Source organism: Rhinolophus ferrumequinum, chromosome X (genome assembly GCF_004115265.2).
Source record: "Rhinolophus ferrumequinum isolate MPI-CBG mRhiFer1 chromosome X, mRhiFer1_v1.p, whole genome shotgun sequence".
Lineage (NCBI taxonomy): Eukaryota > Metazoa > Chordata > Mammalia > Chiroptera > Rhinolophidae > Rhinolophus > Rhinolophus ferrumequinum.
The window spans coordinates 51,501,577-51,570,709 of record NC_046284.1 but is presented as its reverse complement, the minus strand read 5'-3'; the positions used below and the strand labels follow the sequence as shown (position 1 = coordinate 51,570,709).

Below are 69,133 nucleotides of genomic sequence, written 5' to 3'. Positions count from 1 at the left end.
TTTATGTTAATAAATATGGCCACGGCACTAACCAGATTGGCCTTTGCTTCTTTCTGGTTGAAGATGAGTTTTAATGCTGCTAATGCCTCTGTATTGATCATGTCTCTGGCTGCAGCTGGGTTCTCAGACAAATTCAACAGTACTTTCAGAACAAGATTTCTGGTTTTACGATTTCCCAGGGACAGCACACGAAAGAGCTCTGAAAAGTAACTGGCAACAATACGGTGATGGTTAGAGTCAGCAGTCAGTTGCCCTAGTATCTTTAATCCAGACTGCTGTCCGGGTGAGTTCAAGGGAAAACACGCCGTTTCCTCACACATATGCTTGACGTGTAATTCAACCTTGCGCTGTCTTTCATCCCCAGAAGGGGGATTCAGAGTAATTACGGCCTTTTTCCTCATTTCAGAGGAAGGAAAACTGAGCAAGCTTTCAATAAGCGTCACCACACCCACCTCATTGATGAACTCTTGGGCAAATGGATGAACATGAATGACCCCCATTGCAATTTGAGCTATTTTATGAATGAGAGGATCAGTAGTTGACTTAAGTAAGGTAACAAGTTTTTCAAATTCCTCAGAATTCATGTAGCATTCCATTTTGCAAGGGCAAGCAAATGGCTTAATCCCATTCGCCTCCCTGAACCTGATTTGGCGTCTAATCTCCTCTATGGTCTGAATGCAAGGGTCAGAACCAAATGGGCACTCAGGGATAGGCTGTGAGCATGGAGGAGTGCTCATGGAAGAGCACACTGCTGCCACAGGCAAAGAATGAGCATTCTCCTCAGCTGAGGCCAGGACAATATATGAAGGAGGCCTTGTCTCAGACGGGACTTGGGATCTAAATCCTAACACTGCTGGGGTTACAGCAGGGGCTTTGGGCCAGATAGTGACCTCAGACCAGTCCTTGGGCCTATTCTTTTCATTAATTTCATCCACAGGCTGGGGCCTAACTATCTTACTCACGGGTCTCGGATTAGGGTCAAAACTAGTTTCGTCTCCATCCCAAAACCAGTTCCCGATAACGTTCTCTTCCTCCTCCTCCTCAGCCCCTGGCCTAGCCTTGCAGCTAGCCCCGGCCACCACAGGCTCCAGCTTCCCAGCACAGGACGGGGGACCAGGATCAGCTCTCTCTTCATCCTTAGCCCTGGAACGATTACCAGTCTCTTCTCCAGTCCAGAACCCGGAACCAACACTGGTCTCCTCCCCAGCCCAGGAGCAGGCACCAATACCAGCCTTATCTTTACGCATGGACCTGGACTCTACACTAGTCTCAGTCACACAACAAAACCGAGATACTCCAGTGGCCGCATCTTCAGCTTTGGGACTGAAATTTGCCAGGGATCCTTCTTTCATCTCAATTACAACCTTGTTCTTAGACACTGCCTTCGTCTCTGCCACTGAATCTGCCTGAGACCCTGCCTTGGCTCCTGCTTTGCCCGGGGTCTTGGCTCCAGGCCTGACTACACCAGCAGCCTCTCTCTTTGCTTCGGCTTCTACACCAGCCTTTTTTGCAGTTTTGGCCTTATTTCTACTCCGAGTCATGGCTGAAGCCCAGTTATATAGGTAGCCCTATACAGTCTTGGCCTTGGCTCTCAACCTGTCCCAGGCAGATGTCTTGACACTCTTCCACTGGGTCAGAGAGAAACTTTGTAGCAAGAGTTAGAGTCAACTGTTCAGCAGGCACGCAGTCCCCTTGCCAAACACACAGCCTCTGTCACTGATACACGGACAGAGGGCAGAGGCACTCAGGCCGAGGGAAGGTGATGGGTCCTGAGAGCAGATCTGTTGAGAGTGGTAATCTTCCGCCACTCCAAGGCCTCCACAGCCACCGCTGGAGATGGACCTGAGGGGGAAGAAAGAAATGGGCTTTGAATCTCTTCCGTCTATGCAGGCAGCCACACAGGACATGACAGAGTAGACATGGACTGTGTGGTCGGAGAAGTGGAATCGCAGAAAACTGTTACCTCGTTTTATCCCTTCCACACTCCCACTAACGCCCAACAGTGTCCTGCCCGGGCATTACTACACTCTTTTCTCTGCATTGAATAGTAGCAGGGATGGTGGGAAAGCTTGCTGAAAGGGAGAGAGGCTAAGGCATGCCCAGCCCCCTTGGTGTATACACCACTACACTCTACAGGTCTATCCAGGGAGGCCGCACACCAACCTGACTGATCTGGTGCAATTTCCTCCTCCTTCCTTGCTTCCAGTGTTGATAAGCCCTACAGCTGAAATCACAGGCAGACCTAAGGACAAAAACACAGGAGGGATTGGAATTCTGAGTTTTGCTAGGCAGACACACACTCTGCTTTCTAAACCCAATGCCTGCCCTTTTTCAAATCTAGAGCTCTGGTTATACAGTTGACCCTTGAGGTCGACACGCGAGTTAGAGATGCTAACCTCGCATGCAGCAGAAAACCCATAGACAACTAAAGTCGGCCCTCAGCACATGTGGATTCCCAACCACAGAGCTGAACCTTGAACAATGAGGGTTTGAACTGCAGTCAGTACAACTGCGTGGGTCCACTGAACTGTGGTCACATGAAAAAAAAAAATCCACGTGTAAGTGGACCCGTGCAGTTCAAACCCGTGTCGTTGAAGGGTCAACTGTGGAACGACTCTGGCCTCCTTGGTCCTCCTCAGGGCTTCCCTCCCCATTTCCTGGGTATCTATCAATTACCCCATAGGCACAATCCTGGCTCACCCCACACCCATTTCCTATACGCAAATGGGAGGGCAGAGGTGTCTAGAATATTGGAAAACAATGGCTCCTAGATATGATCTGGCCTAAACCGACGTGCCAACAGCCAATTCCCGTCCCCACTCAAGAGGGGTGCTCATGCTCACACTCACCTTGGATCCAAATGGATAGTTTTCGTCCTCTTTCTTAATTACATTCAAAGCGAACAGCTACCTACAGATTTCAACAGGAACCTACAAAGGAACAAACCTATAGATAGACAAAAAGGCCAAGGAAGGAAAACAGAGGAGACTGAGCGGGCCCAACACTCATGACAAGTGTCATAACATGCTTTCGTAAGTTCAAGGTCATGTTAAACGTCTCCCACCTGTCTGCTCCTCCCAAATGACTCCCCCTCCATTCCCCTAAGACCTGCAGCTTGTCTACTTACACCTCCCAACTCTGAAGTCAGTCATTTTCCCAGCAGAGGCCACATCTCTCTCCCTGAACAAAAATGAGGCGCCAGAGTGGGTAGTGGAAAATACGCAACTGTATTTAGAAAGCAGGCAGTAATGATAATGGGGACGGTTATTTCCACAGCACCCCTGCATGACCCTACCTTTTCCTCTTCTCCATGCATGCATAGATCCTACCTCATTCACCACCTATGCCAGCCAGTCCTCGCAGCAGGGGACCTCTGGAGATGCAGTCCTAACCACCAAAGAACAGTCCTCTAGCTGCAGAAGAGTCACGCCCTACAGAAAGAGGGAGGGGCATTCAGCCAAACACCAGGAAATTATGTTGATAACGGTAGAAAAAAGATCAGGTTAATTAATGGGCAAATACCCAGAATTCAGTTCCTAACATTTGCTTTTCAAGGATCAGGAAATAAGCAAAAAAGTCTCCCAGCTCCCACGGTTCCTCAGGTATCCACCCTCAGGAACTCCACAACATCTGTGGGACTACCTCTGCACCGAAATGACAGGGACTGTGCCGGGAGGCTGGAGATGAGAGTTCAGGTTTCCAGAACCAGCAAGCAAAGAAGCAGAATGACTTCATGCGTTCTAAATTGCTTTTTCCAAAACCTTCCCCTCTATTCTGAACCACCGCCCCGCAGTACCTCAACATATTCAAGTGGGCTGGGACGTCGAGAAAACAGATTCCCCAAGGACAAAGGTGGACTAACAGCGCACTCTTTATTTCCATGGACTCCTCCCCCCGCCATTTGCTTGCACTTAATTGTGTGCAACATCTAAATACCTAAGGCAATAAAACTGCTGTCTTAAGAGAAGGGTACACATTTCATTTTTCTTAATCTACCCAGTCAGTACCCCTTTTGCTACCGCGCAGACGGGAGACTGGCACCAATGAGGCCCCTGTGGGAAGGGACAGCACCAAGGACGCGGGGCCCAACAGGCCCCTTTCCAGAATCGGGGCCCGGAGTAGCCAACGCCCCCGCCCCGGCGCCCTCCATCCCAGCTCCGGCTCAGGGCTCCGCCATTTCTCCCGGAGCAGCCTCCCCCACCGCCCTCTCCCGGAAAGCAGGCTGGGGAGAGGCCGGCATGGATCGCTTCCCCAGGAGTCCAGGGAGCCTCTCAGGCCACCCCTGGACCCTGGGCCGGGCCCCAGCCCGTCGCTGCCGCAGCCTCCGCGCAGGCGTCCCCCGGAGGTGCCCCGGACCCGTTCGCCGCCTCCGCCTCCTCGCCAGGATGCCAGGGGCTGGGCGCGGGTCGTACGCTGGTCGAGAGTGGGGGCCACCGCCCGCGTCCAGAGCACCCCCACTTGCCTTTCCAGGCTCGGGCCCGGGTGGTCGGCCTCCCCTCCTCTCGCACGTCCTCACTCGGATCCTCCCTGCCTTGCGTGCGCACCGAATTGCAAAGAGGCGTCCGGCCCCCGCGCCGCTGCGCCAAACCCGGCAGGGGCTGCGCAGGATGCGGCACGAACCGCTGGCCACGGGGTTGTCGGGAAAGCGGGGCGGAGGGAGGTCGCACCAATGGGCTCGAGGCACGGGCCTCTGCCCGGCGCCCCCGCAGTTCCGACCCGGAGGGGGCGGGTAACGCCCGCCCGCCTCAGTGGACCTCCGCGGCCCCCTGCCGGTACCCCCCACGACGTTTCCGGCCCTATAATCTCTGGGACCCGCGGGCGGGGGTGGGGGTGCAGGATCCGCAGGTCGGGAGCAGCCGCGCCTGAAGCAGCAGCGGGTGGATACAAAGCGCCCCTAGGTGTGTCTGCCCCCCTCCACCTCCACCTCCCCCTTCCCGGCCGCCATCCTTCCTGGACGCTGATGAGAGAGGGGCTGGGAGAATGCTGGCTGGGAGGGGACAGGCCATCGAAGGCCAGACCGACCCTGAGGTCCTGAGGTGCCCCCCCCAAGTTCTTTCATTGTTCAGGGGCCCAGGGAGGAGAGAAAGTGGGGGGGGGCTGCCATGGAGGCCTCACAACTGCCCCTCTCCTAAAGGCAGACCTAGACCTCTAACCCTGGGAAGAGAATCCACTGCTCTGCGCCCAGATTCATTCTTGCTGCCACACTGCTTTTTTCTCACTCGAAATGCTTTTTGCGGTCCCCACAGTTGCCCAAGAAAGAGGGCCTTTCCCTGTCTGGACCCACCGGGGGTCATACAATCCTCGCTGTCTGTGACCCCCACAGCCAAGTGTCAGGCACCAGGTAGGGACCGTCCCGGTTCCTCTTCCTGTCCTCCGTCTTGTCTTGCAGTCCCATCCAAGCTCTCATGATCTTTGGCAGTGTGCAAATGTGGCAGGGATTAATTAGAAGCAGTTTAGGTCTCGGCCACTTGCCATACACACCTGTGTAGCTTATCCATTAGAGCTGTTAACACAGTAATCATACGTGTTGTAAATTCCCTGATAATCACAAAATCTGCATTACATCTCAGTCTGGTTCTGGTTCTTACTCTCTATCCTCGAGCTGTGCCTGTTCTTGTCTTTGGCACGGCTTATAAGTTTTTGTCGAAAGCTGGATATGATGTGTTGGGTAACGGGAACTGAGGTAAACAGACCCTTAGAGAGAAGTTTTGCGTTAGCTGGTTAGCAGTTGAGCTGTGTGTAATGTTTGCTGTAGCTGTAGGTGCCGGGGTCTTCAAATTCCTCTGGTGTCCTTATTTTTGTCTCCCCTCTTAGCTTTGGGCTTCCCTAATTACCCCTTGCACAGACAGTCTCCGTCTTTTAGCGGTACTGCACTGCTATTACACTGGAGGCTTGTGACAAGGTAAAAACGTGTGGAGAAGAAGTGTTCTATAATCTTACAATTAAATCCCAGGCTTCTGTGGGCCTGTGTCCCTAGGCTGTGACCTTCACAAGTGTCTCTTAGCTTCTTTCTCCTCCTTATGTGAAAATGGAAGGCTGGAGTGGGCTGGGTAGAAACAATGCCCTTCCCTCAGCTGGGATAAGGCTCTGGCAAAGTCTTTTCCCCTGCGGAGTAGGCCTCTGTCACGGAGAAGGCTCTGGGTGTATTGCACAAGAGCACAATTCCCCTCCCACTGCCGGACCAACTACGGGATCTGCCTGGGATCTTCACTGGGAGAACCTGCTGGAGTTCCCATATTTAAAGCCCACTAAACCTCTAAGACTGCAGGTCGGGTTTCTCACTCTCCTACTATTCCACACTTAGCCTCCAGCAGTTTGTCAAAATTACCTGTTTGTCTTCTCACCTGTGTATGTCTCTAGCCGTTTCTGCGCTGTGTAAGGAGAGATAGGCTGTGACTCTCCAGATTTGTCTTTCCTCCAGAATTTGGGGTGTTCATTTGCCCTGTGACCTCAGCTCTCTGATGGGTCTAAGGTCTAAGGTCTCTTCACCAATTCTGTTTGTTCAGCTTTCTTTCAGGTTATAAGTACAGGAGAAATGTCTTCCAAGCTCTTTACATGTCAGAACTGAATCTGGACGTCTGGCCTGGCCTATGGATTTTAACTGGGTAGCTAAACATCAGTGAGTGATAAGCTTTTGTCCTCTTATTTTCAGCTGAACTTTAGATCTGGGAATAAAGTTGCTCTGCAAATCCCAGCTGCTCCACAATTATTAGCCCTTTCCCTTCCCAGGTGTAGAAAATGTGTGTGGCTCGCACGGCTTGGCATGTCAGCCTCCAAATTCTTAACCTGGAGCGCGGACTCGAATTCCGACTTCCTGAATCAAAGTTCCTCATGGTGAGGTCGGAGCAACTGTGACTTAACCGTAGGAGAAGAAAGTCACCTCTGTCACCACCAGCACCCAGAGCCAGTTCACTATACTACTAGGTGCTTGCTTAGACTAGAGTAACCACTTTCTGAGCCCCGGATGCGCTTTCTAAAAGGAGGCTGCATGGTACAGTTGGGGCTCTCTCCTCTGGGCTCTGCTCTGGGACTTGGCCAGACTTCAGAGCCAGGCAGTCCAAACTTGTAATAGAGACTTTGCCACTAAGTATTTATGTCACCTTGGAAAAGGTACTCCATGTTTCTGTGACTCAGTTAACGCGTCCCCCACAGGATTCTCGGGCACACTGAATGAGAAACTATCCGATATTCTGAAATACCTGTATGTATCAGGTCTCTCTAGTTCCCTTTAAAATTGTGATCTAGTCATATTATGGGGTAGGCTGGGGTAAGTAGGAAAGAGTAGATGAGAACTCCCTCTTCCTTAGAGCTGCCCAGATTGGGGTTCATTCCTCTCTTGCATTTCCAGGCAGCTGGAACCTGGGAGCATAATGCAGATGTAAACCTCCCTTCTTCTCCCCCACCCTCCCCCAATTCTGAGCCAGTCTGGGCCACCCCAGTCATCTGGACAATACAGACCACCTAAAGAGCGGTGAATAGGTGGGGGGATAGGGGTGTTGCGCAAGGTCCCATCCTCACACCTGCTTTTCCAGAACCAGTGGCATCACTGGTTTACACGAATTGGGCGTCCACGAAGGTCACTTCACCGCTTCCTCTCTCTGGGCTTCCCTGAAGCCAACTCCCTCCATGTGTCGTCCACCTCCCCCACCCACACCTAGAAACGCAGACTGAAAGACCGCTGTGCCTGGAGCGGGGAGCGGGAGCTGGTGGGGGGCGTTCAGAAGGCAGGAGGGGGCGGGAGGGGCCGAGGCACTTACTGCACCCGGATCTAGTCTCAGCCACCACGTCCCGCGGATGCCATTTCGGGGCCTTGCACCCACCTGGTCCGCCAGCGAGCGATCGCCGCTTCTCTCCGCGTGTGCCTCCCGCAGGATGACTTCCTGCCTCTTGAGCTCCGGGCAACAGCAGACCCTGCTAAGACGCTGGCGACCGGCCGCGGGATTGTTTCCTCTACCAACAAATGCTGCAGCTCGGGCCGCACGAGAGAGTAGTTTCCAGGCTAGTGCGGCGTGGCGAAACACACCCCCCCACACACACACACACACACACACACGCACCCTACCTAGCTACCTCACACCTGCACACCCTACCGAGCACCCTACCACTCCTCCCGCCGCAGTGGGCCAGTCGTCACGCGTACGTCCTTCCCGTCTTTTTTGCGTGGGACGCACCTCGAGGCCCGCCCAACGGAGGGCGTGGTCACGTGACCCACCGTCGGCCCACGTGACCTCGCGGGCAGCCTGGCTGCCACAGCCCTGCAGCACCCGGGACAGAAACTTCTGCTTGTGAGGTTGAGCTGCCTGCTAGCAGAACCTGCAGCTCCTGACCGTGGCGAAGACCGGGAGCTGAAGGAAGGCGGGGTAGGGAGCCCGCGCTTCCAGCCCGAGGCCTGGCCTTTGCCCTGTAGGAGCCCAGCGATGGCGGGGGAACATTCCATGAGGGGTTTGGAGACGAACTGACTTTGAATGTTCTGTCTAAAACTCGGGGCGACATGTTAAAACACACCCAGGATCGATCTGTCCTCAAAAACCCTGATGGGCAAAATAAACGCTGAAACGCCAATTTCCAGCACCGGGATGATCCCTGTTAACACTTGTGGTTTGTGAAGGGAGGCAAAACTGCTCCTTTGACCTATTTCCATAAATCTCGCATACTAGAAAGGGAGGAAAAAAGCATGCTGCACTGCCAGAAAAGTTACACAAAACTTGGGTAAACACAGCATAGGTTGCTGGATATTATTTCAGTGCAGTGCTCTGCTTCACTTTCTTTTTAGTCTTCTTTTGTTTTTAGTGTATTGGGGTGACAATTGTTAGTAAAGTTACATAGATTTCAGGTGTAAAATTCTGTATTACATCATCTATAAATCCCATTGTGTGTTCACCACCCAGAGTCAGTTCTCCTTCCATCACTATATATTGGATCCCCCTTACCCTCATCTCCCACCCCCCACCCCCCTTACCCTCTGGTAACCACTAAACTATTGTCTGCGTCTATGAGTTTTTGTTTCTCATTTGTTTGTCTTGTTCTTTTGTTGTTTTTGGTTTATATACCACATATCAGTGAAATCATATGGTTCTCTGCTTTTTCTGTCTGACTTACTTCGCTTAGCATTATAATCTCAAGATCCATCCATGTTGTCACAAATGGTCCTATTTCATCTTTTCTTATGCCGAATAGTATTCCATTGTGTATATACACCACAACTTCTTTATCCATTCATCTATGGAAGGACATTTTGGTTGTATCCATGTCTTGGCCACCATAAATAAAGCTGCAATGCACATTGGAGCACACTTGTCTTTATGTACAAATGTTTTCAGATTTTTTTGGTAGATACCCAGGAGAAGGATTGCTGTGACATATGGTAATTCTATTCGTAATTTTTTTGAGGAATTGACCCAGCATGTTTTATACACTGAGAGGCTGGTGTTAACTGGCAGATATTTTGTCTGATACTGGAAATGGCTTATGTCCAGTGGAACACATAACATCCATGGTTATAACTGATTGCACTTAAGATATTAACTAGTTTTGTATTTAAGCCAGCAATGTTATCCTAACATTTATGAATCTTCTATGTGTATATAAAATTTAACATTATTTTGTTTTTATTGTGATTATACTGTGTATGCTGTATGCACACATATCTCCTTCAACCACTTTTGTAATCTTAGCAGTTCTTCATTGTGTTGAAAAATCTTTCAAGTGTTCATTTCTAATTTATGAGTCATAATTTTACCTTCTCAACAATTAACAGCATCCTCACACAAAACAGAAATAACATTTTCACTGTGCCTAAAAAATAATAAAACCTATTTTGCACAAGTCTGGATTCCCTCTCCAAACCAACTCTATCCCTGAGTTCTGTGATTTCTATCTGAAAGTATGGCATGACCGTTTTACTTATTAATATGGAAGACATAACATAAAAGTTATCATTTTAAAGTGTACAATTCAGTGGCATTAAGTACATTCACAATGTTGTGCAACCATCGCCACTGTCTATCTGCTTCCATAACTCTGTTGTCACTGCAAGCGGAAATGTTAGGATTTTTTTTAATGAAATAGTCATGTAAAAAAAAATTGGCATCTTTGTACAGTCGAGAGATGAATATAAACATAACTTTGATAATTTATTTTTCTTTAAACATTTCATTTAAAAAGCTAGTTTTCCTTAAGTCTTATTCCTTTCTGTCTTTTCTAAGTGGTTTATTCTCTAAAAATTGTTTCTAACACATATAGTTTATTCACTTATATAACTGTATCCTTTCTAACATGTCTGCCTATAACTTCAGGCACTAGCTGTAAGCATATTGAAAGAAAAAGCCCTGTCTTATTAATTTTTCAATCTCCCTAATGGTTGTCTCTGACAACTGTTTTTAGCATGGTAGATTTTTTATGTTTTTTTATTAAATTTGTTGGAGGTGACAATGGTTAGTAAAATTACATAGGTTTCAAGTGTACAATTCTGTAATACATCATCTATATATCACATTGTGTGCTCACCTCCCAGAGTCAGTTCTCCTTCCATCACCATATATTTGATCCCCTTTACCCTCTTCTACCACCCCCCCCAACCCTCTGGTAACCACTAAACTGTTGTCTGTGTCTATGAGTTTTTGTTTCATTTGTGTGTTTTGTTCCTCCATTGCCTTCAGTTTTATATCCCACACATGAGTGATTTTATTCTAGGCTATGGAATATATGTAGTTTCTTAGAAAATCATACTGAAATTGCATAGAAATTGTGTTTATTCACAAACAGTTTTAAAATGGGATCTAATTTTCCATAGATGTCACTCACACTCTTCTCTATTTCACTGGACATAAAAGCATCATTGTCATTTCATGCCAATGAACAGACCATTTTTAATAGCTGAATGGGATTTCCTTAATACTTTCTTTGGACTGGGAGCACAAAGAGAATCTTACTCCTGACTCCATTTAGTTGGTGTGCTATTCTACTCTTTCATTCTTTAGGTGGTACTGAAGCAAAACTGGTACTTTTGAGCTGTAAAATGTACAGATTTGGCCGATTTAGCTCTCCAAACCGGCCTCATTCCAACTGCATCCCTAACTAAAAATATACCGCAATATGGATGGCAAGACAAATATCAACACATGTGTTTTCAGCTCTGATGTTCATTTCGCATCCACAAAATGAGCCAGCTCAAACCAAGATTTGGACCAAGTTAACATCAGCATTAAAAACGTAAGTTACAGGTGTCCACCCGCCGGCTACATGGAAGATGGATCTCTCACAGGGAAAATGCCACTGACGGTCCTCCAGTCCTTCCCCCTGAGGCCACACACCTCAATCTGCCCCTGGTGTGTCCCTGAAGCCTCTCGAGTCACCAACCCTTCGCTGGAGCCCAAGATTCCCAAGATGCAACAGGTTTTCAGATTTATTATTCTCCTGTAATGAAGAAACTCAAGGATACTTAAACCTGGAGGAGCTTTTTATTTGACATCTTTCTTTCAAGGTCAGGTTGGGGCCCTGGCTTTTACCCTGAGTGAAATGGACAAGCATTACAGGATTTGACATGGTCTGACTTACATCTAAAAGAACTTCCAGCACCTCAGAAAGTAACTATTTGGAGAGAGAACCTTTAAAGAGGTAATTAAGACTAGGTTCTATGGTAGGCCTTCATCAAATATGACTGAGGTCCTTGTAAGAAGAGATCAGGACACAGACACAGACACAAGGAAGAGCATATGAAGACACAGGGAAAGACGGCCACCTATAAGCCAAGGAGAGAGGTCTCAGAAGAAACCAACCCTGCTGACTCCTTGATCTTGGACTTCAAGCCCCCAGATGTACAAGCATTATAGGATGACGTCATAGGAATGGCGGCAGCGGGGCGCACTTTCTGAGTTCTCCTCCGATCTTAATACAAACGGGACCTATAACCCATCAAAGAACTCTCTGCTCATCACACAGAACAGCTAAGAGACTCGTGGAAGGATTACTTGAAGGTGTGCTAATTGGGCGAGCAGGGGAAGGAAGAAAGGGAGCGGAGTGAAAACGCACGGGCCCGCGGCGGGGTCTGGTCGGCGGCAGTGGCGGCGGCGACAGCAGCGGCGAAAACCGCGGTGGCACCCGCAGTTCCAGGCACGCATGGGATCCCAGGGCGGAACGGAGAGCACAGAAACCAGGAGGTGGGCTCTTTCCCTGCATCCCACGGCTGATTTCTCCCGCCGGGAGGGCGGCCAGTGGGCCCTGGGGCGGACAAAGAACACAGACTCCATACCTGGGCCCCTCCCCTCTGCTCTTCCAATCCTATCCCCGCCCTTCCAAAGACTTAAACTGGCCCCTGAACTGAGGAGTAGTGTCAGATTACAGAGGAGCTGTTGTAGTGCTCAGGCTCTGGGAAGACTGACAAGCAGCCCTGACCCAGGGAAGAGGCTGGGAAGAGTGTGATTTTGCCTGGGCTAGGAGAGAAGAGACTCGTCCACCTCTAGCCAACACCTTTTCTGGCCTGCGGGAAGAGTGTGACGTGCGGCTGGGCTGGGAGAGAGAAGACCCCTCCATTCCCAGCCCCCACCCTTTCTGGCCTGCCTAGGGCGGGGCAAGTGCAACTGTAGAGACACTCCCAGGGATCAGCAGTAAGGCAGACGCAGCTCTGGGCTTTCAGCAGCTCAGAAATCTCCCGCCCACACCCCCACCCCATACACACACACACAGAAGAAGTGCCCTAAGACTCAGGAGTACTGGAAATGGGGCTGGTGGTGCTACTCTCAGTGTGCATATGTGCAGGCAAGGGCAGAAACTGCACTGACTTTGTAAAACTATCATCCAGACCCCTCAGCCCACACATTTAAATCTACAGTCCCAAAGTCACTCTGGGCACCAGGTGAACGGCTCTGCCTGCGCAATAAGCAGGGGGCTCTTTGGTACAGCAGAGGACAACCTGAACATTACTTGGTAGGCTTAAGCCAAGACTGTCGCTGCTTTTTGTTTTGCTTTGTTTTCTTTCGTTTTGCTTTGTCTTTATATCTTTGATATCTTTGCCTGTGTCGAGTGGGGATTATGCGGTGTTTTTACATGTGAATGTATTTGATTTTTTTTCTTTGTTGTTGTTATTGTGCTTGGTGATTTGCTTTGTTCTGAAACTGCCCTACCAGGGCCCAGCTTAAGAGGCACAAGATTCAACATATCCAGAGGCCAACTCCAGACCAAACCAGAGTACTACTGGGTTTGACCTACAAGTCACACCCCAGAGGGAATTCTCTGCAGGCACTAGAGCCCATAGAGGCCAAACGACACTTAAGTGGTCAACCCTCACGCAGCAGAATGCCCTTCGGTGGGCAGAGCCAAGTATCACAAAGAGTCAGCCTAGGAGTTAACCCCACCTACTCACAAGCAAAAAGCAATTAAAGATCTTCTTGAACAGGACAATATACATAACACAAGAGTCACCTTTGGAGCACACGCAGAGGAGAAGAACGAAGTAGTGCAAGTCACATATAAAGGACACATACTACATAAGAAAACCTAGCAAGAACTAAGAACTCTAGGGGATCTACCTAACACATCAAAGCAAACACAGAGAGACAGCCAGAATGGGGAAACAAAGATGCACGTCCCAAATAAAAGAACAGAAGAAACCTCCACAACTGGAACCAAATGAAGCAGAGGTAACCAACCTTTCAGAGACAGACTTCAGAACACTGGTGATAAGAATGTTTAAGGAGCGTAGAGAAGACATAAAGAAGGATGTAGAAATCATAACGAACAACCAGTTAGAACTAAAGAACACAATTACCGAAATTAAGAACTCACTTGAAGGAATTACCAGCAGGTTAGATGAAGCAGAGGATCGAATCAGCAACTTAGAAGACAAGTTAGCAAAGATCACCCAAACGGAACACAGAAAGAAAAAAGAATAAAAAACAATGAGGATGGCTTAAGAGACCTCTGGGATAACACGAAGCGCAACAACATGCGCATCATAGGAATACCAGAAGGTGAAGAGAGTAAGCAAGGGATTGAGAACATATTTGAAGTAATAAAATCCGAAAACTTCTCCAACCTGATGAAGGAAACCAACATACAAGCCCAGGAAGTGCAGAGAGTTCCAACCAGGATAAACCCAAACAGGTGCACACCAAGACACATTATAGTTAAAATGGCAAAGCTTAAAGACAAAGAGAGAATCCTAAAAGCAGCAAGAGAAAGACAGAGGGTTACATACAAGGGAACTCCCATAAGACTATCAAATGACTTTTCTACGGAAACATTGAAGGCCAGGAGGGAGTGGCAGGAGATACTCAAAGTGATGGAAAACAAAGGCCTACAACCTAGATTGCTTTATCCAGCAAGGCTATCATTTAATGTTGATGGAGCGATAAAGAGCTTTCCAGGAAAAAATAAGCTAAAGGAATTTATTACCACCAAGCCAGCATTGCAAGAAATACTAAAAGGACTTCTGTAAATAGAAGAAAGACCAAAACAACCTAACTACAAATTTAAAAATGGCAATAACTATGTACCTATCAATAATCACTTTAAATGTAAACGGATTAAATGCTCCAATCAAGAGACATAGGGTGGCTGACTGGATAAGAAAGCAAGACCCTTGTATATGCTGTATACAAGAGACTCACCTCAGAACAAAAGACACATACAGGCTGAAAGTGAAGGGTTGGAGTAAGATATTTCATGCAAATGGAAATGAGAAAAAAGCTGGAGTTGCAATCCTTATATCTGACAAAATAGACTTTAAAATGAAGAACATATTAAAAGATAAAGATGGACACTATATAATAATAAAGGGATCAATCCGACAAGAGGACATAACCCTAGTAAACACCTATGCACCCAACATAGGAGCACCTAAATATATAAAACAGGTACTGACTGACATAAAGACAGAGATCAAAAGTAACACTATCATAGTAGGGGACTTCAACACACCTCTGACAACAAGAGACAGGTCTTCCAGACAGAAAATCAATATGGAAACAACAGCCTTAAATGATACATTGGACCACTTGGATCTAATCGATATTTTCAGAACATTTCACCCCAATGCTACAAAAAATACATGTTTTTCTCAAGCGCACATGCAACATTTTCCAAGATAGACCATATGTTAGGCCACAAAACAACTCTTGATAAATTCAAGAAAATTGAAATCATACCAATTGTCTTCTCTGATCACAATGCTATGAAATTAGAAATGCACTAGAGGAAAAAAACTGGAAGACACACCAATTCATGGAGGCTGAATAACTTATTACTAAATAATGAATGGGTCAAGCAGAAGATAAAGGAATAAATCAAAAGATATCTCGAGACAAACGAAAATGAAAACACGACGACCCAAAATCTATGGGATGCCGCGAAAGCAGTCCTAAGAGGGAAATTCATAGCTTTGCAGGCCTACCTAAAGAAACAAGAAACATCACTAATCAACAGTTTATCTTCACACTTAAAGGATCTGGAAAAAGAACAGCAAAATAAGCCCAAAGGGAGCACAAGGAAGGAGATAATAAAGATCAGAGCAGAAATAAATGAAATAGAAACCAGAAAAACAATACAAAAGATCAATGAATCCAAGAGTTGGTTCTTAGAGAAGATAAACAAAATCAACAAACCTTTAGCCAGACTCATTAAAAAAAAGAGAGAGGACCCAAATTAATAAAATCAGAAATGAAAGAGGAGAAGTGACAATGGACACCGCAGAAATACAAAAAGTTTTAAGAAATTACTATGAGCAACTATATGCCAACAAATTTTACAACCTGGAAGAAATGGACAATTTTCTAGAGGCGTACAACCTTCCAAGGCTAACTCAAGAAGAAACAGAAACCTGAATAGTCTGATTACCATCAGGGAAATTGATTCAGTAATCAACAATCTCCCAACAAACAAAAGCCATGAAACAGATGGCTTTACAGGTGAATTTTACAAAACGTTCAAAAAAGAATTATCACCTATTCTCCTCAAGCTCTTCCAAAAAATCCAGAGGGAGGGAAGGCTCTCAAACACTTTTTACGAAGCCACTATCACCCTGATCCCAAAATCAGACAAAGACACCACAAAAAAAGAAAACTACAAGCCGATATCTCTAATGAACATAGATGCAAAAATCCTCAACAAAATATTAGCGAACAGAATTCAGCAATACATTAAAAAGATCATACACCATGATCAAGTGGGATTCATCCCTGGTATGCAAGAGTGGTTCAACATCCGCAAATCAATTAATGTGATACACCACATTAACAAAATGAAAAATAAAAATCACATGATCGTATTAATAGATGCAGAAAAAGCATTTGATAAAATCCAACAGCCATTTATGATAAAAGCCCTTAAGAAAGTGGGAATAGAGGGATCCTATCTCTACATAATAAAGGCCATATATGACAAACCCACAGCTAACATCATACTCAATGGGGAAAAGCTAAAACCATTCCCCCTAAGATCAGGAACAAGGCAAGGTTGCCCACTATCTCCGCTTCTATTCAACATAGTGCTGGAAGTTCTAGCCACAGCAATCAGACAAGAAAAAGAAATAAAAGGCATCCAAATTGGTAAGGAGGAAGTGAAATTATCATTATATGCAGATGATATGATACTATACATAGAGAACCCTAAAGACTCCACCAAGAAGCTATTAGAGCTGATAGATGAATTTAGTAAAGTAGCAGGATGCAAAATTAATATTCAGAAATCAGTTGCATTTGTATATACCAATAATAAAACATCAGAAGGAGAAATTAAAAAAAAAACAATCCCAGGGCCGGCCTTGTGGCTCAGGCAGTTAGAGCTCCATGCTCCTAACTCCGAAGGCTGCCGGTTCGATTCCCACATGGGCCAGTGGGCTCTCAACCACAAGGTGGCCAGTTCAATTCCTCGAGTCCCGCAAGGGATGGTGAGCAGCGCCCCCTGCAACTAAGATTGAACATGGCACCTTGAGCTGAGCTGCCTCCCGGATGGCTCAGTTGGTTGGAGCGCGGGCTCTCAACCACAAGGTGGCCAGTTCAATTCCTCGAGTCCCGCAAGGGATGGTGAGCAGCGCCCCCTGCAACTAAGATTGAACATGGCACCTTGAGCTGAGCTGCCTCCCGGATGGCTCAGTTGGTTGGAGTGCATGCTCTCAACCACAAGGTTGCCGGTTCGACTCCCACAGTGGATGGTGGGCTGTGCCCCCTGCAACTAGAGAGCGGCAACTGGACCTGGAGCTGAGCTGCGCCCTCCACAACTAAAAAACTGAAAGGACAACAACTTGAAGCTGAACGGCACCTTTCACAACTAAGATTGAAAGGACAACAATTTGACTTGTGAAAAAAAAAAAAAGTCCTGGAAGTACACACTGTTCCCCTATAAAGTCCTGTTCCGCTTCCCCAATTAAAAAAAAAAAAATCCCATTTACAATTGCTCCAAAGACTATAAAATACCTGGGAATAAATTTAACCAAAGAAGTAAAAGATCTGTACTCAGAAAATTATAAGACACTGAAGAAAGAAATGAAAGAAGATACAAATAGATGGAAACACATATCATGTTCATGGATAGGAACAATTAATATAGTTAAAATGTCCATACTGCCTAGGGCAATATACATATTCAAAGCAATTCCTATCAAACTACCAACGACGTTTTTCACAGAAATAGAACATATAATCCTAAAATTTATATGGGACCATAAAAGACCCCGAATAGCAAAGGCAATCTTGAGAAATAAGAACAAAGTGGGAGGTATAACAATACCTGACTTCAAATTATACTACAAGGCTACAGTAATCAAAACAGCATGGTACTGGCATGAAAACAGACACATACATCAATGGAACACAATAGAGAGTCCAGAAATAAATCCATGCCTATATAGCCATTTAATCTACGACAGTGGAAGCAAGAATTTACAGTGGGGTAAAGACAGTCTATTCAATAAATGGTGCTGGGAAACCTGGACAGACACATGCAAAAACATGAAGCTGGACCACCTCCTTACACCATATACAAAAATAAATTCAAAATGGATTAAAGACTTAAATGTAAGATCTGAAACCATAAAATACCTAGAAGAAAATATAGGAAGAAACTTCACAGACAGTACCCGGAGTAAGATTTTTACTGATATATCCCCTCGCTCGAGGGAACTAAGAGAAAAAATAAACATGTGGGATTATATCAAACTAAAAAGTTTTTTCACAGCAAAGCAAACCATCAATAAACCAAAAAGGGATCCTACTGAATGGGAAAAGATATTTGCCAATGATATATCTGATAAGGGATTAATATCACAAATCTATGAAAAACTCACTCAACTCAACTCCAAAAAAAACAAACGACCCAATTAAAAAATGGGCAGAGGACTTGAAGAGACATTTTTCTAAAAAGGACATACAGATGGCTAAGAGACATATGAAGAAATGCTCAACCTCACTAACCATCAGAGAAATGCAAATAAAAACCACAATGAGATACCACCTCACCCCAGTCAAAATGGCTATCATCAATAAATCAACAAACAACAAGTGCTGGCGCGGATGTGGAGAAAAGGGAACGCTTGTGCACTGTTGGTGGGATTGCAGATTGGTGCAGCCACTATGGAAAACAGTATGGAGGTATCTCAAAAATCTGAAAATGGAACTACCCTATGATCCAGTAATTCCACTCCTAGGTATCTTTCCGGAGAAATCCAAAACTCCAATTCAAAAATCTTTATGCACTCCTATGTTTATTGCAGCACTATACACAATAGCTAAGACATGGAAACAACCAAAATGCCCATCGGTAGATGACTGGATTAAGAAACTGTGGTACATTTATACAATGGAGTATTACGCAGCCATAAAGAAGAAGGAAATCTTACCATTTGCAACAACATGGATGGACCTAGAGAACATTATGTTGAGTGAAATAAGTCAGACAGAGAAAGTAAGTACCATATGATCTCACTTATATGTGGAATCTATAGAAAAGAATAAGTGAATGAACTAATCAGAAACAGTTTTGGAGACAAAGAGGAAAAACTGAGGTTGCTAGATGGGCGGGGGGGTGGGGGTAAGGGGGAAGATGAGGGGATTAGAAAACAATCAGTAACCACAAGATGGCCACGGGGTTTTGAAAATTAATCTGGGGAACGTAATTTAGTGGTTACCAGAGGGTAAGGGGTGTGGGGGTTGGGAGATGAGGGTAAGGGGGATCAAATATATGGTGATGGAAGGAGAACTGACTCTGGGTGGTGAACACACAACGTAATTCATAGATGATGTGATACAGAAGTGTACACCTGAAATCTATGTAATTTTACTAACAATTGTCACCCCAATACATTAAAAAAAAAATCTTAACTTTCAAAAACAAAAACAAAAACAAAAAAACATAAGTTACGACATAAAACCAGGCTGTGAAAACGAAAGCCACTACTCAGGGCTCTTTGGGAACATCAGGCCGATCAGAGGCAGGTGGTTAATCATATTAGCTTTCTTGTCCCCCCTCAGGATCAGGATCATGTTGATTGTCTATCTGGGTTTGTAGGTCCTTGGCTAAGTTCTCAAATTAATGGAATGCAGCAATAAGTGGCTCAAGACTGAAATCATCATCAATTAAGGCCATTGTTCCATTCCTTATAATATTACTGATATTCCAAAACATTTTAATAACAATTTGAATGTTATCGTTTGACTCTTCTAGTATGTTAAAAAAAAAAAAAAGACCCACAAATATCGATAGAGCTTTGGCACTGAATAGTTTTTTGGCCACCACAGCATTTTCAGACAAATTCAACAGCATTCTCAGAACGTGAAACTTTGTTGTTGCATCGCCTGTCACTAACAGGGAGAGAAACCCAGACATAAAATTGGCAACCAGTGTGTGAGAGTCAGTAGTTGTAGTGAGGGATCTAAGCAGCCTTAATCCAAGCAGCTGCTCGGGGGAATCCACGGTTTGTGCAAGGGTTTCCTCACACACTTGACATACATGTATCTCAATCGTGTTTAGATTTGGACATGGTGGAGCTGAGAATTACATTTTCCAAAAACTGTGTCCTAGCTCGGGAGGAGGGATAGTTGAGCAAGGTTTTAATAAGTGAGACGACACCCGAATGAAATCTCGGGAAAATTGAGAATCACTTCTCATACCCATTTTAGATATTTCCTGAATAAATGGATCTCGGATTTTGTCCATTAACAGAAGGAGTTCTTCAAACTCTCCAGAACCAATTTTAAGTTCACATTGGATGCAGCTGCAGGACCAACTCTCAGGCTCTGCACTCTCCCTGGTCCTAAGGTGCTCCCGAATTTCCCTGACTGACCTGTAGGATGGTTCATACTGAAATGGGAATTCAGGATCAGCCTGATTGCGCTGAAGTACAGATTCCTGCTCTTCCCCTTCTGGGGTACGTTCTGCATTCTGGGGCTTTCCCTCAGACAGTTCAGCGAAATCAGCTGCTGCTGCTTCTTCAGGAATTCTAAAGGGGCTTAGGGATGGGAAACCAACGAAATAACAAGGACCAGGTTTGAACTCAACAGTGACCTCTTCCCAAGTTTGGGGCCTGGATGATGTATTAATTTCCTCAGCTGAATCGTGGAACCTGGGACTAGCCTTGTACACCGGATTGGGATTTAGGTCAAAGCAGGCCTCATCCCTGTCCCAGAACCAGGATCCAAATATGGCCTCTTCTTCAGACTCTGGCCTGGTCTCTTCTCTGGCCACAGCCCCCAAACTGAACTCTTCCTCAGTCTCAAATGAGGATCCACCGATGGCCCCCTCCTCAGCCCCTGGCGTGGACTCACAGATGGCAGAAGCCCCGGCCTCCATACCGGCCTCTTTCTCTGCCCAGAACCAGGACCCAATGATGACTTCCTCCTCAAACCTGGGCTCCTGTTTGACCCTATCACTGTTATCAACATCTTTCTGGGCCCTGGGCTTCAGGACGGTACTGGGCTCTTCCTTGTCTCTAGGCCTGAATCTACTATTGGCCTGTTCTCCAGGCACAAACCAGGACTCCTTAAAGTACTCATCTTCAGACTCATCTCTGACTCTGGGCCTGAATGAGGTGTTGGTATTTCCTCTAGGACACAAGCAGAATGGATTGCCAGACTCCTCCTCAGACCCAGACCAGGAATCAATATAGGGATCTGGCTTGGATCTGGGCCTAGACCTGAGGTTAGGCTGATGTTTAGTCCTGTGCCTGGACCTGGTATTGGCCTCTTCTCTGGGCCGTGATCTGATACTGGCCTCTTCTCCAGCCCAGAAGGAAGACATCGTAGAGATCTCATCTGCTGACCAGAATCCAGATTCATTAGAGCCCTCCGCTCTGGCCCTGGGCCTGGGATAGCACCAAGACCCGGTATTAGTTTCCTCCCCTGATCCAAACCAGGGTTGGATTCCCGTCTGACCCTGGGAGCCAAGAAAGGCCTCAGTGTCCACCCTGAGCAGTTCCCTATCTACAGACAGGGCCACAGGTGTAGCACCTGAGCCACACTCACTACTGAGCAGTGGCCAGGCTACTGCATTGGTCTGGGGTACGCCCTCTTTTTGGGACATTGCCTTAGCCCCAAACTCAGTCTGGGCCCAAGCCTGGGCTTCATACTTGGGCCTTGCCCCAGGGATTGCCTTGCCCTCAGTTTTAGGACATGCCCTACCTACTGCCCCGGTCTCGGTTTTGGGCCTTGCCCCAGACATTGTCTGGGCTTCACTTCTAGGCCTTGCCCCAGCCATTGCCTGGGACTCAGTTTTGGGCCTTACCCCATTCATGGCCTTGGACTCTGTTTTGGGCCTGGCCCCATTCATGGCTTTGGATGCAGTTTTGGGCCTTGCCCCAGGTATTACTTGGGCCTGTGTCCTAACCTTGGGTCTGACCACCAGTGGGACTTCGTTCTCTCTCTCATCCCCACCCCCAACCTCTTCTCCAGCCTTCTTTTCAGGCTTGGCCTGGGCACCAGGCTCAATCTCAGCCCCAGTCATTGTACCAGTTACAGAGACGATGCAGTTAAATACCAGTTAACACAGTCCCCGCCTCTACCACATATCTGTCACAGTTCTGTATCTTCATACTCTGATCTTTCAGTCATTCAGGCAATAGAGTTGGAAATATGACTCAGAGTCAATCACCAGTCCAGCAGTCAGCCAGCCTCCTGCCCAAGACCAGCCTCAGCCAATATCACAGACAGAGTGCAAAAGAGGCACAACCAAGCAGGGGGAGGATGGATGGTTCCCAGGCGGTGCAGACCTATGGAGGGTGGTGGTCAGCAGCAATTACAACACCGCCAGAGATGCCACTGGAGGCGGATCTAGGGAGAGAGAAGGACAGGGGACTTTGAGTCTCTTTGAATTGTGTAGCTCCATGCAGGGACACACACACAGACTGGACCTTGAATTCTTGGTGGGGCTGTTGGGCTATTAGAAAGTCCCTCTGTCACATTCATTTTGCCCACAGCTGCCACACTATTTGGCCTGCCACCACACAGATGTGAGGTTGGTGGGAAAATATGTTGGCAATGAGAGAGGCTGAGGAGTCCTGAGACTAGACCCCAATCACTCTTGGGCCTGCGTTGGTCTCCACTACCCCACTCGAAGTTGTACCCACCGTCATACCAGCCTGCTCTGACATGGTGCAATTTCCCACTCCTTGCTTTGTTCCAGTGGTACCAATTATGCCCTAGAGCAGACAGCAGGCCGTCCCATGGACAAACAAATATACAGGAGAAAATAGAGTCTGAGTGCTTGGTTGACAGGCAGACACCCTGACCCCTGACACAAACATCTCTCTTTCTGTTTAAGGGTCCAGTTTGTCTAACGTTTCCTGTCTCCTGGTCCCTGATCTCAGGTCTTCTCCTCCTATTCACAGCCCAATCCATACCTATCCCAGTATTCCTAATATCTCCTGCAGGAAATGGACAAGGGATGCTGGGGCAGTGTGCAAATCTGGCAGAGAGCAGGAGAGGTGAATCAAAGACCTGCCATGATCTTACTCTGTCGCTATCCCCTGCATTTCCCCCTTCTCACCAACTTCCAGAGAATTGAGCCAGTCTCTTCCTCCTTTCCTTCCTTGCAGAAGTGACCGGTCTTAAAGTAAGCCTAGGGACAAATGGACGAAAAGAAAACACAGTCAGGAGACCATGGTAGCAACTGAGTACTTGGTGGACAGACCAGTACCAATGATGGGAGTCCACAAGTGATCTGTCTTTCAACATTTAAGGTCTTGTAGGTAGAATATTCTCGCTTTACTACGGCCCTCTGTTTCAGGGTTCCAGATGACGACATCTTTTCTTGACGTCACAGTTGTCCCATGGCTCCTGTCTTCAATTCTGAGGATTCACCACTAGGTCCAACACACCCCTTTGCCTTGGACAGCATAAAATGGGGGAAGGGCGCCCGCATATTCTAGAAAACAGGTTGTGCAGTGGTTCTTGTAATTATGACTTCCGTCTCGCCCTCGCCTCCGAGCCCATCTTTTCCTACCCCCAATTACTGCTGGAGGTAAGGGAGGAAGCCAAGGGAAGTGCCTAGGAACTGGTACAGATGGAACTTTTAGGATTTATTCCTGGATGCCTGACCCGCTCTGGTCACAGTCACCCAACCCCAATTGGGGTCTCCAGTCAATGGCAGCTGCCCACCCCCCACCCCCACACACCTCCAGAAATCCAGGCTATTTTCCTGCTCCAACTTTTTATCAAGCTGCTCCTTGGCAGATAGATGCACGCCGCCGCCTGAAATCGCCAACCTACTGCGCACACAGCAGAGACCCTGGCATCAAGGAAGCGCCTGTGGGAAGGGACAGCCCCCAGGACACGGGGCCCAACAGACCCTTTCCAGAATCAGGGCCCGGAGTAGCCAACGCCCCCGCTCCGGCGCCCCCCAGCCCAGTTCTGGCTCCGCCATTTCTCCCGCAGCAGCAGCCTCCCCCACAGCCATCTCTGGGAAAGCTGGCTGTGGAGAGGCCGGCGTGGATCGCTTCCCCAGGAGCCCAGGGCGCATCTGAGGCCACCCCTGGGCCCTGCGCCCTGGCCCCAGCCCGCGCCAGTCGCCGCCGCACCCTCCGCGCGGAAGTGCCCTGGCGGCCTCCGCGCAGCGGTTCCACCTCCTCCCCCGCAGCCTCCGCTCAGGCGTCCCCCGGCACTGCGCACCTCTCTCGGGGACGGGCCCCGACCTGGTGGCCGCATTGGCCTCCTCGCCAGGCTGCCAGGCGCTGGGCGCCGGTTGTAAGCTGGTCGGGCTGGGGGGTGGGGCGTCTCCCGCCCCCACAACACCCCCTCTTGCCTTTCCAGTCTCGGGGTCCAGGTGGTCCGCCTCCCGGACTCTCGGAGCTCCTCACTCGCATTCCAAGTCATCCTATTATCAATATTTTAATTTCTGAGGCATCGCTTTGACGGGATGAAGGAGGAAAAACAAGAATGGGCAACTACCATGTTGAGGGCCTATTGGATGCCACATGCTGTAGGTTGCCTTTTTTCACAGTTTTTTCTCTTTAAGTTTTCAAAGCAATACTGGAAGGTGGACATCATTACTTACTTTCTACTCATGGGAAGATACTAAGGCTCACAGAGTAGAGTACACTCTCAAAGAATTCTAGGGAGGCGTCAAATGGACACAGAAGCCAACTTGATGGGGCTCATACTGGCCAATTCTGTGACAATGTGAGCATCAAAATGCATAATCATGCTGCCAGATGGTAACCCTTTGAGAAAAGCAGCAATCTATGAATCATGCTAATATAAATAAATTCATGAATAAATAAATAATTGACAGGGAGAAGGAAAGCTGTCCCCAACATTTGAATGTCAATTTATAAATCTAGATGGAATGACAGATTTACAACAGCAGCAGTTAACAACTATCATAGTAATGAGTGACTCAGGCAAGAATCATGAACGAATTTTCAGTCTGTACCAAAACCCCCACAGCAGTCACTGAGTCACCACAGTAACCATGCTGGCCAAGGAAAGCTGGGAGAAAAGAAGTAGCAATCATCCTGATTAGGTTCCTAATGTGTACTAGGAATTGAGCAGGGCTTTTGACAAAACACATAATAATTAACCTCAAATATTCCTCATGATAAATATTCCTCATGATAAATATTCCTCACAGATTTACCTCACAGACACACACACACACACACATTCATACACGCTGTCTCCCCCTTTCCCTTGTCATCCAAGAACCCCGGATCATCAAGGTGGTTGTGTTTGAGCATAAAGAAGAAAATTCCACAATTCAATTCAAGTCACACCAATAAAGTTAAAAGCTACTAAACTATTTCATTTTGGAGACTGATTTTCTAGAGATGACCTGTCGAACTTTCTCTGGGGCATTTTTTCTCCCTAGTTTCAGTACCTTGCCAGTAATATCTAAAAGCTGATATGGAAATGTAAGCATAATGAATATTGTGTTGGTAGATTTTGTCAACATGGCAGAGCCACAGTGATCAGATATTTGATCAAATGTTACTATGGATGTTTCTGTGAGAGTGCTTTTGAATGAGATATGCTTTTAAATGGGTAGACAACATGGATGGATCTTGAGCGTATAATGCTAAGCGAAATAAGTCAGACTGAAAAAGCAGAGAACCATATGATTTCACTGATATGTGGTATATAAACCAAAAACAACAAAAGAATAAGACAAACAAATGAGAAACAAGAACTCAGAGACACAGACAATAGTTTAGTGGTTACCAGAGGGTAAGGGACGTGGGGGGTGGGAGATGAGGGTAAGGGGGATCAAATATATGGTGATGGAAGGAGAACTGACTCTGGGTGGTGAACACACAATGGGATTTATAGATGATGTAATGCAGAATTGTACACCTGAAATCTATGTAATTTTACTAACAAGTGTCACCCCAATAAATTTAAATAAATAAATAAATAAATAAATAAATGGGTGGCTTTACTCATAAAGCCTCAGCCTCCCATAATGTGGGTGGGCCTCACCTAATCAGTTGAAGGCATGAACAGACCAAAGGGCTGGACTCCCCTGAGTCTCAGGGAACTCTGCCAGGAGACAGCATTTTGGACTTTATCTAAAGCATCAGCCCTTTGTGGGTCACCAGCAGACTGCCTTCAGACTCCAAAGGTAACTTTTTCCTGAGTCTCATGCCTGTAGGCCTCCACCACCAAATTTTGGACTAACCAAGCCTCCACAATCTCATGAGTCAATTCATTAAAATAAATCTCTATCTATATATAAACATCGTAGAAGAGGGTAAAAGGGGTCGGTCAAATGTATGGTGATGGAAGGAGAACTGACTCTGGGTGGTGAACACATAATGCAATACAGAGATGATGTATTATAGAATCATACACTTGAACGCTGTGTAGTTTTGCTGACCAATGTCACCCCCAATAAATTTCAATAAATAAATAAATAAATATCTATTTATAAATATCTGTTTGGCTCTGTTTCTCAGGAGAACCCTGACTAATACACATATTAAACATCAAGTATCTTTCCCATCCTAAAATAAGCTGTGCTTTCAACCAAAAAGATAATCCCAGTAACATTTGGTTACTGACACTTCAGTGAAAATATAATACCTGCATATTGTAATAAAAATACAACGACCATAGCATCAAACTGTATGAACTACACAGAGGTAATCTATGTAGAACATCTATGTCCACAGAAGTACAAGGGCTGTACTCTGAACACCACAAAACATTGCAGAGAGAAATTAAAGGTCTAAATAAATGGAGGGACATTTCACTTTCATGTGTCAGAAGACTTGGTATGGTTAAGATAGATGATGCTTATTCTCCCCATACTGATCTATACACTCAATGCAATCCCAGTAAAAATCCTAGCGTACATTTTTTAAAAGAATTTGACAGACTTATTCTAAGAGTCATGTGGAAACACAAAGAGCCTAGGCTATGAGAGACGACTTTGAAAAAGAAGTACAAAGTTGTAAGATAAGCACTACCTACTCACTATAAATCTATAGTAAACAAGACAGTGTGGTGTTGGGATGAAGGTAGAAATGTATATCAAAGAAACAAAGAGTCCAGAAACAGACCTATACGTATATGGAGAAATTACTTTTGACAAAGCTACAAAGGCAATTCAGTGTAGACAGGATAGTCTTTTCAACAAATGGTGCTGGGACAAGGGAACAAACATTGATAAGCACAGACATAAACTGTGACCTATCTAATATACACTGTATAAAAGTCAACTCAAAATGAATGACAGACTTAAACATAAAAGCTAAGACTATAAACTTCTGAAAAAAATAAAACACAGGAGAAAATTATTATGACCTCAGGTTAGATGAAGACTGCTTAGATATGATACTAAAAGCAAAATCAAAACCATGAATGAAGAGATTAATAAATACCTTGCATATGCCCGGAAGTTCATTAATATCATTATAACAGACCGAATTCTGTGAAGGAACATGCACAGTTTAAAAAGATGAGGTAATAACCTCTTGTCAATCACAGGTGTCAATAAAGTGGTCCCACTCCAGGGAAAGGAAGAGCCCATTCTAGAGAAAAAAAGGGATAAAAACTCCAAGTCCCCGCCAGTCAACGCCTCTTGAGCCTTGCCTTTGCTCAGGCCCGCTCCAAACTCTTCAGAGTGTACTTTCTCTTCTAATAATGGCCCTTGAGCCACTGCTTTCTGCTCGAGCCCACTTCTATTTCTTGAAGTATACTTTTTCTTCTAATAATCTGCTTTTTCACTACTTAAAAAAGAAGAGGTTAGTAAACTAGACTTCTTCCACATTATAAACTTCTGTTCTTCCAAAGACTCTGTTGAGAGAAAGAAAATACAAGCCACTGACTGAGAGAAAATATCTGCAAATCATATATCTGATCAAAGACTTGTATCCAGAATAAAAAAATGTCCAGTAGGTCAGTAAGAAGAAAACAGACACTCCAATAAATAAGTGAGCGAAGATTTGAACAGATAGTTCACCAAAGAAGACATATACATTTCAAATAAGCTCGTGAAAAGATGCTCAACGTCATTAGTCATTAGGGACATGTAATATCACTACAGCCCTCTGAGAATGGCCAAAATTGAAAAGACTGACCATACCAAGTCTTGGCAAGGATGTGGAGGATGGAACTCTCAGACACTGCTGGTGGCAAACAAAAATGGTGCGGCAATATCTGGAAAACAGTTCACAAGTTTCTTACAATGCTAATCTTAGAAATACTATATGACCCAGCCGTTGCACTCCTAAGTATTCACCTGAGAGAAAGAAAGCATATGTCTAAGCAAAATCTTATACACAAATGCTTACAGCAGCTTTATTTTAAAAGAGCCCCAAATTGGAAACAATCCACATGTCCATTGCCAAGTGAATGGATAGAAGAAATTGTGGTATATCCATAAAATGGAATATGAGTCAACAGTAAAAACAAGGAACTATTCATACATGCAACAAATGGATCAATCTAGAAGTAATTAGATTGAAATAAAGAAGACAGACATAAAAGAATGTACATGGTATGTGTCCATTCACATAAAATTATGGGAAAAGAAAACTATGCTACCATGACAAACGATCAGTGGGAGTGCGTTAGGATGACGTGGAGGGGGAGGTGGGAGAAGTAGGTGGGGGTATTACAAAGGGACACAAAGAAGGATTCTTGAGGTGATGGATATGTTCATTATCTTGATTGTAGTATTGGATTCACACACACACACCCACACACACACACACACACTGGGCCTGTCAAAAAAATGTATACAAGTGGACACCTTGGTCAACGTTGCTCAAGCAGTAGTTTGCCATAATCAGAAGTGTCTGGACACTGATGGTAAGCACTTTGAGCACCTCTTGTAATTGCAGAAGTCAAACGTGACTTATATTCATCTTTTGTTATTGGTATATATTGAGTATTCCAATTAATACAGTTTTTTCCTTTCTTAAAACATGTATAGACTTTTTTAGGGACTATGTGTATGCATATCTCAAAATTTATTAGGACATATACTTTAAATATGCAACGTGTATTGTATGTCAACCATACCTCAATAAACTACTGGAAATATACTTATATAATGACAATTCTGTGATACGATTAAATTAATCAGGTGAACAATTCCCATGATGATGCTCCTGTACTATTAACAGATCCACACTATGCCTTATGAAATTGGTCCGCACGACATATAACCAAAATAGCTATAATAATTTGCAATGAAATATGTCCAAATACTTAGGGAAAGTTGATGTCCATGTCGTTCTGAAGTACAGAAATAAAATTACTATATCCCAGGGAAATATTCATAATGATATTTAAGAAGAGCTGCTGGTTATTTGGGAAAATGTGGCTGGATATCATTATAATAGGGCAAACTCGAGGGTAACAAATAGTTTTTAAAAAATAATTACTTCTGGTAATTGACATTTTAAACTGACACTTGGAAAATTCCTGCCCTTTAAATATTTCATTATATAATGGGGGAGAAAACAACAACAACATGGTCACCAGGGAGGAATCTACATTACAATGCCAAGTTGCTAGGAAAGATCTAATAACTGCCTATTTGCAAACCCATAGGCAAGGTACAAGGGGATTGCTGATCTTTACGTACACGGTTTGAACGATTTGGGTATATTTATTGCAAATGCATGTTAAAGACCAACTTCCTTCTCCAACTGGACAATTCATTGCTTTTTCGTCACCCGCCACCCCCCCCCAAAAAAAAGGTGAGCCTCAGGGCTATTACAAAGCCTGTTTTAGCCGCTGATGGAATCACATTCCACCTGCTAACCCTCTACCCCGCCCACAAGATGAGATCAAAGTAGCTTCTCTACTTTGAGGCTGGTTTGTGACCCTCACAGGAGAGATTCCCCTCCATGCTTTTCTTCAGATCTAGGAACTCACTTGAGCCAGGTGTCAGATCCTGCCAGGGATGTGACCTGTTAGGGTCTCCTGAGGACGGCTGCCCTTGAACCTGGAGTGGAAGCCTCAGCTGCCATCAGGACACCGATGCTCACAACCTGCCTCCTTCAGACACCTGATATGAGCTCGGCCACCGGCAGGAGGAGCTGCACGGGGAGAGACAGATCCAGCAAGCACTGTGCGTTTCTGGTGCCAGCATGTGCCCGGCACCACAGGCTAGGCACTGGGTTAGTGCCAGTGACACTGATACAAATGCCTAGTGATCCTAACAACCAGAAGTCACAATGGGCTTCTCACCAGGGCCTTGTCTTCTCCTTTCCTTGGCTGTCCCCTAACAACAAAGTCGAAGAGGCAGAAGAAGCGGCGTGTATTTGCACAGGCATCCTGAGCTTTCGAGAACCACAAGGCTGTGGGTTTACCCACGTGTCATCAGCGCATCAGTCCACAGCGATCCTGTGGCTTAAGCATTCTCATCCCCTCTTGACAGAGGGGGGAGCTGGGGCTCAAAGAGAGTCGTTGCCCGTCTTACCTCCCATGACCCTGCCTTTAGAAAGAGAGTAGCTCCAGGACACCACACTCACTGGGGCCCGGCAGGACCACAATGGCTTTGTTTACAAGACAGCCAGGGCATCGAACCCCAAACGGGAAAGAGGCAACTTGAATATGGATCCCTCTGTCTCCCTACACCCCAGGGTGATTCAGCACTCACCGCTGGGACCCGCACTCTCAGCTGAGTCCCAAACACCTGCAGGCAGGACCAAGATCTTGTCAACAGGCCAGGTCTGTCTCTATTAAAATGTCGTCACGGCCATCGCCACAATGACGTCAAGATTCTATGGCAATCACAATGCTAAGGCCTGTCCTCAAAACCGGAAACGCCTCCCATCTCAAAGCCATCACTTGCAGAGTCCTGAAAATCTGCATCCTCTCAGTCACCCAACACCAACGGTTCCGTCTTCTGCATGGAGAACGCTGCTATTCAAATCACATAAAAATCCATCAATTACCAGCCCATGTTTGACATTTCCTGCATCGATCCATACACCCATCCATCCCTTTGTTCGTTAACAGACATTAGCCCCAATGACACCATCCCTTTGCTTGTGTTGCCCCACACTTCCACTGAAATTACACTTTCCAACTCAACAACCTCCTTTTGTCACACTTGTAGATCAAGAATGTTGAACTGATTTTTCAAATGGAGACAAACAGTTATTTTATCAAGAGGAAAGGATTTCCTTCTGCCAGGATGGAACTCTGTCACATTTTTCCTGACTGTTAAGCCTGTGGACCCTGAGAAAGAAGATACCTGCCAAGAAGGGCTCCTGGTGGCTATCTGGGCTCAGATTTAAAAGCAGAGCCTAGCAGCCATTTCTACATAGGGGACTGTCATGCAAACTGCACTTCAGGGAGAAGCCTGCCCTGAACTGCCTGCCTGCACTGTGTTCTTGCCATCTGAGCAAGCCCTTATAAAGGAGGTCTTGGACTCATATTTCAACCAACTGGACTCAGACTTTCCACATACAATCGGAGTTGTGCAGTTATGTCCTCATTAGCATCTCCACCGACCAAACAGAGTGGCTCCAGTTGGTGGGAGAAGGACTAGGCAGCCAGTAGAGGTGGGGTAATGGAGGGTGAGCATCCTAGTCTCTGGTAAGAACAATGTCCGTACTGTCCACAGTGTACATCAGACACTGATGTGAGGAGAGATACGAGTAAATCAATGAACGAGATGTAGATTTGGTGTCAACAGCAGACGGAACTGCTTTAATATACATATGAATACTTCAACCAGAATTGGTATCTTAGTAAACAAACCGTTTCATGATATTTTTTACTCTTTTCAAAATGTACCTTATTAAAAAAAAAGGAAAATGGAGATAGATGTGATGCCACCTGGTGGTCAGGTCCAGGATTGCAGCCCCAAGAGTCTCACACCAGGGGCCTCAGCAAAAGGGCAAGGAGGGATGGAAGTTGGGACCTTGACTTTGTGGGAACAGCCAGCGGTTTTCTGGGGTTTCGCTTAACTGGAGTAATCCCTCTGTTTGTATTCCATCACTTTTCTAGGAGATTTTCTGGGATATCTAACCTTGAGGTTACAAGTCCAGCTCTGGTCTGAACTGAGGGTAAAGCTGGAACAGTGAGCGTGTATTTCTTTTTTTTCCCTTCAATTTATTTATTTATTTATTTTTTAATTTATTGGGGTGACAATTGTTAGTAAAATTACATAGATTTCAGGTGTACAATTCTGTATCACATCATCTATACATCCCATTGTGTGTTCACCACCCAGAGTCAGTTCTCCTTCCATCACCATATATTTGATCCCCCTTACCCTCATCTCCCACCCCCCACGTCCCTTACCCTCTGGTAACCACTAAACTATTGTCTGTGTCTATGAGTTCTTGTTTCTCATTTGTTTGCCTTGTTCTTTTGTTGTTTTTGGCCTCTATACCACAAATCAATGAAATCATATGGTTCTCTGCTTTTTCTGTCTGACTTATTTCGCTTAGCATTATACTCTCAAGATCCATCCATGCTGCCACAAATGTTCCTATATCATCTTTTCTTACCGCCGAGTAATATTCCATTGTGTATATATACCACAACTTCTTTATCCATTCATCTATCGAAGGACATTTTGGTTGTTTCCACGTCTTGGCCACTGTAAACAAAGCTACAATGAACATTGGAGCACCCGTGTCTTTATGTGTAGATGTTTTCAGATTTTTTGGGTACATACCCAGGAGAGGGATTGCTGGGTCATATGTTAATTCTATTCGTAATTTTTTGAGGAACCTCCACACTGCCTTCCATAACTGCTGCACCAGTCTGCATTCCCACCAACAGTGTATGAGGGTTCATTTGTCTCCACAGCCTCTCCAACACTTGTTACTATTTGTCTTGTTGATGATAGCCATTCTGACTGGGGTGAGGAGATATCTCATTGTGGTTTTTATTTGCATTTCTCTGATGATTAGTGATGTTGAGCATTATTTCATATGCCTATTTGCCATTTGTATGTCCTCTTTGGAGAAATGTCTCTTCAGGTCCTCTGCCCATTTTTCAATTGGGTTGTTTGTTTTTTTGTTGTTGAGTTTCATGAGTTCCTTGTATATTTTAGATATTAGTCCCCTATCAGAGGCACTGTTTGCAAAAATCTTCTCCCATTCAGTTGGTTGCCTCTTTATTTTGTCGATGGTTTCTTTTGCTGTGCGGAAGCTTTTAAGTTTCATATAGTCCCATTCGTTTATTTTAGATTTTACTTCCATTACCTTTGGAGTCAAATTCATAAAATGCTCTTTGAACCCAAGGTCCATGAGTTTAGTACCTATGTTTTCTTCTATGCAGTTTATTGTGTCAGGTCTTATGTTTAAGTCTTTGATCCATTTTGAATTAATTTTGGTACATGGAGACAGATAGCAGTCCAGTTTCATTCTTTTGCACGTGGCTTTCCAATTCTCCCAGCACCATTTATTGAAGAGGCTGTCTTTCCTCCATTGTATGTTTTTAGCTTCCTTGTCAAAAATTATCTGTCCATATTTATGTGGTTTTATTTCTGGGTGCTCAATTCTATTCCATTGATCTATGTGTCTGTTTTTCTGCCAATACCATGCTGTTTTGATTATTGTAGCCCTGTAGTACAAGCTAAAGTCAGGGAGTGTGATACCTCCAGTATTGTTCTTTTTTCTTAAAATTGCTTTGGCTTTTCGGGGTCTTTTGTGGTTCCAAAAAATCTGATGACTTTTTTGTTCTATTTCTTTAAAAAATGCCATTGGGATTTTGATGGGGATTGCATTAAATCTGTATATTGCTTTGGGCAATATGGCCATTTTAACTATGTTGATTCCTCCAATCCATGAACACGGAATGTCTTTCCATTTCTTTGTGTCTTCCTCAATTTCTTTCAAAAATGTCTTACACTTTTCAGCACATAGGTCCTGCACATCTTTGGTTAAGTTTATTCCTAGGTATTTTATTCTTTTTGCTGCAATTGCAAAAGGAATTGTTTTTTGTATTTCTTTTCCTGAGATTTCATTGTTAGTATATAGGAATGCAATGGACTTTTGTACGTTGATTTTGTAGCCAGCAACTTTACTGTATTCGTTGATTGTTTCTAATAGCTTTTTGGTAGAGTCTTTAGGGTTTTCTATATATAGCATCATGTCATCTGCAAAGAGTGATAATTTAACTTCTTCATTCCCAATGTGGATGCCTTTTCTTTCTTTCTCTTGCCTGATTGCTCTGGCAAGGACTTCCAACACTGTGTTGAAAAGCAGAGGTGATAGGGGACAGCCCTGTCGTGTTCCTGAACGTAGAGCAAAGGGCTTCAGTTTTTCACCATTAATTACGAGATTAGCTGAGGGTTTGTCATATATGGCCTTTATTATGTTAAGGTATTTTCCTTCTCTACCTATTTTATTAAGTGTTTTAATCATAAATGGATGTTGTATCTTGTCAAATGCTTTTTCTGCATCAATTGATATAATCATATGATTTTTGTCCTTTATTTTGTTTATGTGATGTATCACATTGATGGATTTGCGGATATTGAACCATCCTTGTGCCCCGGGGATGAATCCCACTTGGTCGTGATGAATGATCTTTTTAATGCATTGTTGTATTCGATTTGCTAGAATTTTGTTTAGGATTTTTGCATATGTATTCATCAGAGATATTGGTCTGTAGTTTTCTTTTTTTGTGTTGTCCTTGCCAGGTTTTGGTATCAGGGTAATGTTGGCCTCATAAAATGAGTTAGGGAGTACTGTCTCTTCAATTTTTTGGAAGAGTTTGAGCAGGATTGGTATTAGATCCTCTTTGAAGGTTTGGTAGAATTCACTAGTGAAGCCATCTCGTCCCAGACTTTTGCTTTTGGGAAGGTTTTGGATGACTGATTCAATTTCCTTCTGGTGATCGGTCTGTTTAGATTTTCCAGTTCTACATGGTTCAGCCTTGGAAGGCTATATGTTTCTAAGAACTTGTCCATTTCTTCTAGGTTATTGAATTTGGCGGCATATACTCCTTCATAGTATTCTTGGATGATCCTTTGTATTTCTGTGGTGTCCGGGATAACTTCCCCTTTTTCATTTCTGATTTTGTTAATTAGTGTCTTCTCTCTTTTTATCTTAGTGAGTCTAGCCAACGGTTTGTCAATTTTCTTAATCTTTTCAAAGAACCAGCTCTTTGTCACATTAATTTTTTCTAGTCTTTTTGTTCTCTATTTCATTTAGTTCTGCTCTGATTTTTGTTATTTCCTTTCTTTTGCTGACCTTGGGTTTTACTTGTTCTTCTTTTTCTAGTTCTTGAAGGTGTAACATGAGGTTATTTATTTGGGATTTTTCCTGTTTCTTCAGATAGGCCTGTAATGATATAAAATTCCCTCTTAAAACTGCTTTTGCTGCATCCCCAAAATTTTTTTAGGATGTATTTTCGTTGTCATTTGTTTCTATGTATCTTTTGATCTCTCCTCTAATTTCTTCTTTGACCCAGTCGTTCTTTAAAAGTATGTTGTTTATCTGTGTTTTTCCATGTATTTGTGTTTTTTCCTGCTTTCTTTTTGCAGTTGATATCCAATTTCAAAGCCTTGTGATCAGAGAATATGCTTGGTATGATTTCAATCTTCTTAAATTTGCTGAGGCTGATTTTATGTCCCAATATATGGTGTATCCTCGAGAATGTTCCATGTACACTAGAATAGACTGTATTGTCTGATGTTTTAGGATGATGCGCTCTATATATGTCAATTATGTCCATTTCATCTAATGTGTCATTTAGGGCTGCTATTTCGTTATTTATTTTCTGTTTGGATGATCTACCCATAGCTGTCAGTGATGTATTTAGGTGCCCTAGTATAATTGTGTTTTGGTCAATTTCTCCCTTTAGTTCTGTTAGTAGTTGTTTGGTATATTTCGGTGCTCCCTGATTGGGGGCATAAATATTGATGACTGTTATGTCTTCTTGTTGTATAGTCCCCTTTACCATTATGAAATGTCCATCTTTGTCTCTTGTTATCTTTTTCACCCTGAAGTCTGTTTCATCTGATATCATTATGGCTACCCCTGATTTTCTCTGGATACCATTTGCTTGGAGTGTCATTTTCCACCCTTTCACTTTGAGTCTATGCTTGTCCTTGTAGCTGAGTGTCTCTTGGAGACAGCATATGGTTGGGTTTAGTTTTTTGATCCAATCTGCTACTCTGTGCCTTTTTATTGGTGAGTTCAGTCCATTTACATTTAAGGTGATTATTGATATGTGAGGATTTCCTGTCATTCTATCTTCAGTTTTCTGGTAAGGCTATGTCTCCATTGTTTCTTTGCCTTTTTGTTGTTGTCTATTATTTCTGTATGGTGCTATTCTATGATGTTTCCCTCTATTTCTTCTTTTATTACAGTATGTATTTCAGTTCTGGATTTTTCTTGAGTGGTTACCCTTAAGTTTAAGTAAAAGAAAGTTCGATATTTAGAGTATTCCATTTTCTTCAGCACGCTTACTTTCTCCATTCCCATATTCCAGTTCAGGCCTTTACTCTCCCCCTTTTTATGTTTTGTTTGCCACAAATTGTCCCTGTTGATGGTGGTCGAATAGCCTCCTTTAGTATTTCTTGTAGTGCAGGTCATGTATTAGAAAATTCCCTCAGCTTCTGTATGTCTGGAAAGGTCTTTTTTCCTCCTTCATATCTAAAGGATATCTTTGCTGGATACATTATTCTTGGCTCATAATTTCTCTCTTTCAATAGTTTGAATATTTGGTTCCACTCCTTCCTGGCTTGTAGAGTTTCTGCTGAAAAATCTGATGATAATCTAATGGGCTTTCCTTTGTAGGTTACCGTCTTCTTTTCCCTGGCTGCCTTGAGGATTCTTTCTTTGTCGTTGATTTTAGACAGCTTCAATACAATGTGCCTTGGTGAAGGCCTGTTGGGATTGAGGTAATTAGGTGTTCTATTTGCTTCTTGGATTTGAGGATCCAGTTCTGTCCACAAGTTTGGGAAGTTCTCATCAACAATTTGTTTGAATATATTCTCTGTTCCCTTCTCTCATTCTACTCCTTCTTTTATGCCCATTATTCTTATATTGCTCTTTCCGATGGAGTCAGAAAGTTCTTGTAGAGTTTTTTCCTTTCTTTTAAGTCTCAAGTCTCTTTCTTCTTCCATCTGTGTCATTTCCAGGTTTCTGTCTTCGATGTCACTGATTCTTTCCTCCACCTGGTCAACTCTACTACCTAAGGTGGTTATTTCATTCTTAATTTCTTCTATTGAGTTCTTAATCTCCAGAAATTCTATTTGGTTCTTTTTGAAAATTCCAATCTCTTTTGTAAAATGCTCATGTTGTCCTTTGTGTTTCTGAGTTCATTAAACTGCCTTTGTGTGTTTTCTTGCATCTTGTTGAATTTTTTCAGAACTGCAATCTTGAATTCTGTCGTTTCAGTCACATATTTCCATATCTTTAAGTTCCTTTTCTGGAGACTTTTCACTTTCTTTCTGAGCTGTCTTGTTGCCTTGGTTATTCATGGCAATTACTGATTTATTATTTCTCTTCCTAGACATCTACAGGAGTGGCCTCTGCAACAGGTTGATAGGAAGAGGTCTTTCTTTTGTTTTCCAGTACTTGTTGGTAGAATGTTTTATTTTCTCTCCAACTGCAGCCTTTATTTTCTCTCACACGGTAGTGCTATGTTTTCTCTGCACTATTCCAGCTTCTCACACAATGGGGGGATTCCCTGGGAGACGGGCTTCTCCTCTGTTAATAGTTCGCTTGGGTCACAGGGCGCAGTGTCCTTGTGGGTATGCAGAGAGCTTTTGAAGTTCCAAAGCTCTTCCTGCACCAGATTCAGAGCCCGTGTGTTTCAGCAGTTCTGTTTACTCCTGCAGGGATCCGCCCAGATAGGTGGGGCCAGGGGTGGGGTGAGTTGTGAGAGGTGGCCCAGAGCAATGGCGGCGATCACCACCACAGCCAGTCCTGCTTCCACAGCTCCCTCCCCTCTGCCGGAACTAGTTGGCCTGTGAATCTGTGTCTGCGGTCCACAGTTCTCAGAACAGCAAATATTCTGTTCTTTTGATCTGACACTGCTACTGTTCCGCATCTAGCACCAGCCAGGTGGGGGCGGTGCGAGGTCTGGGAGGGTAGGGAGGGGGCCGCTCATCTCAGTACCTAAGGCTTCGGTTCTCTGCTCGGCAGTGAGAGCTTAAACCACCGCTTTCAGCCTTCTTCCCTCAGTCTTTGCTCCGAGGTCTCTGCCGTGAGCGTTGGGTTCAGCCGTGTTATATGCTGCCCCCTCAGCCCTGTGGTCCATAAGCAGAGTCCTAGCAGTCCAAGTTCTTCCCTCTCCCGCAGGTGCGGTAGTTCCGGGATGCAGCGAGCTCGGAGCACGGAGCTAGGTCTGCGTCCTGCACCAGCCCGCGTGCTCCGTCTCCGCACTTCTCCCTTCCCTCCTCCCCGGCTCATGCGACTCGCCCACCTTTCGGTGAATTCAGTAGTGGGCCTCTTCATCTTGCCTGTCTGCTGTGCCGGGAGTCCTTTGTGGAGTTATTGTTGTTCGATTAGTTGTAAATTGCTGGGGAGCTTTACAGAGGCTCACCTCACGCCACCATTTTGATCCTCAGCTTAGTCTTTAAAACTTCCTTTCCCCATGAAATTGAACAAGATGAATACTTTTACAAGTACTGAAAATATCTGCACATTATCTTTGTCAATCTGTTCACAAATATTTTCTTTCTTCAAAATTTTACCAAAGTGCCCTTCTTCCTGAGTACAACACTGTAAACAATATATGAAAGGATATTTACAACCTGAAATTATCCTGCATCTCTCACCAGTCTGACTCCCACCCCATGACCCAAAGGGGTCTGTTGTCATAGAATGGTGCCTGCTCTCCAGACGTGTCCCTATAGGTGAGGGGTACACCACGAACCTGCACATGCTCAGGGTCTTTTTCAAGAGATCATATTACTCATCTTCATTTGCATCTTGTCTTTTCCACAGTTTCAGTTTATTTCCACAATTTCAAACCCTGGGGAGAGGAGCTCTCTCTGCTCTAGCTGTGACGTGTTCCACTCTGAGCTGCTCTGCTCTGGTCTGAGCTGCTCCCCTCTGAGTTGAGCTAAGCTGGGCTGCTCTGCTCTACATTGTTTCACTCTGAGCTGCTGTGCTCTTCCCTGAGCTGTTCTGCTTTGAGCTATTCCACTCGGAGATGTTCCACCCTGCTCTGCTCTGAGCTATTCCACTCTGAGCCTCTCCACACTGAGGTGCTCTGCTGTGCTCTGAGATGCTCCACTCTGAGCTGCTCCTCTCTTATCCACGGAGACACCATCAGTGTTTCAGCTCCAACCAGGGAATCACACTCTCCAGACCTTGGTGAAAAAAGAAAGTGCTCATGTCTACACAGAGGGGAGCTGACTTATATAGACAGAAGTGCCCACTGCTGTTCCCTGATTGGTCCATCCTCAGGCAAATGATGTGTCAAATCTTCTCAGTTTCATTGGTCCAAAAAGGACTGTCCTGATTGGTCAGAATGGAGCTACTCTGTTTGGTCGGTGGAGATGCTGATGAGAACATAACTGCACAACTCCGATTGTATATGGAAAGTCTGAGTCCTATTGGTTGAAATACAATTCTAAGAACTCCTTTATAAGGGCTTGCTCAGATGGCAAGAACACAGTGCAGGCAGGCAGTTCAGAGCAGGCTTCTCCCTGAAGTGCAGTTTGCATGACAGGCCCCTATGTAGAAATGGCTGCTAGGCTCTGCTTTTAAATCTGAGCCCAGATAGCCACCAGGAGCCCTTCTTGGCAGGTATCTTCTTTCTCAGGGTCCACAGGCTTAACAGTCAGGAAAAATGTGACAGAGTTCCATCCTGGCAGAAGGAAATCCTTTCCTCTTGATAAAATAACTGTTTGTCTCCATGTGAAAAATCAGTTCAACATTCTTGATCTACAAGTGTGACAAAAGGAGGTTGTTGAGTTGGCAAGTGTAATTTCAGTGGAAGTGTGGGGCAACACAAGCAAAGGGATGGTGTCATTGGGGCTAATGTCTGTTAACGAACAAAGGGATGGATGGGTGCATGGAAAGGCCGCACAGCAGTCTTTCAGTCTGCGTTTCTAGGTGTGGGTGGGGGAGGTGGACGACACATGGAGGGAGTTGGCTTCAGGGAAGCCCAGAGAGAGGAAGCGGTGAAGTGACCTTCGTGGACGCCCAATTCGTGTAAACCAGTGATGCCACTGGCTCTGGAAAAGCAGGTGTGAGGATGGGACCTTGCGCAACACCCCTATCCCCCCACCTATTCACCGCTCTTTAGGTGGTCTGTATTGTCCAGATGACTGGGGTGGCCCAGACTGGCTCAGAATTGGGGGAGGGTGGGGGAGAAGAAGGGAGGTTTACATCTGCATTATGCTCCCAGGTTCCAGCTGCCTGGAAATGCAAGAGAGGAATGAACCCCAATCTGGGCAGCTCTAAGGAAGAGGGAGTTCTCATCTACTCTTTCCTACTTACCCCAGCCTACCCCATAATATGACTAGATCACAATTTTAAAGGGAACTAGAGAGACCTGATACATACAGGTATTTCAGAATATCGGATAGTTTCTCATTCAGTGTGCCCGAGAATCCTGTGGGGGACGCGTTAACTGAGTCACAGAAACATGGAGTACCTTTTCCAAGGTGACATAAATACTTAGTGGCAAAGTCTCTATTACAAGTTTGGACTGCCTGGCTCTGAAGTCTGGCCAAGTCCCAGAGCAGAGCCCAGAGGAGAGAGCCCCAACTGTACCATGCAGCCTCCTTTTAGAAAGCGCATCCGGGGCTCAGAAAGTGGTTACTCTAGTCTAAGCAAGCACCTAGTAGTATAGTGAACTGGCTCTGGGTGCTGGTGGTGACAGAGGTGACTTTCTTCTCCTACGGTTAAGTCACAGTTGCTCCGACCTCACCATGAGGAACTTTGATTCAGGAAGTCGGAATTCGAGTCCGCGCTCCAGGTTAAGAATTTGGAGGCTGACATGCCAAGCCGTGCGAGCCACACACATTTTCTACACCTGGGAAGGGAAAGGGCTAATAATTGTGGAGCAGCTGGGATTTGCAGAGCAACTTTATTCCCAGATCTAAAGTTCAGCTGAAAATAAGAGGACAAAAGCTTATCACTCACTGATGTTTAGCTACCCAGTTAAAATCCATAGGCCAGGCCAGACGTCCAGATTCAGTTCTGACATGTAAAGAGCTTGGAAGACATTTCTCCTGTACTTATAACCTGAAAGAAAGCTGAACAAACAGAATTGGTGAAGAGACCTTAGACCTTAGACCCATCAGAGAGCTGAGGTCACAGGGCAAATGAACACCCCAAATTCTGGAGGAAAGACAAATCTGGAGAGTCACAGCCTATCTCTCCTTACACAGCGCAGAAACGGCTAGAGACATACACAGGTGAGAAGACAAACAGGTAATTTTGACAAACTGCTGGAGGCTAAGTGTGGAATAGTAGGAGAGTGAGAAACCCGACCTGCAGTCTTAGAGGTTTAGTGGGCTTTAAATATGGGAACTCCAGCAGGTTCTCCCAGTGAAGATCCCAGGCAGATCCCGTAGTTGGTCCGGCAGTGGGAGGGGAATTGTGCTCTTGTGCAATACACCCAGAGCCTTCTCCGTGACAGAGGCCTACTCCGCAGGGGAAAAGACTTTGCCAGAGCCTTATCCCAGCTGAGGGAAGGGCATTGTTTCTACCCAGCCCACTCCAGCCTTCCATTTTCACATAAGGAGGAGAAAGAAGCTAAGAAACACTTGTGAAGGTCACAGCCTAGGGACACAGGCCCACAGAAGCCTGGGATTTAATTGTAAGATTATAGAACACTTCTTCTCCACACGTTTTTACCTTGTCACAAGCCTCCAGTGTAATAGCAGTGCAGTACCGCTAAAAGACGGAGACTGTCTGTGCAAGGGGTAATTAGGGAAGCCCAAAGCTAAGAGGGGAGACAAAAATAAGGACACCAGAGGAATTTGAAGACCCCGGCACCTACAGCTACAGCAAACATTACACACAGCTCAACTGCTAACCAGCTAACGCAAAACTTCTCTCTAAGGGCCTGTTTACCTCAGTTCCCGTTACCCAACACATCATATCCAGCTTTCGACAAAAACTTATAAGCCGTGCCAAAGACAAGAACAGGCACAGCTCGAGGATAGAGAGTAAGAACCAGAACCAGACTGAGATGTAATGCAGATTTTGTGATTATCAGGGAATTTACAACACGTATGATTACTGTGTTAACAGCTCTAATGGATAAGCTACACAGGTGTGTATGGCAAGTGGCCGAGACCTAAACTGCTTCTAATTAATCCCTGCCACATTTGCACACTGCCAAAGATCATGAGAGCTTGGATGGGACTGCAAGACAAGACGGAGGACAGGAAGAGGAACCGGGACGGTCCCTACCTGGTGCCTGACACTTGGCTGTGGGGGTCACAGACAGCGAGGATTGTATGACCCCCGGTGGGTCCAGACAGGGAAAGGCCCTCTTTCTTGGGCAACTGTGGGGACCGCAAAAAGCATTTCGAGTGAGAAAAAAGCAGTGTGGCAGCAAGAATGAATCTGGGCGCAGAGCAGTGGATTCTCTTCCCAGGGTTAGAGGTCTAGGTCTGCCTTTAGGAGAGGGGCAGTTGTGAGGCCTCCATGGCAGCCCCCCCCCACTTTCTCTCCTCCCTGGGCCCCTGAACAATGAAAGAACTTGGGGGGGGCACCTCAGGACCTCAGGGTCGGTCTGGCCTTCGATGGCCTGTCCCCTCCCAGCCAGCATTCTCCCAGCCCCTCTCTCATCAGCGTCCAGGAAGGATGGCGGCCGGGAAGGGGGAGGTGGAGGTGGAGGGGGGCAGACACACCTAGGGGCGCTTTGTATCCACCCGCTGCTGCTTCAGGCGCGGCTGCTCCCGACCTGCGGATCCTGCACCCCCACCCCCGCCCGCGGGTCCCAGAGATTATAGGGCCGGAAACGTCGTGGGGGGTACCGGCAGGGGGCCGCGGAGGTCCACTGAGGCGGGCGGGCGTTACCCGCCCCCTCCGGGTCGGAACTGCGGGGGCGCCGGGCAGAGGCCCGTGCCTCGAGCCCATTGGTGCGACCTCCCTCCGCCCCGCTTTCCCGACAACCCCGTGGCCAGCGGTTCGTGCCGCATCCTGCGCAGCCCCTGCCGGGTTTGGCGCAGCGGCGCGGGGGCCGGACGCCTCTTTGCAATTCGGTGCGCACGCAAGGCAGGGAGGATCCGAGTGAGGACGTGCGAGAGGAGGGGAGGCCGACCACCCGGGCCCGAGCCTGGAAAGGCAAGTGGGGGTGCTCTGGACGCGGGCGGTGGCCCCCACTCTCGACCAGCGTACGACCCGCGCCCAGCCCCTGGCATCCTGGCGAGGAGGCGGAGGCGGCGAACGGGTCCGGGGCACCTCCGGGGGACGCCTGCGCGGAGGCTGCGGCAGCGACGGGCTGGGGCCCGGCCCAGGGTCCAGGGGTGGCCTGAGAGGCTCCCTGGACTCCTGGGGAAGCGATCCATGCCGGCCTCTCCCCAGCCTGCTTTCCGGGAGAGGGCGGTGGGGGAGGCTGCTCCGGGAGAAATGGCGGAGCCCTGAGCCGGAGCTGGGATGGAGGGCGCCGGGGCGGGGGCGTTGGCTACTCCGGGCCCCGATTCTGGAAAGGGGCCTGTTGGGCCCCGCGTCCTTGGTGCTGTCCCTTCCCACAGGGGCCTCATTGGTGCCAGTCTCCCGTCTGCGCGGTAGCAAAAGGGGTACTGACTGGGTAGATTAAGAAAAATGAAATGTGTACCCTTCTCTTAAGACAGCAGTTTTATTGCCTTAGGTATTTAGATGTTGCACACAATTAAGTGCAAGCAAATGGCGGGGGGAGGAGTCCATGGAAATAAAGAGTGCGCTGTTAGTCCACCTTTGTCCTTGGGGAATCTGTTTTCTCGACGTCCCAGCCCACTTGAATATGTTGAGGTACTGCGGGGCGGTGGTTCAGAATAGAGGGGAAGGTTTTGGAAAAAGCAATTTAGAACGCATGAAGTCATTCTGCTTCTTTGCTTGCTGGTTCTGGAAACCTGAACTCTCATCTCCAGCCTCCCGGCACAGTCCCTGTCATTTCGGTGCAGAGGTAGTCCCACAGATGTTGTGGAGTTCCTGAGGGTGGATACCTGAGGAACCGTGGGAGCTGGGAGACTTTTTTGCTTATTTCCTGATCCTTGAAAAGCAAATGTTAGGAACTGAATTCTGGGTATTTGCCCATTAATTAACCTGATCTTTTTTCTACCGTTATCAACATAATTTCCTGGTGTTTGGCTGAATGCCCCTCCCTCTTTCTGTAGGGCGTGACTCTTCTGCAGCTAGAGGACTGTTCTTTGGTGGTTAGGACTGCATCTCCAGAGGTCCCCTGCTGCGAGGACTGGCTGGCATAGGTGGTGAATGAGGTAGGATCTATGCATGCATGGAGAAGAGGAAAAGGTAGGGTCATGCAGGGGTGCTGTGGAAATAACCGTCCCCATTATCATTACTGCCTGCTTTCTAAATACAGTTGCGTATTTTCCACTACCCACTCTGGCGCCTCATTTTTGTTCAGGGAGAGAGATGTGGCCTCTGCTGGGAAAATGACTGACTTCAGAGTTGGGAGGTGTAAGTAGACAAGCTGCAGGTCTTAGGGGAATGGAGGGGGAGTCATTTGGGAGGAGCAGACAGGTGGGAGACGTTTAACATGACCTTGAACTTACGAAAGCATGTTATGACACTTGTCATGAGTGTTGGGCCCGCTCAGTCTCCTCTGTTTTCCTTCCTTGGCCTTTTTGTCTATCTATAGGTTTGTTCCTTTGTAGGTTCCTGTTGAAATCTGTAGGTAGCTGTTCGCTTTGAATGTAATTAAGAAAGAGGACGAAAACTATCCATTTGGATCCAAGGTGAGTGTGAGCATGAGCACCCCTCTTGAGTGGGGACGGGAATTGGCTGTTGGCACGTCGGTTTAGGCCAGATCATATCTAGGAGCCATTGTTTTCCAATATTCTAGACACCTCTGCCCTCCCATTTGCGTATAGGAAATGGGTGTGGGGTGAGCCAGGATTGTGCCTATGGGGTAATTGATAGATACCCAGGAAATGGGGAGGGAAGCCCTGAGGAGGACCAAGGAGGCCAGAGTCGTTCCACAGTTGACCCTTCAACGACACGGGTTTGAACTGCACGGGTCCACTTACACGTGGATTTTTTTTTTTCATGTGACCACAGTTCAGTGGACCCACGCAGTTGTACTGACTGCAGTTCAAACCCTCATTGTTCAAGGTTCAGCTCTGTGGTTGGGAATCCACATGTGCTGAGGGCCGACTTTAGTTGTCTATGGGTTTTCTGCTGCATGCGAGGTTAGCATCTCTAACTCGCGTGTCGACCTCAAGGGTCAACTGTATAACCAGAGCTCTAGATTTGAAAAAGGGCAGGCATTGGGTTTAGAAAGCAGAGTGTGTGTCTGCCTAGCAAAACTCAGAATTCCAATCCCTCCTGTGTTTTTGTCCTTAGGTCTGCCTGTGATTTCAGCTGTAGGGCTTATCAACACTGGAAGCAAGGAAGGAGGAGGAAATTGCACCAGATCAGTCAGGTTGGTGTGCGGCCTCCCTGGATAGACCTGTAGAGTGTAGTGGTGTATACACCAAGGGGGCTGGGCATGCCTTAGCCTCTCTCCCTTTCAGCAAGCTTTCCCACCATCCCTGCTACTATTCAATGCAGAGAAAAGAGTGTAGTAATGCCCGGGCAGGACACTGTTGGGCGTTAGTGGGAGTGTGGAAGGGATAAAACGAGGTAACAGTTTTCTGCGATTCCACTTCTCCGACCACACAGTCCATGTCTACTCTGTCATGTCCTGTGTGGCTGCCTGCATAGACGGAAGAGATTCAAAGCCCATTTCTTTCTTCCCCCTCAGGTCCATCTCCAGCGGTGGCTGTGGAGGCCTTGGAGTGGCGGAAGATTACCACTCTCAACAGATCTGCTCTCAGGACCCATCACCTTCCCTCGGCCTGAGTGCCTCTGCCCTCTGTCCGTGTATCAGTGACAGAGGCTGTGTGTTTGGCAAGGGGACTGCGTGCCTGCTGAACAGTTGACTCTAACTCTTGCTACAAAGTTTCTCTCTGACCCAGTGGAAGAGTGTCAAGACATCTGCCTGGGACAGGTTGAGAGCCAAGGCCAAGACTGTATAGGGCTACCTATATAACTGGGCTTCAGCCATGACTCGGAGTAGAAATAAGGCCAAAACTGCAAAAAAGGCTGGTGTAGAAGCCGAAGCAAAGAGAGAGGCTGCTGGTGTAGTCAGGCCTGGAGCCAAGACCCCGGGCAAAGCAGGAGCCAAGGCAGGGTCTCAGGCAGATTCAGTGGCAGAGACGAAGGCAGTGTCTAAGAACAAGGTTGTAATTGAGATGAAAGAAGGATCCCTGGCAAATTTCAGTCCCAAAGCTGAAGATGCGGCCACTGGAGTATCTCGGTTTTGTTGTGTGACTGAGACTAGTGTAGAGTCCAGGTCCATGCGTAAAGATAAGGCTGGTATTGGTGCCTGCTCCTGGGCTGGGGAGGAGACCAGTGTTGGTTCCGGGTTCTGGACTGGAGAAGAGACTGGTAATCGTTCCAGGGCTAAGGATGAAGAGAGAGCTGATCCTGGTCCCCCGTCCTGTGCTGGGAAGCTGGAGCCTGTGGTGGCCGGGGCTAGCTGCAAGGCTAGGCCAGGGGCTGAGGAGGAGGAGGAAGAGAACGTTATCGGGAACTGGTTTTGGGATGGAGACGAAACTAGTTTTGACCCTAATCCGAGACCCGTGAGTAAGATAGTTAGGCCCCAGCCTGTGGATGAAATTAATGAAAAGAATAGGCCCAAGGACTGGTCTGAGGTCACTATCTGGCCCAAAGCCCCTGCTGTAACCCCAGCAGTGTTAGGATTTAGATCCCAAGTCCCGTCTGAGACAAGGCCTCCTTCATATATTGTCCTGGCCTCAGCTGAGGAGAATGCTCATTCTTTGCCTGTGGCAGCAGTGTGCTCTTCCATGAGCACTCCTCCATGCTCACAGCCTATCCCTGAGTGCCCATTTGGTTCTGACCCTTGCATTCAGACCATAGAGGAGATTAGACGCCAAATCAGGTTCAGGGAGGCGAATGGGATTAAGCCATTTGCTTGCCCTTGCAAAATGGAATGCTACATGAATTCTGAGGAATTTGAAAAACTTGTTACCTTACTTAAGTCAACTACTGATCCTCTCATTCATAAAATAGCTCAAATTGCAATGGGGGTCATTCATGTTCATCCATTTGCCCAAGAGTTCATCAATGAGGTGGGTGTGGTGACGCTTATTGAAAGCTTGCTCAGTTTTCCTTCCTCTGAAATGAGGAAAAAGGCCGTAATTACTCTGAATCCCCCTTCTGGGGATGAAAGACAGCGCAAGGTTGAATTACACGTCAAGCATATGTGTGAGGAAACGGCGTGTTTTCCCTTGAACTCACCCGGACAGCAGTCTGGATTAAAGATACTAGGGCAACTGACTGCTGACTCTAACCATCACCGTATTGTTGCCAGTTACTTTTCAGAGCTCTTTCGTGTGCTGTCCCTGGGAAATCGTAAAACCAGAAATCTTGTTCTGAAAGTACTGTTGAATTTGTCTGAGAACCCAGCTGCAGCCAGAGACATGATCAATACAGAGGCATTAGCAGCATTAAAACTCATCTTCAACCAGAAAGAAGCAAAGGCCAATCTGGTTAGTGCCGTGGCCATATTTATTAACATAAAAGAGCATATCAGAAAGGGCTCGATTGTAGTTGTCGATCACTTGAGTTATAACACACTCATGGCCATCTTCCGTGAAGTTAAAGTGATTATTGAGACAATGTAAAATGAGCCAAAAATAAAAGGGAACACTTTGAACAATCTCCAAACTCTAATGATAGGCTGTCTGTTCTGAAAGAGCCTTGCATAATGTTTTGTTCATTCCAGTGTGCATATTGTGAGTTACATCTTTAACACAGTGTTGTTGGCAGTCTCCAGCTTTGAGCTAGACGTTTTGGTGGGTATCAAATGACTATTCCATCGTGAGCTGAAAACGCTGGTTGATTTTTACCTTGTGTCGATGGGACGCTTCTTAACATTTCACTTAAGAAGTTAGTGATCCAGTTCATCCTAAGTAAGCTAACTTTTTCATTAGTATCTGCCTAGATCCATTTGTGGCTTCAAACAGCATAAAAGGTAATACCCTTGGACTTATAATCTAGTTGCGGAAATGCACACACAAGATAACAGTACGTGCAATCACGCATACACACACCGTCACTCTCTCTGCGAAATGTGCACTCCCAGTACGTAAAGGAGGCAAGGGTTGCTATAAGCTGTTTAGTGTAAGAAATTACTCTTTTATTCTACCTATGTCAGATAACTCATTTCTCAGTGTGTGAAAATACTGGGTTATACGCTTTGAGGTTTTTAAACAGTTAAGAAACTAAAAGAAGATCATACTGTAAATAGTGTGTGTAACTTGCCCTCCTCCCCGACTAACTGTTTATCGTGAATGTTTTTCCATGTCAATAAATACGCTTCTGCAACATGTTTTTGAATCACTCAGTGTTTTTGTGTGTGGGTGTTAACAGTTGGTGCATAGTGCCTAATCTCTTATTGCACATCCTCTTTTTTTAAATGAAAAGCTCTTTATTACTCCAAATTCACTCTGAAAACTGGTCCAACTTACATTCTCCTAGCAATCCCTTTCATGAAATATGCATTATTATCTGATGGCCTGAAAGGATCCTTTAAACACCAGGATTTCAAACTTGATGTATCTTAAGTTATTTGAGGTAACACATAACAGTAAATATTCATGACCAATAAAGATGATGTCCCTGGAGAAAAAAAAGTTAATTGAAGATTCCATTGCAAATAGAATTGTATCTCATCCAAGTACACTGAAGGCTGTCACATAGAAATATTTCAAATGTTTAGTGGGTGTTTTGTTTTTTAAAACATTTTTTTATTAGTTTCAGGTGCACAGAACAATGTAATAGGCATATATCATTTATATCCCTCACACAGTGACAACCCCCCTTCCCCCATCCACTACCCTCTGACATGGCACACAGCCATTACATTTGCACTGTCTATTCCTCCTGTACTCCGCTTCTTGTAACCATACACACACACACACACACACACACACACACACATATATATACATATATATATATATATGTATATAAAATTGTAGTTGACATTCATTATTGTTCAGCTTCAGCTTTAGGTGTACAGTGCGCAGTGCAGTGATCAGGCATCTACATCATCCCTGAGGTGGTCTCTCTAATGAGACAACTGTCCACCGGATACCCTACAAAATCTTTACAACATTATGGATTACATTCCCCAAATTGACTTTCATAACCCCTTGGCAATCTTGTGGTTACTGACTGTGCTTTCTAATCCCCTCACCTTCCCCCTTATCCCCACCCGCACTCCCATCTAGCAACCCTCAGTTTTTCCTCTATGTCTCTGAGACTGTTTCTGATTAGTTCATTCATTTATTCTTTAGATTCCACATATAAGTGAGATCATATGGTATTTGTCTTTCTCTGACTTATTTCACTTAACATAATGTTCTCTAGGTCCATCCATATTGTTGCAAATGGTAAGATTTCATTCTTCTTTATGGCTGCGTAATACTCCATTGTGTAAATGTACCACAGTTTCTTAATCCAGTCGTCTACCGATGGGCATTTCGGTTGTTTCCATGCCTTGGCTATTGTGTATAGTGCTGCAAGAAACATAGGGGTGCATAAATTTTTTTGAATTAGAGTGTTGGATTTCTCTGGATAGATACGTAAGAGTGGAATTGCTGGGTCATAAGGTAGTTCCATTTTCAGATTTTTTTTTTTTAAATTTATTGGGTTGACAATTGTTAGTAAAATTACATAGATTTCAGGTGTACAATTCTGTATCACATCATCTATAAATTACATTGTGTGTTCACCACCCAGAGTCAGTTCTCCTTCCATCACCATATATTTGATCCCCCTTACCCTCATCTCCCACCCCCCAACCCCCTTACCCTCTGGTAACCACTAAATTACGTTCCCCAGATTAATTTTCAAACCCCGTGGCCATCTTGTGGTTACTGATTGTTTTCTAATCCCCTCACCATCCCCCTTACCCCCACCCCCCCCCGCCCATCTAGCAACCCTCAGTTTTTCCTCTTTGTCTCCAAAACTCTTTCTGATTAGTTCATTCACTTATTCTTTTCTTCAGATTCCGCATATAAGTGAGATCATATGGTATTTGTCTTTCTCTGACTTATTTCACTTAACATAATGTTCTCTAGGTCCATCCATGTTGTTGCAAATGGTAAGATTTCATTCTCCTTTATGGCTGCGTAATACTCCATTGTATAAATGTACCACAGTTTCTTAATCCAGTCATCTACCGATGGGTATTTCGGTTGTTTCCATCCCTTGGCTATTGTGTATAGTGCTGCAAGAAACATAGGGGTGCATAAATTTTTTTGAATTAGAGTTTTGGATTTCTCTGGATAGATACGTAGGAGTGGAATTGCTGGGTCATAAGGTAGTTCCATTTTCAGATTTTTGAGATACCTCCAGTTAAGTGTAAATCCAGCCACCACTGGCTAATCCCACTAAAATTTATTTTTCAAATGGCTAAAAGGGCACCAAAAATGGAATTAAACACTAATATCACATAAGAATATGAAGGAATGTTCTTAAATGAAGGATTATCAAACGCCATTGAACAGCACATGAAAAATAAATCACGGGGCCGGCCCAGTGGCTCAGGCGGTTAGAGCTTCATGCTCCTAACTCCGAAGGCTGCTGGTTCGATTCCCACATGGGCCAGTGGGCTCTCAACCACAAGGTTGCCAGTTCAATTCCTCGAGTCCCGCAAGGGATGGTGGGCTCCGTCCCCTGCAACTAAGACTGAACACAGCACCTTGAGCTGAGCTGCCTCCTGGATGGCTCAGTTGGTTGGAGCGCGTCCTCTCAACCACAATGTTGCCAGTTCGATTCCTCGACTCCCACAAGGGATGGTGGGCTGCACCCCCCACAACTAGCAATAGCAACTGAACCTGGAGCTGAGCCGTGCCCTCCACAACTGAGACTGAAAGGACGTCTTGAAGCTGAATGGCACCCTCCACAACTAAGATTGAAAGGACAATAACTTGACTTGGAAAAAAAAAGTCCTGGAAGTACACACTGTTCCCCAATAAAATCCTGTTAAAATAAATAAATAAATAAATAAATAAATAAATACATAAATAAATAAATCACGACCTTATGGAGCTTATTCCAAGAACACAAAGGTGTTTCGATGTCAGGAAATCTATTAATACAATCTAGTATGAGAACAGAGCCAAGGCACCAATTACATGAACACCTCCATAGACAGAAAGGCATCGAACAGCATAACACTCATTCATGCTTTAATAAAGAAACTCAAGAAAATGAAGAATTGATGGATACTTTATCAACATGACAATAAACTAGCATCCTACTGAATGGAGAAACACTAGAGCCCTTCCTGCTAAAGACAAGGACAAGGCAAATGACCGCTTTTGTCCTCAATATTTGACATGGTGTGGGTAGCATCGTGCCATTCATTTGACAATCTCAGGCAATTAGAAGCAAAGAAAGTGGTGAAATCTCTGCATTTGTTGATGATGGGAATATAAATAGGATCGCCCCATTACTATAAAGAAATGGACAATTTAGTAAAGTAACAGGTAAAACTATTAACATCAGAAACCAAAGGCTTTCATACATACAAACGAAAACATAAAAGATATGAAGGAAGAGAAGAAAATGATTGGACAAACCTAAGGAGCAATGCCTAAACCTATATAAAACAAAATCTAGACCCGAACGAATAGAAAGACATATGATTTTCTTTGGTAAGAAGACTCAAATTATAAACATGCCAATTTCCCTAAGTTAGTTTTTAGTCAATGTGATCCTAATAAAAATGTAATTTGCTTTTTTATGTCATTAAACAAGTTGATTATCAAATTTATTTGGCAGAACAAACAGCAAGAATAGTCAGATAAACTCTGAAAAAGAAGAGTGATGCTTGACGGAAGGAGGCACCATTCTATGGCAACAGACCCCTTTGGGTCATGGGGTGGGAGTCAGACTGGTGAGAGATGCAGGACAATTTCAGGTTGTAAATATCCTTTCATATGTTGTTTGCAGTGTTGTACTTAGGAAGAAGGGTACTTTGGTAAAATTTTGAAGAAAGAAAATATTTGTGAACAGATTGACAAAGATAATGTGCAGATATTTTCAGTACTTTGTAAAAGTATTCATCTTGTTCAATTTCATGGGGAAAGGAAGTTTTAAAAACGAGGTTGACTCTGTGTATGTATGTGTGTCTGTGTGTGTGGGGGGGGTGTGGGTGTGGGTGTTTCTGTGCCCCTTCTAGCTCTATCACCTGAAATACACGCTCACAGTTCCAGCTTTTCCCTCAGTTCAGACCGGAGCTGGATTCCAACCTCAAGACTTCCAACCCCAGAAAATGTGCTTTTTATCTCGTAGAGAAGTGATGGATACAGAGGGATTGCTCCAGTTAAGTGAATATCCAGAATACAGCTGGCTGTTTCCACAAAGTCAAGTTCCCAACTTCCATCCCTCCCTGCCCTCTTGCTGACCCTCCATTACGCCACCCCTGTACAGGCTGCCCAGTCCTTCTCCCACCAACTGTTTGTCATCCCCTATAGGCCATAAAACTATGGACACAGCCGCCAAGACCCCGCTCTGAAGCCCCATCCTCTCTCAGGCACCTCTCCCCTGCCCTGAGCTGCCCATCACGGACTGCCAAGTCACACTACTGCGAACCGATGCTTCAGCAGGTGCAGATACCGGAGTGCATGTGTTTACTGTCTTCTTTTACACCTATCTTTTTTTTCAGACAGGATTAGAATCATTCACTACATATGGTTCGTGGGCTGCATTTTAAGGGAGGGTATTATGTTTGTTTGCTCTTTGAATAAACTTCCGTGTAGAGAAATTTGAAAACGTTACGTTGGTGCCACCTCCTGACAGAAGCCTGAATTGCAGCTTGAATATCGGGCAGCCTGAAGGTGGGAGGGAGGGGCTGTGGCCTGAACAGTTCCACCAGAGCTCTCTGGAAGTCTGGGCGAAGGGCCAGGGGAATTCCTTGGGTATGTGAGAGCGCGCTTCCCCTTTCCCCCTAAGAATGTGTAGCCATCGCTGGAGCTGAGACGCCAAAGACGTCTCCCCAGACCAGAGTGGAGCCATCTTGGCGGACCGGACTGGACCAGAGCAGTCCCGACCAGACCAGAGCTGAGAAGAACATTTAAGAAAGCTATGCCGTTCCAACAGCTTACCTGTGATATAGCACGGCTGTGGAACAGCTCAATCATGAAGCAGCAGGCCGTGAAACAGCATGGCTGCGAGGAGGCCCCTAGCCAGCTAGGCTGCTACAGGCTGCTCCGCTGCTCCGAGCTGCTACGCTCTGCTGCAGGAAGACATCGTCAGGGTTTCAGCTCCAGCCTAGAAGCCACAACCCTCAGTCTTTGGTGAGAAAGGAAAGTGCTCACGCCTAGCGTGAGGGGAGCTGACCTATATAGACAGAAGTCCCCGCTGCTATTCCCTGATTGGTCTGTCTTCATGCAAATGAGGTATCAGATCCTCACAGTTTCATTGGTCCATAAAGCACTGTCCTGATTGGTCAGAATGGAGCCACTCTGATTGGTTGGTGGAGATTCTAATGAGGATATAACTGCACAACTCTGATTGGATGTGGAAAGTCTGAGTCCTATCGGTTGAAGTGCCATTCCGAGACCTCCTTTATAAGGGCTTGCTCAGATGGCAAGAACACAGTGCAGGCAGGCAGTTCAGGGCAGCCAGTTTGAGTGACAGGCCCCTGTGTAGAAATGGCTGCTAGGCTCTGGTTTTATGTTTGAGCCCAGATAGCCACCAGGAGCCCTTCTTGGCAGGTATCTTCTTTCTCAGGGCCCACAGACTTAACAGTCAGGAAAAATGTGAAAGAGTTCCCTATCACCACCACCCTTATATGGTCCGAATACAGTACATTAGAAAATGCTTTTAGACAACATACTTAACCATGGTGAAGTTTGGAAAAACATTAAAATTTCAGGTGATTTTATTCCATACTTGGTAATCCCTTGAGATGAAATGAAAAACAGGTAAGATAGAGGTGATCAGTGACCATAAAAGTTTATTTCCAACATGCACTAAACATATTTGCAAAGTCCTTTTCAATGAAGCAAAAGTATGAGCGATGTCAAAGAAAAATGTGTGCTCCATTTCAAAGCCCATCATCCCCAAAGCACAGTCTTAACCGTTATCTGACTGTGTCTGTGGAAGGCATTTTACAACTCTGCATTTAATATACTGTAATTGATCCTACTGCGATATAATCCTGTCTATATCCAAGCCATTGAATTCTGTCCTGAGGGAAGGAAATTCTTCCCTCTTGATAAAATATCTGTTTGTCTCCATTTGAAAAATCAGTTCAACATTCTTGATCTACAAGAGTGACAAAAGGAGGTTGTTGAGTTGTCAAGTGTAATTGCAGTGGAAGTGTGGGGGAACACAACACAACCAAATGGATGGTGTCATCTGGGCTAACGTCTGAAACTAATGAAGGGATGGAAGGATGCACGGATCGATGCAGGAAATGTCAAACATGGGCTGGCAATTCATGGATTTTTACGTTATTTGTATAGCAGAGCTCTGCCTGCAGATGACACAACACTTGCCGTTGGATGGCTGAGAGGATGCAGATTTTCAGGACTCTGCAAGTGATGGCTTCGAGATGGGAGGCATTTCCGGATTTGAAGAACTGCCTCAGTATTGAGATTGCCATAGAATCCAGAAGTCATTATGGCCACGACCAAGACAGCATTTTAAAAGAGACAGACCTGGCCTGTTGACAAGATTTGGGTCCTGCCTGCAGGTGTTTGGAACTCATCTGAGGGTGTGGGTCCCAGAGGTGAGTGCTGAATCACCCTGGGGTGGGGGGAGACAAAGGGATCCTCTTTCCCCACTTTGGCGATGGATTCCCCGGCTGTCTTGTAGGTAAAGCCATTGTGGTCCTGCCGGGCCCCAGTGAGTGTGGTGTCCTGAAGCTCTCCTTCTAAAGGCACGGGCGTGGGAGGTAAGACAGGCAACGACTCTCTCTGAGCCCCAGCTCCCCCCTCTGTCAAGTGGGAATAAGAATGCTTAAGGCACAGGTATATTTATTGCAAATGCATGTTAAAGACGAACTTTCTTCTCCAACTGGACAATTCATTGCTTTTCCGGAAGGAAAAAAAAAAAAAAGAAAGAAAAAGAAAACAAAAAAAGGATTCTCTAAAATGGACGTCAGGGCTATTACAAAGCGTGTAGCCTCTCATAGAATGACACTCCACCTGGTAAACCTCAACCCTGCCCCCAGATATGATCAAAGTAGCTTCTCTACTTTGAGGCTGGTTTGTGACCCTCACAGGAGCGATTCCACTACATGCTTTTGTTCAGATCTAGGAACTCACTTGAGCCAGATGTCAGATCCTGCCAGGGATATGACGGCTCCTGAAGACGGCTGCCCTTGAACCTGGAGTGGAAGCCTCAGCTGCCATCAGGACACCGATGCTCACAACCTGCCTCCTTCAGACACCTGATATGAGCTCGGCCACCGGCAGGAGGAGCTGCACGGGGAGAGACAGATCCAGCAAGCACTGTGCGTTTCTGGTGCCAGCATGTGCCCGGCACCACAGGCTAGGCACTGGGTTAGTGCCAGTGACACTGATACAAATGCCTAGTGATCCTAACAACCAGAAGTCACAATGGGCTTCTCACCAGGGCCTTGTCTTCTCCTTTCCTTGGCTGTCCCCTAACAACAAAGTCGAAGAGGCAGAAGAAGCGGCGCGTATTCGCACAGGCATTCTGATATTTCGAGAACCACAAGGCTGTGGGTTTACCCACGTGTCATCAGCGCATCAGTCCACAGCGATCCTGTGGCTTAAGCATTCTTATCCCCACTTGACAGAGGGGGAAGCTGGGGCTCAGAGAGAGAGAGAGAGAGACTTTGCCTGTTTTACCTCCCGAGCCCCTGGCTTCAGAAGGAGAGTAGCTCCAGGACACCCCTGGAGCAGGACACCACACTCACTGGGGCTGGGCGGGACCACTATGGCTTTACCTTTGTCTCCCCTTGCCCCAGGGCGGTCCAGCGCCCGCCCCCACCCCCCCAGACCCACACCCTCAGCTGAGTCCCAAAAGCATGCAGGCGGGACTTGCTCTCCTGCCAGTGTAAGTCTGTCTCTACTGAAAAATCTCAAGGTCGCGGATTAATGTTCGGGTTCCATGGCAACCGCAATGTGCATGCTTCTCCTGCACACTGGAACCACCTCCGCAAGGCCCACAGTCCCCTTGCCTTTTGCTAAAAACAAAACACTTTCGCTCTTCAGGCCGCCCCATGAGAAAGTAAACTGATGCGACACACTAGACTGGGACCCGGGCAATTGTGGGAACTCTGACCAGGTCTTCGAATGAATCATGTCCCAGTCGTCCAGCATTTTGTTTGCTTTAAAGAGACAGGAGGGGAATGCTATGAGCACACACAGACCCAGGAGAGTATTCTAGGTTTGTTGGAAATGGGCTAACCTGGGAGGGTGAACTTGTAAAAATCACACGAATGCCAAGCAGACAACCGTCTGTGGCAGAGAACTGAGAACTGTCTATAATCACGTGACTGAATGGTGTAGCTACATATACAAAAAGTGTCATTTGAGAACTCTCACAGTTATTTCAGGGAGGCGGGCCTAAACTATTACAGTCATTTACTAGGCAGAAACCCTACTGATTCAACCATACATTGGTTTATCCTGGGGAATTCTTATCCATCATTCCTGATATTTCTTCCACGTGGAGGGACGTTCATGACCAAAACTCTTCCAGCCCCTCTACACACTCACTGTTTCTCTTCTGCTAGAATAACTTCCCTCATTAGTGAGGTTGCAAGGAGAAACAGGGGTTGCATAGCCCAGACCCTCTCCTTTCAAAACTCTCGGTAGCAATCTGTGCTCAGGGAGCATATGTTCTGCTCTGCACCGCCAGGGGTGGGACTTACAATGGGCTTACAGCCCTTCTCCCCTTTTCTGTGTCTCGCCAGCTCCCCTACTACTCCTAAGGTCTTGCTCCAAAATACTTCAGTCATTAGGGGCCCCCAAGTGCACCCCTTCTCCACATCTGAACTCTGAACCAACTAAGAAATATGACAAAAGAATAAGGAATGCAATTCGTCTGTTCCATTCCTTGTAGCTGTGACATCGGAGGAAGTGGCTTAGGTCTGCAGGCAAGGTGCTTCTTCTTAATTAACCCCAGCATAGGACAGACTTGTTCACCCAGCAGTACTGGAGTACGACAGTGACAAAGGCTAAGGACTGCAATGCCCATCTATCTGCTGTCTCGTGAAGGAGTCCTGTCTACATGTGCCCAAGGAAGGTGTCTTCCTTGCAAGGCCGTCCCTGAGCAACAGAAAATATTTCAGGGCACCATCTTTGAGGGACGCGTCTCGAAGTGAATAACTACTCCCGTTCGGATTGCATAGTCACCGAGCCACATTCTGAGGACACGGCTTTCCATGTGGTTCACAGAACCATGTGTAGTACTGGCCTCTCGATTCCTTAACATGTGTCACTGCAGTGGAGGCTCGTGTCATGATCAGCGGAATTGGGATGAGTTTCCAAGTTCCAAGAGTAGGGTGAAAATCATGTATCATGAAAATTCCCTTGGTAATACGTTCAAGAAGAAATCGATGACATGGTCAGAAGTTGATACCCATACATAATAGACAAATGTATAGCAAAGACCTACCCAGGCTACAAGGATAAGAGAACCTCTGCTTTATCCAATGATAAAAGACCACAGAAAAAGAGGGAGAGTACACCCAAACCGAAATTTTGGATATCCTTTTCTACTTAACAACATCCGCAAACAATAGCCACTTATTATCTTTCAGGAACCTGTTGGTTGACTGGGCTCAGCTGGGTGCTTTCCTGCTTCATGTGGAATTTGTCACCTGGAGCTACAGTCCTCTGGAGGCGCCACTTGGCTGGGACATCCAGGAGAGCTCACTCACATTGGCGCTTGGTGCTGGCGTCTGATGGGGGCTCACCTGGGGCTGTTGACCAGAGCACCTTGGTTCTCTTCTGTGTAGCCTGCCATGGGTAGGGTTGCCGAATAAAACATAGGACACCCAATTACACTTGAATTCCAGATAAACAATGATTAATTTTTTTTAGTGTACGTCTGTTGGATGCAGTATAATTTTGTTTATCTGAAATTCAAACTCAGCTGGCACGCTTTATTCTTATTTGCTAAATCTGGTAACCCTGAGTAAGGAGCTTACGAATCTGTGAGCTTAAAGACCACCTGAGATGACTCTTCCAATGTAGTGTGTCGGGGAAAATGAGCAGATCGGATGAGAAATAAAGATGGAGACTGGAATTAACACAGAAAAGCTGGCAATCAAGACAAATCTGCTTGGTGGAATGAAGTGGAAATGGACACTCGCATACACTGTTGGTGCCAAATGGACAGATCTGTTTTCTGGGGCCCACGTTATTACACCTTAAAAACGTGAATGGCCTTTGATACAGAAGTCCTGTTTCCACCAAGAAGAGAGTTTCACGTGAGGGTTTAGAAAAAGACCATTATGGTAATTCTGGCCGGCATCCAGGCTCAGGGGCCCTGGCTGAGGGGGCACGTCACGTTGCCCCGTGGGTTTCTTGTTCCAGGGAGGAGAGACAACTACGATTTATGAGGGAGAATGTTTAGAGGGGCCCAACTCCAGGCTCCTCGTGTCACTGGCGGGATTTAATCCACAAGACAGCCCTGGTGGTGAGGGATCGCTATCCTCTCTTCATGGACGTGTGTGACTGCAAAGCAAGTGATCCTGAGCACACAGATGGCAAAGAGGTTGCTTGCTCCCCACGCCACCGCCAGAGGCAGGGATGGAACCTGGCAGCCCGGGCACCTGTAGTTGCTGGTGGAAGAGCATTAGCAAGGGGATCAGGACACATACTGCTGAGGTGGTTCATCTCTGCTCTCCCTGGGTTTACTCACCTTGCAGCAGGGCGCCAGGCTTGGTGCCCCTTCCTCTACCCTCAAGGGAGGTTTGCGGCAGGGCTGGAAGTACAACCCATCCAAAGCCCATGTTTTCTTCTGTCCTTTGTGAAAACTTAATCTCACGGAGAAGACAGGGCTGCTTGTGCCTGTTGGGCGGGGGAGGGCCTCTGAGGACACAGAATGCAGAGAGCAAGGGAGGCATACAGGTCCCTTCAGGAGTCGGGGCCTGAGCACTGCTCCATCAACACTTAAAGTGGCTCTGTGGATGGCCCACTGAGTCGTGGGCATCCAACCGTGAGATAGATTTCCCTGCTTGTTAGAAGATTAGGATACTTTTGCTTGTCCCTCTCTTATTTCCCCATAAGTGGCATATTTCACATGTTAGGCAAATCCTATCAGAGAGGAAAGTGAAACCCCCTACAGCTGCCCTACTGTTATTTCTGGCCTGCAGAGCATCTGGAACTCCTGCGCCCCAGGAAACAATTGCAAGGATTGTCACAGCAGCGTGACTAGTCACATCAACACAGCCCCACAGTCACCTAATTAGAGAAATCTCAGAAACACTATTTACAGAGAAAAAAATTTGCAAAAGGCACTTATAAATAAATGATATCATTTATTTATAGATGAAACATGCAAACAATGACCAATTTTGTGTCATTCATTCACAACAACTCACTGAAGACAGCATCATTATTCCCATTTGACAGATGACAAAGTCAGACTCGCTGATGGAAAATCTGTTTTTCCTCAGTCATCCATTAAGGAACAGGTATGGGATTCCACCTCTTGCCCTTCCCAAAGGTCACCCAACCATCTCCTTGATAATTGATGACCTTCTAGGACTTGAGAACTTACAGCTTCACACATTTCTAGTCTTGTGGCCACATGGGCACTCGGGGCGCCAACTCCTCTCTTTGAAGAAGCTGGTGGTGCAGGTGAAATCCCGGTGCATGGTCCTGGAGGGGGTAATGGGTCGGGTGTCAGGGTAAAGGGCCTGTGATTCCTGCTTCGTCTTTACCTGCGCTCTGGCTTCACTTTGGGTACAGTGGGAAAATGCTTTTCCACTATCAATCTAGAAGATAAAATAAGGGGACAGAAAATGGTGAGGAATTAAAGGAAACGATTTGATGATCTTCTTCCTTCACCGCAGATCACACACTCAGCAAAGCCATCCTGCAACACAGAAATGGCCCCAAGGCTTCATTCCTAATGCAAGTTTGAGTAGGTGACTACTACTGACTGCCATATTGCTAGCTGGTCTCTATGGCAGTGATGCTCTTTGGTTTAGGTAACAGTCATCAGTCTCTGGGAGAGGAGAAAGGTGGGCCAGGACTAACGTGCTGAAGTCCTAACACGTGCCATCTCCTCTGTAGAGGATTTCCCATTTACCTCTCCCTATAATTCTGTAAGGTACGTATTGTGGGTCCTCTCTTACAGATGGTAAGGGCAGGCTACCAAGAGGCAAAGCAAGGATTCCAGATGTGATCACACATCAAGTAAGGGTAGAAATGGGACTCCAGCTTTTGCCCTCATCACAACATCCCACAACAGGGGTGATGTCGTGACACCTCCCCCTCTTCCCACCAAGGGGCTGAACAGAGCATTTGAGGGGAAAGCCATGGTAGACATTTGTCATGTGGGAGACCCTGCTCACTGCGCCATTTGTCGTGCGAGGGACCCGGCTGGCTGTGCCATTTGTCATGCCGGGCGGCCTGCGGGGTCTCTGGTCCCGCTCCCCACATAAGAACACAGGATATGGCTAGGCCAAAAAGAAACACCCACGGAGCCGTAGATGGGGAGTCATACCACTATAGTCTCACTGGAGGCTGGAGCCACATTACCTGCAACCTGCTGTCCGCCTCTCTGCCTGCCAACCAACCAACTGACCAACCAACACAGCCGCGGCAGTTATATCAGGGGCTAATTGGCTAACTGGTAACAGCTGATGGTCAAGTAGCCATAGCTGACGGCCATCTACTACCCGAGCCAGCACCTTTCCGCATGAGGCCGAGAGCCTGGAAACTGATCTCTGGGACTCTGTCCCCACACTCCACCCCTACAGGGTCTCGCCTCACAATTTACGAGACAAGCATCTTCCGCGAGGGTCCCTGTGTCACATTAGCCTACAGGCACCTACGGACGGAAAGAAACAGTAGTCTTAGGAACCTACAGTGGAAAATCCTTTCCATCTGGGAGGATACACGCTAGCTTTTTGTCCTGGGAAAGGAGGGTCGCTGCCACTGGCACTTTTCCTGGTTTGTGGTACCAGACCTTTATGGCAGTGCTTGGAGTCCCTTGCGTAGTTTCAACATGTAACAGAACAGGGGACACCATAATAGGCAATAGTGAGAGCACATAGGTTTCCCTGCAAAATCATCCCGATATCAGGACCCCCGTATACTACAGTCACTTGCGGTGGCCACTCAGGCACCACCCCTGGCGTCACTTGCAAATCATGAGTCAAACCGACCCCCATGGGGCTATCAGGCCCAACCACTGACAGTGGGGGCTTTTGACCTGCCAGGGCCAAGTCCATTGCTGCCGTTCCCCTGCTTTCAAGCATGTGGTGCTGGCAGGAAAATGTTTCCATTTCTGCCGTAGCCTGGCTTTAACAGAGGCTCACTTGTGGTAACTGGTAATTGAATGGGAGCGGCTGTTCGATGTAGCAGAGCTTCTACTGGTGGTCTCTCATTCAGGATTCTCAAGAAGTCCCATAGACGCGAGGCCCAGTCACGCATTGTGGGAGGGTGTTTTGACACCCGGAGGCCTTGCTTCAAAAGGCCATTGTAGGGGACGTCATAGGAATGGCGGCAGCAGGGCGCACTTTCTGAGTTCTCCTCTGGATCTTATTACAAACAAGACCTATAACCCATCAAAGAACTCTTTGCTCATCACACAGAACAGGTAAGAGACTCGTGGATTACTTGAAGCTAAGGATTACTTGAAGGTGCGCTAATTGGGCGAGCAGGGGTAGGAAGGAAGGGAGCGGAGTGAAAACGCCCGGCTGGTGGCGGCGGGAAATCCCAGCCCGCAGCGGAGTCTCAGCCGGCGGCGGCGGCGAAAACCGAAAACCGCGGTGGCACCCGCAGTTCCGGGCACGCACGGGATCCCAGGGCGGAACGGATAGCACAGAGACCAGGAGGTGGGCTCTTTCCCTGCGTCCCACGGCTGATTTCTCCTGCCGGGAGGGCGGCCAGTGGGCCCTAGGGCGGACAAAGAACACAGACTCCATACCTGGGCCCCTCCCCCGCCCCTCTCTTCCAATCCTACCCCGCCCTTCCAGAGACTTAAACTGGCCCCTGAACTGAGGAGTAGTGTCAGATTACAGAGGAGCCGTAGTAGTGCTCAGGCTCTGGGAAGCCTGACAGGCAGCCCTGACCCAGGGAGACTGGGAAGTGTGTGATTTTGGCTGGGCTAGGAGAGAAGAGACTCCTCCACCCCCAGCCTCCACCTTTTCTGGCCTGCGGGAAGAGTGTGACGCGCGGCTGGGCTGGGAGAGAGAAGACCCCTCCATCCCCAGCCCCCACCCTTTCTGGCCTGCCTAGGGCGGGGCAAGTGCAACTGCAGAGACACACCCAGAGATCAGCAGAAAGGCAGGCGCAGCTCTGGGCTTTCAGCAGATCAGAAATCTCCCGCCCGCACCCCCCATACACACACGCACCGAAGAAGTGCCCTAAGACTCAGGAGTACTGGACACGGGGCTGGTGGTGCTACTCTCAGTGTGCATATGTGCAGGCAAGGGCAGAAACTGCACTGACTTTGTAAAAACTATCATCCAGACCCCTCAGGCCCACGCATTTAAGTCTGCAGTCCCAAAGTCACTCTGGGCACCAGGTGACTGGCTCTGCCTGCGCAATAAGCAGGGGGCTCTTTGGTACAGCAGAGGAAAACCTGGACATTGCTTGGTGGGCTTAGGCCGAGACTGTCGCTGCTTTTTGTTTTGCTTTGTTTTGTTTTGTTTTGCTTTGTCTTTATATCTTTGATATCTTTGCCTGTGTCGAGTGGGGGTTATCAGGTGTTTTTGCATGTGAATGTATTTGATTTTTTTTCTTTGCTGTTGTTGTTGCTGTTGTGCTTGGTGATTTGCTTTGTTCTGAAACTGCCCTGTCGGGGCCCAGCTTGAGAGGCACGGGATTCAGCATATCCAGGGGCCAACTCCAGACCAAACCGGAGTGCTGCCGGGTTTGACCTGCAGGTCACACACCCAGAGGGGGTTCTCTGCAGGCACTGGAGCCCATAGAGGCCAAACCACATTTGGGTGGTCAACCCTCACGCAGCAGAACGCCCTGCAGGGGGCAGAGCCAAGTCTCACAACGGGTCAGCCCAGGAGTTAACCCCACCTACTCACAAGCAAAAAGCAATTAAAGATCTTCTTGAACGGGACAGTGTGCACAACACAAGAGTCACCTTTGGAGCACACGCAGAGGAGGACGACGTGGTGCGAGTCAAATATAAAGGACACATACTACATAAGATAACCTAGCAAGAACTAAGAACTCTAGGGGATCTACCTAATATATCAAAATAAACACAGAGAGTCAGGCAGAATGGGGAAACAAAGATACACGTCCCAAATAAAAGAACAGAAGAAGCCTCCACAACTGGAACCAAATGAAGCAGACGTAACCAACCTTTCAGAGACAGAGTTCAGAACACTGGTGATAAGAATGTTTAAGGAGCTTAGAGAAGACATAAAGAAGGATGTAGAAATCATAACAAACGAGCTTAGAGAAAACATAAAGAAGGATGTAGAAATCATAACGAAAAACCAGTTGGAACTAAAGAACACAATTACCGAAATTAAGAACTCACTTGAAGGAATTACCAGCAGGCTAGATGAAGCAGAGGATCGAATCAGCGACTTAGAAGACAAGGTAGCAGAGATCACCCAAACGGAACAACAAAAAGAAAAAAGAATAAAAAACAATGAAGATGGCCTAAGAGACCTCTGGGATAACATCAAGCGCAACAACATGCGCATCATAGGAATACCAGAAGGTGAAGAGAGCAAGCAAGGGATTGAGAACATATTTGAAGTAATAATGTCTGAAAACTTCCCCAACCTGATGAAGGAAACCAACATACAAGCCCAGGAAGTGCAGAGAGTTCCAACCAGGATAAACCCAAACAGGTCCACACCAAGACACATTATAGTTAAAATGGCAAAGCTTAAAGACAAAGAGAGAATCCTAAAAGCAGCAAGAAAAAGACAGAGGGTTACATACAAGGGAACTCCCATAAGACTATCAAATGATTTTTCTACAGAAACATTGAAGGCCAGGAGGGAGTGGCAGGAGATACTCAAAGTGATGGAAAACAAAGGCCTACAACCTAGATTGCTTTATCCAGCAAGGCTATCATTTAAAGTTGATGGAGAGATAAAGAGCTTTCCAGAAAAAAAATAAGCTAAAGGAATTTATTACCACCAAGCCAGCATTGCAAGAAATACTAAAAGGACTTCTGTAAATAGAACAAAGATCAAAACAACCTAATTACAAATTTAAAAATGGCAATAACTATGTACCTATCAATAATCACTTTAAATGTAAATGGATTAAATGCTCCAATCAAGAGACATAGGATGGCTGACTGGATAAGAAAGCAAGACCCTTGTATATGCTGTATACAAGAGACTCACCTCAGAACAAAAGACACACACAGGCTGAAAGTGAAGGGTTGGAGTAAGATATTACATGCAAATGGAAACGAGAAGAAAGCTGGAGTTGCAATACTTATATCTGACAAAATAGACTTTAAAATGAAGAACATACTAAAAGATAAAGATGGGCACTATATAATAATAAAGGGATCGATCTGACAAGAGGACATAACCCTAGTAAACATCTATGCACCCAACATAGGAGCACCTAAATATATAAAACAGGTACTGACTGACATAAAGACAGAAATCAACAGTAACACTATTATCGTAGGGGACTTCAACACACCTCTGACAACAAGGGACAGGTCTTCCAGACAGAAAATCAATATGGAAACAACAGCCTTAAATGATACAATGGACCACTTGGATCTAATCGATATTTTCAGAACATTTCACCCCAATGCTGCAAAATACACGTTTTTCTCAAGCACACTTGGAACATTTTCCAAGATAGACCATATGTTAGGCCACAAAACAAGTCTTGATAAATTTAAGAAAATTGAAATCATACCAATTGTCTTCTCTGATCACAATGCTATGAAATTAGAAATGAACTACAGGAAAAAAACTGGAAGACACACCAATTCATGGAGGCTGAATAACTTATTACTAAATAATGAATGGTCAAGCAGGAGATCAAGGAAGAAATCAAAAGATATCTCGAGATAAACGAAAATGAAAACACGACGACCCAAAATCTATGGGATGCCGCGAAAGCAGTCCTAAGAGGGAAATTCATAGCTTTGCAGGCCTACCTAAAGAAACAAGAAACATCACTAATCAACAGTTTATCGTCACACTAAAGGGATTTGGAAAAAGAACAGCAAAATAAGCCCAAAGGGAGCACAAGGAAGGAGATAATAAAGATCAGAGCAGAAATAAATGAAATAGAAACCAGAAAAACAATACAAAAGATCAATGAATCCAAGAGTTGGTTCTTAGAGAAGATAAACAAAATCGACAAACCTTTAGCCAGACTCATTAAAAAAAAGAGAGAGAGGACCCAAATTAATAAAATCAGAAATGGAAGAGGAGAAGTGACAACGGACACTGCAGAAATACAAAAAGTTTTAAGAAGTTACTATGAGCAACTATATGCCAACAAATTTGACAATTTGTAAGAAATGGACAATTTTCTAGAGGCGTACAACCTTCCAAGGCTAACTCAAGAAGAAACAGAAAGCCTGAATAGACTGATTACCACCACGGAAATTGAATCAGTAATCAACAGTCTCCCAACAAACAAAAGCCCTGGACCAGATGGCTTTACAGGTGAATTCTACAAAACGTTGAAAAAAGAATTATCACCTATTCTCCTCAAGCTCTTCCAAAAAATCCAGAAGGAAGGAAGACTCCCAAACACTTTTTACGAAGCCACTATCACCCTGATCCCAAAATCAGACAAAGACACCACAAAAAAGAAAACTACAGGCCGATATCTCTAATGAACATAGATGCAAAAATCCTCAACAAAATATTAGCGAACAGAATTCAGCAATACATTAAAAAGATCATACACCATGATCAAGTGGGATTCATCCCTGGTATGCAAGGGTGGTTCAACATCCGCAAATCAATTAATGTGATACACCACATTAACAAAATGAAAAATAAAAATCACATGATCATATCAATAGATGCAGAAAAAGCATTTGATAAAATCAAACAGCCATTTATGATAAAAACCCTTAAGAAAGTGCGAATAGAGGGATCCTATCTCAACATAATAAAGGCCATATATGACAAACCCACAGCTAACATCATACTCAATGGGGAAAAGCTAAACCATTCCCCCTAAGATCAGGAACAAGGCAAGGTTGCCCACTATCTCCGCTTCTATTCAACATAGTGCTGGAAGTTCTTGCCACAGCAATCAGACAAGAAAAAGAAATAAAGGCATCCAAATTGGTAAGGAGGAAGTAAAATTATCATTGTATGCAGATGATATGATACTATATATAGAGAACCCTAAAGACTCCACCAAGAAGCTATTAGAGCTGATAGATGAATTTAGTAAAGTAGCAGGATACAAAATTAATATTCAGAAATCAGTTGCATTTGTATATACCAATAATAAAACATCAGAAGGAGAAATTAAAAAACAATCCCATTTACAATCGCTCCAAAGACTATAAAATACCTGGGAATAAATTTAACCAAGAAGTAAAAGATCTGTACTCAGAAATTATAAGACACTGAAGAAAGGAATGAAGGAAGATATAAATAGATGGAAACACATATCATGTTCATGGATAGGAAGAATTAATATAGTTAAAATGTCCATAACTGCCTAAGGCAATATACATATTCAACGCAATTCCTATCAAACTACCAACGTCGTTTTTCACAGAAATAGAACATATAATCCTAAAATTTATATGGGACCATAAAAGACCCCGGATAGCCTCAGCATTCTTGAGAAATAAGAACAAAGTGGGAGGTATAACAATACCTGACTTCAAATTATACTACAAGGCTACAGTAATCAAAACAGCATGGTACTGGCATAAAAACAGACACATAGATCAATGGAACAGAATAGAGAGTCCAGAAATAAATCCACGCCTATATGGCCATTTAATCTACGACAATGGAAGCAAGAATGTACGATGGAGTAATGACAGTCTCTTCAACAAATGGTGCTGGGAAACCTGGACAGACACATGCAAAAAAATGAAGCTGGACCACCTCCTTACACCGTATACAAAAATAAATTCAAAATGGCTTAAAGACTTAAATGTAAGATCTGAAACCATAAAAAACCTAGAAGAAAATATAGGAAGAAACTTCTCAGACATTACCCTGAGTAAGATTTTTACTGATATACCCCCTCGCGCGAGGGAAGTAAGAGAAAAAATAAACATGTGGGATTACATCAAACTAAAAAGTTTTTTCACAGCAAAGGAAACCATCAATAAAACAAAAAGGGATCCTACTGAATGGGAAAAGATATTTGCCAATGATATATCTGATAAGGGATTAATATCACAAATCTATGAAAAACTCACTCAACTCAACTCCAAAAAAAACAAACGACCCAATTAAAAAATGGGCAGAGGACTGGAAGAGACATTTTTCTAAAAAGGACATACAGATGGCTAAGAGACATATGAAGAAATGCTCAACCTCACTAACCATCAGAGAAATGCAAATAAAAACCACAATGAGATACCACCTCACCCCAGTCAAAATGGCTATCATCAATAAATCAACACACAACAAGTGCTGGCGCGGATGTGGAGAAAAGGGAACGCTTGTGCACTGTTGGTGGGATTGCAGATTGGTGCAGCCACTATGGAAAACAGTATGGAGGTATCTCAAAATCTGAAAATGGAACTACCTATGATCCAGTAATTCCACTCCTAGGTATCTATCCGGAGAAATCCAAAACTCCAATTCAAAAATCTTTATGCACTCCTATGTTTATTGCAGCACTACACAATAGCTAAGACATGGAAACAACCAAAATGCCCATCGGTAGATGACTGGATTAAGAAACTGTGGTACCTTTATACAATGGAGTATTACGCAGCCATAAAGAAGAAAGAAATCTTACCATTTGCAACAACATGGATGGACCTAGAGAACATTATGTTATGTGAAATAAGTCAGACGGAGAAAGATAAGTACCATGTGATCTCACTGTCGTGCGAGGTGTCAGGCAGGGTCTCTGGTCCCGCTCCCCACACAAGAACGCAGGATATGGCTAGGCCAAAAAGGAACCCCCACGGAGCCATAGGTAGGGAAGTCATACCACTATGGTCTCACTGGGTTTACACGACGTGCGACCTGCTGTCCGCTTTGCTGCCAACCGACCGACTCTCCTCCACTCTCCTCCACTCTCCTTCAGTCTCCTCCTCTCTTCTCTCTCCTCGACTTCCCTCCGTAGCCTCGGCAGTTATATTAGTTGCCAATGGCTCAATGGTTACAGCTGACGGCCAACCAGCCACAGCTGATGGCCATTTACTACCTGAGCCAGCACCTTTCCATATGCGGCCGAGAGCCTGGAAACTGCTTTCTGGGGCTCTGTCCCCACACTCCACCCCTACAGGTTCTCTCCTCATAATCTACGCGACAAGCGTCTTTCGCTAGGGTCCCTGTGCCATATTAGCCTATTGACACCTACGGACGAAAAGAAACGGTAGTATTAGGAACCAACAGTGGCAAATCCCTTCCATCTGGGAGGATACACGCTAGCTTTTTGTCCTGGGAAAGGAGGGTTGCTGCCACTGGCACCTTTCCCGGTTTGTGGTACCAAACCTTTATGGCGGTGCTTGGGGTCCCTTGCATAGTTTCAACATGTAATAGAACAGGGGACCCCATAATAGGCCATAGTGAGAGCACATAGTCTCCCCGCAAAATCATCCCAGTATCGGGACCTTCGTATACTACAGTCACTTGTGGTGGCCACTCAGCCACCACCCCTGGCGTCACTTGCAAATCATGAGTCAAACCGGCCCCCCATGGGGCTATCAGGCCCAACCATCGACAGTGGGGGCTTTTGACCTGCCAGGGCCAAGTCCATTGCTGCCGTTCCCCTGCTTTCAAGCATG

General features: G+C 45.7%; 3 protein-coding genes and 1 long non-coding RNA gene across 12 annotated transcripts; 1 reads left to right on the top strand and 3 right to left on the bottom strand.

The window, feature by feature from the left end:
• Positions 1-5: 5 nt before the first annotated feature.
• LOC117037573 (protein BHLHb9-like) lies at positions 6-8,051 on the bottom strand (the record flags this gene model as incomplete). The annotated part of the gene is made up of 6 exons (XM_033133744.1): positions 7,821-8,051; positions 3,296-3,431; positions 3,128-3,180; positions 2,850-2,946; positions 2,164-2,242; positions 6-1,842 (listed from the first exon to the last, which is right to left on the bottom strand). A coding segment is annotated over exon 6 (1,536 nt), but the record flags the coding sequence as incomplete, so codon positions are not given.
• An 11,299-nt stretch (positions 8,052-19,350) lies between these two features.
• Positions 19,351-22,237, bottom strand: LOC117020873 (G-protein coupled receptor-associated sorting protein 2-like). The gene is given in 3 exon segments (XM_033103653.1): positions 19,351-19,981; positions 19,983-20,064; positions 20,067-22,237. Coding segments are annotated over 3 exon segments (2,487 nt in total). The 5' UTR covers positions 21,928-22,237; the 3' UTR covers positions 19,351-19,437.
• A 346-nt stretch (positions 22,238-22,583) lies between these two features.
• Positions 22,584-24,177, bottom strand: LOC117020643 (uncharacterized). Its single transcript, XR_004422727.1, has 3 exons — positions 24,090-24,177; positions 22,969-23,040; positions 22,584-22,621 (listed from the first exon to the last, which is right to left on the bottom strand). It is a non-coding gene; the product is annotated as an uncharacterized LOC117020643 (long non-coding RNA).
• Positions 24,178-44,133: 19,956 nt separating this feature from the next.
• LOC117023660 (protein BHLHb9-like) lies at positions 44,134-48,380 on the top strand. Of its 9 annotated transcripts, none has more exons than XM_033108762.1 (5): positions 44,134-44,241; positions 44,391-44,443; positions 44,641-44,721; positions 45,329-45,407; positions 45,729-48,380. In XM_033108762.1, exon 5 carries the CDS (start codon positions 46,030-46,032, stop codon positions 47,671-47,673), a length of 1,644 nt encoding a protein of 547 aa, XP_032964653.1. In that variant the 5' UTR covers positions 44,134-44,241; positions 44,391-44,443; positions 44,641-44,721; positions 45,329-45,407; positions 45,729-46,029; the 3' UTR covers positions 47,674-48,380. The 9 variants fall into 9 exon arrangements, with proteins under 9 accessions (XP_032964653.1, XP_032964621.1, XP_032964643.1 ...); XM_033108730.1 differs by having other exon boundaries at positions 44,625-44,721; XM_033108752.1 differs by having other exon boundaries at positions 44,346-44,443.
• The last annotated feature ends 20,753 nt before the right edge of the window (positions 48,381-69,133 follow it).

Bases quoted from the DNA above. Each gene is read 5' to 3' on its own strand.
- LOC117023660 (XM_033108703.1), top strand. From the start codon at position 46,030: ATGACTCGGAGTAGAAATAAGGCCAAAACTGCAAAAAAGGCTGGTGTA.